The sequence below is a fragment of the Sciurus vulgaris genome (genome assembly GCF_902686455.1).
Source record: "Sciurus vulgaris genome assembly, chromosome: 1".
NCBI classification, from domain to species: Eukaryota; Metazoa; Chordata; class Mammalia; order Rodentia; family Sciuridae; genus Sciurus; species Sciurus vulgaris.
The window spans coordinates 22,882,706-22,954,326 of record NC_136461.1 but is presented as its reverse complement, the minus strand read 5'-3'; the positions used below and the strand labels follow the sequence as shown (position 1 = coordinate 22,954,326).

The 71,621-nt window shown below is 45.7% G+C and overlaps 1 protein-coding gene across 9 annotated transcripts; it reads left to right on the top strand.

The window, feature by feature from the left end:
• Positions 1-45,866: 45,866 nt before the first annotated feature.
• On the top strand, positions 45,867-70,947 carry SPOCD1 (SPOC domain containing 1). Of its 9 annotated transcripts, none has more exons than XM_079112635.1 (16): positions 45,867-45,955; positions 46,447-47,783; positions 60,545-60,586; positions 61,490-61,666; positions 61,941-62,063; positions 62,156-62,213; positions 62,432-62,522; positions 63,296-63,455; positions 63,559-63,675; positions 64,924-65,049; positions 67,421-67,532; positions 67,704-67,854; positions 68,182-68,317; positions 68,808-68,897; positions 69,153-69,339; positions 70,153-70,947. In XM_079112635.1, the coding sequence occupies exons 2-16, from the start codon at positions 46,479-46,481 to the stop codon at positions 70,839-70,841; spliced, it is 3,564 nt and encodes a 1,187-aa protein (XP_078968761.1). In that variant the 5' UTR covers positions 45,867-45,955; positions 46,447-46,478; the 3' UTR covers positions 70,842-70,947. The 9 variants fall into 9 exon arrangements, with proteins under 9 accessions (XP_078968761.1, XP_078968760.1, XP_078968762.1 ...); XM_079112634.1 differs by having other exon boundaries at positions 67,421-67,541; XM_079112638.1 differs by having other exon boundaries at positions 45,895-45,955; positions 46,447-46,487; positions 47,409-47,783; positions 67,421-67,854.
• Positions 70,948-71,621: the final 674 nt, after the last annotated feature.

Below are 71,621 nucleotides of genomic sequence, written 5' to 3'. Positions count from 1 at the left end.
CCAGGGATGCACTATTGCTGAACTATGTCTTCAGCCCTACACACACACACACACACACACACACACACACACACACACATATATAAATATCTAATTTAAATATAATAATATAAATATAATTAATTATTAAATTTTCATAAATATTTATATATTTAAATTATATTTCTATTTATATACTTATATTATATTTAAATTAAATCTTTATATATCTTTATATATATTTAATTTTTTTTTTAAATTGAGTTAGGGTCTTCTGGCTAAGTCGCAGAACCTTGAACTGGGGATCCTCCTGCCTCAGCCTCCTGAGTCACTGGGATTACGGGTGCGTGCCATCACGCTGGCTCCGACCACTTCTTACTCCCTCTGGTTCTCCTGCCTTAACTGGAACTACCATCATCCCTCACCCAGACTGCAGTGGTAGTCTCCTAATTGGTCTCCCTGCTTCCTCTCTTACCACCACTTTCTATTTTTGACACAGCATCCTTTTATAATGCAAAGAAGGTGTTGTTCCTTGGTTCAAGCCCTCCCATGTCTCCTCACTGCATTCAGGATACCCGCTCAGTGCAGGTGCGGCGCTCACGCTGCCTGCCTGCTTCAGTGCGGCGCTAGGCTCACCCATGCTCTGAGCCTCGGCCACGCTGGAATCCGGCCGCTTATTTCCATCTTCTCTCCCTTCTGCCTGGAATGTTCCCCTGGATTGGGGCTGGCTCCTGCCCTCACTTCATTCCCACCTCTGCTCAAATTTTAATCCTTCAGGAGGGGCTTTCCCTTTCTCAAGTATCTGTCCTACCACTCTGTCTGCTTCTCTGCCTTAATTTTTTTCATAGTGATCTCAGTAATAGGACATTGTTTCTTAAGTACCAGACTGTGAACTCCCTGAAGACAAGAATTTTATCTAATTCGCTTTATTCATCTCTAATGTCCAGGACAGTCCCTGGCACATAGAAGGTTCTCAATAAATACTTGATGAAGCTGGGGGCAGTGGTGCACCCCTGTAATCCCAGCTGCTCCAGAGGCTGAGGCAGGAGGATCATGAGTTCAAAGCCAGCCTTGGCAACTTAATGAGGCCCTACACAACTTAGTGAGACCCTGTCTCAAAATAAAAAAATATAACAGGGCTGGAGATATGGCTCAGCAGTTGAGCATTCCTGGTACCAAAATAAATAAATAAAAAATAAAAATAATCCTCATTAAATGAATGAATGGGCATTTTGTCTACTTTACAAAGAGAATGTGTGAAGCTCTTTAATACTAGTGCTGCCCAAGCCCCTGACTTCACCAGCTCGCTACTACAAAGCTGGATTTAATTCTCTGGTTGCGTTAACAGCCCACTCGTGTGATGATAAACACTCCGTCTCTCCTCAGAGGACTCCCCAGTTATTTCTGGGAGTCCCCAGAGGAGGGCTCACAGGAGTGGTGTGTGCGAGTCGGAGCGTAAGGGCACCCAAGAGCCAGTTGTTAAATATTAAGGAATTCTGTAAGCTGGTTGTTACACTGTGGTAGCTTGAAATTGGCCCCACTGGGAATATTTACACCATGGAAATCAGCCAATGCTACAAATCAGTGTGGTTTTTTAAATTAAAAAAAAAAAAAAAAAAAAATTAGAGCCAGTTTACCAAACAAGGATCCCCAAACTAGTTAGTAAACTATTGTCCCCAGGGGGCCTCAGCTCCTCTGGCAGAGGCCCCTGCAGTGAAGGCTCTTGGAGCCCCAACCCCCTCTGCCATCCTGAGAAGACTGATGTCCCTGCCAAGGCTACTATGTCATATCCTCTCAGGGAGCCAAAGGTGAAGTTCAGGGCTGCCCATGCAGTAGAGAGAACACCGCTGAGCATCCCCAACCCCACCAGCTTCCCTAGCCCTTTGGCTCTGGGAGTGCAAAGAAACTTTTTCCCCCCCAGGAGACAGGGTGTTGTGGTTCAAACTGGCCCTGAACTCCCAGGCTTGAGCTGTCCTTAAACTCAAGTCTCTGTAGTGGCGGTGCCAAAGGTTGACTTGGGGACTCTCTTCCAGTGCGGCAGACTCTGCTGGCTACCCGTTCCATATCCATTCCCTCTTCTCCCTAACTGTGGCTGTGATTCCTGAAGCAGAAGGGCGGAGGAAGAAGGTAGAAGCAGCACCGGAGGCAAAATAAAATCCCTTCCTCGAGCTGCAGTTGGCCGGCTTATGCGCTGCTTGAATCATTCCTCTGACACCCTTGTCTATGATTCCATCCAGTCCCTAAGCCAGGTGAGGAAAAACGCGTCCCCGCAGTACAACATTGAAGCAAGTGTCCCAGGCATCCTCCCATTGCCAGCTGGCTGCCCTAGGCCCCTCCATGTCCTCTGTAGCTGCTTTGGGCTCCATAAATATCCCTTCGCCCCCCATGCTCCATCCCTGCCTCCCCGCTGAGCCCCCAAGCAGGAAGCACCTGCATGGTATTTCTCCTGAACCTGTTCCCTCCAGGCCTTTGTGCTCAGGAGACAGCAGTGTGAGCTTTTAGGCTTGTGGCATGAGCTCTAACCTTCACAAGCATGCTGGGGAATATTATTTGACTCTCAGTTTCCTCATCTGTAGAATGGGTTCAATACTCCCAGCCTCACAGAGTTGACTGTTCAAAGATTAAATGAGAAAATGCTCAGGGTAAGTGATTGGTGGATAGTTAACTCTCACAGACCCTGTGTGGCACCCAATCATGTCCTTAGACAGATTCCTAAAAGATGAACTTCTGGGTTAGAGTTTCTCATTCAGAACTTTGATAATGAAAATAGTTCTCCAAAAGGCTTTGTACAACACAGGAATATTCCATTTCTTTAGAACTTCATTCATACTACGGGTCTATCTTTAGTTACTAACAAGGTTGGTTGGTCACTCTTGTATTCGTAGGTCATTTGAATTTCTTCTACAGACTTCCTTTCTCACCCTTTACCTGTTTCTATTGGTCTGCAGAAGGCAAGGGAGATGGAAGAGCTGACGTTGATTTAAGTGATGTGGGGGAGACAATAAATAGATGGATGCGGGACAAGTGAAAGAGGCAGAATCCATGATGATTGGGGAGATGTTTGGATGTGGGTGGAGAAGAGAGCAGATAAGAATGACCTCCAGGTTCTGGGTGTAGGGTGATGGCAATTCTGAGATGGGGAAGATGCGAGGTGCAGATGATGCTTTCGTTTTGGTCATTTGAGGCTGAGATTCCTTGTGGGATGTCAAAGTCTGATAAACAGTTGGATCTGTAGGCCTGAAGCTCTGAAGACAGATGTCAGTGCGAGCGAAAGTCCTTGTCTGTGGATGAGAATTCCTGTTGGCGACTGTGGAGGGAGGAGGACCTCCCTGAGAAGAGAGCAATGCTCAAACCGGAGATGCACAGAGAAAGAAGACTTGGAAGGTATGATGGGAAACAGGTGGAAAACCAGGGTTATGAGAGACCATGGAGGCCAAGGGAAGAGGGGGGCTCCATGATGGAGACATTGGGTAAGACTGAGACACGTCCATGTGAGCTTAGAGATGAGGCCAGAGCAGTTTAGAAGTCAGATTAAACAGCTCCAGGAGCAGATGGAGGCGCGGAAGCAGATCCTGAGGGCCAGGTCTCTACAGGCTTGGAACTGTTGAGGGAAAAGACTAATGGTTCTGGCTAGAGAGGTCATGCCTATTTCCTAGCCCTTCAGCAATACTGGATTGAGCCAGTTTTTAATCTTGCCCTATTTCACAAGTAAAAGAGGTTTCTCATTATTTTTTTGTTTGCATTTATTTGATTATCAGAACAGTTGGCTGGTCACTTGGTAATTTGTTTTTCTTAGAAAAGTTGCAAAAGTCCCTAGGGTTGGCAAATTTAGCACATAAAAATGCAGGATGCCCAGTTAAATCTGAACTCTATATAAAAACTTTTTAAAAACTTTTAAATTTGATTTTTATTTTTTTAGTGCTAGAGATCAAACGCAGGTCCTGGTACATGCTAGGCAAGTACCACTGAGCAACACCCCTAGCCCCAACAAATGCTTTTTTTCTGGTACTGGAGATTGAACCCAGGGGTGCTTAACCACTGAGTCACACCCCTAGCCCTTTTTATTTTTTATTTTGAGACAGGGTCTCACCAACTTGCAGAGGCTGACTTTGAACTCGTGATCCTCCTGCCTCAGCCTCCCAAGCCGCTAGGATTCCAGGCGTGCACCACCGCGCCTGGCCATCATTTGTTTATTCTGAAGTATTTATCATGCTTTTTAAATTTTCTGCATTTTATGATGCTTTGACATCACGGGGTTTTACTAATCCTGGAGAGACTGCGCCTCCCAGGGTTAATTCTGAGAGAGTAAACAATTTTGGCTGTAAGCCCTTTCAATATGCAAACCAACCAATCCAAAGCCCTAACCGGAACCACCTCCTTTTTCCGAGGTTGTTGCACCAAGCCCAAACTCCCCCTGCCCGAAATCGCCCCAGGGCCGGGTATGGGACAATGTAGGGACCATCTTCAAATTCTCAGAGTCACTGAAATTATTCAGACTCTCCATTTCCAAACGGCTCAGTTACTCACCCCGCCTCACCCGTTCCTTCCTGCAGAAGGCTTGCGCCCACGCCTTCCTCCTGCTCCTGCTCCTTCCTGCCCGACCCTGGGGCCTCCCCACGTGCCCCCCAGTGGTGTCCATGCCTGCTCCGTGGGGAGCTGCAAGTAATAGATCTTCTTCATTGTACAAAATAAAAAATATTAAAACAACAACAACAACAACAAAAAAACAGATCTTCTTTCCAAGGTACTGTCTCTTACCACACCTGATTAAAACGGAATCCCAGGTACATTCGAGAAGGACTGTTGCCAGTACGTCATTCATTGCTAAATGTTCCCAACATACAAAGTGTATGGGTAAATCCTTTCTCACACATATTCCAGACTTTTCCTGAACATTCTTTTAGCTTTAGTCTCCAAATTAAGGAATCACTTTTCTAAGTTCTAAGATAAGGCATTTAGGGATTTTGAGTTGAAATGTGTAAATTTTATATTAATTTGAGGGAGTGAGGTGGGGTTTAAACCTCGAGTATTTCTATCCATGACAGTGTGTATATACCTCCAGGTCTTTTTCATTGTTCTTCCATGCATCTTTTCTTACACACTTGTGGTAAGTTTATTTCTACCTATTTTCTGCCTTTACTGATATTATGAATGGAATCTCTCTTTGTCACACTTTCTAATTGCTTTTTATTGTTTGATGGGAATGCTATTGATTTTTGTATATTTATTTTGTAATTGGCCGTGTTCCTGGACTTAATATTTTTAATGGATTTCTGCAGGGACTTCTAGATATATAATCATATGAACTTTAAATAATGACTATTTGCCTCCTTTCTAACATTTGTATCTCTTTTCATGTATTTCCTTAATTAAATCAACTAGGACTTTCGAAACAATGTTAGTTAAGAGTCCTGGTAGGAATCTTAGATTGTTCTACACCAAATGGAACTACAGTTTCATTGTGGAACATGTGCTTAAAGTTGGTTTGAGACACTGAAAGAATAATCATAAGAAAATATGTTCTTTCTCTTTTGCTTGGATTTAAAAAATTTAGTTATGGATATTATATTTATCAAATGCATTTTCATTATCTTTAACATGTAATATGATTTTGTCTGCTTATTAATAAAATAAATTATATGAATAGATCTTCTAATACAGATCTTTTTATTACTACAATATACAGGACTCGGTCAGGGTTTATTTTCTTTTAAGTCATTGTCATAGTCTATTTCCTAGAATGAATTGTATTAATAGATTTATTAATGTTGAACTATCCTGACATTCCTATAATCAGCACCACTTGGTCATGGTATATTTCTCTTCTAATGCATTGTTAGGTTCTTCTTGCTGATATTTTAAAAATTGATGATGATGATGGTGGTGGTGGTGGTACTGGAGATTTACCCCTGGGTGCTCTACCACTGAACTGCACCCACAAAACTTTTTATTTTTGTTTTGAGATAAGGTCTCATGAAGTTGCTAAAACTGGTCTCAAACTTGTGATCCTCCTGCCTCAGCCTCCTGAGTAACTGGGATTACAGGCATGTACCACCATGCCAAGCCTTGCTAATATTTAAAAAGGTCTGAACCAAGTCTACAAACTCAGTTGTACAAGAAATAGCACATTTCTCATTCTGTTACAGGGTTATTTAGGAGTTTTGCACTGATTTGAGTAGTGGAAGTTGACCTTTTCTTTTTCTGTACTCTCCTAGTCAAGTTTGGGGGGCAGAGTCTTTTTTTTTAATTTAATTTTTAAAACATTTTTACAGGTTGCATTTTGATTCATGGTACCCAAATGGGGTATAACTTTTCATTTCTATGGTCGTACACAATGTAGATTCACACCATTCATGTAATCATACATATACATAGGGTAATATTGTCTATCTTATTCTACTATCTTTCCTTCCCCACCCCCTCCCACCCTGGGGGACAAGGTCTTTCTAAAGAACGCTAGGTATATTTCCATCTCTCTCTATGTCCTGGAACAGCTTTTCCTGTTAATTGATACAACTGCCCAGCACATAGGATACATTATTCCCATTTTATATCTGAGGAGACTAAGGTTCATTCCTACCACCTCTAAGCTTGACATGAAGGTTTCTGGAAGGTGAGCTTTGTGGTTGAGAGGCAGGGCAGTATGGTAGTGGTCTTAGTCTGTTTGTGTTGCTATAACAAAATACCCGAGACCCCAGATAACTTATAAAAAACTGAAATTATTTTTTCATTTCTGGAGGCTGGGAAATCAAGATCAAGGTACCAATAAGTTTGGTATCTGTGGAGGGCACTCTCCTTTGATGGTGTCTCCTTGCAGCAACATTCTCATGTGACGGAGAGGGACAGAAAGGGGCAGCTAGTTCTCTGGAGCCATTTAATAATCACCTCCCCAAAGGCCTCGCCTCTTAATACCAGCTCCTCGAGGTTTAAATATCCACACGTGGGTCTTGGAGGGACACATACGTTCAAACCCAAACCAGTTTGGGTACTAGTGGGCTGGGTCGTGGCTCAGTGGTAGAGCACATGCTTGGCATGTGTGAGGCACTGGGTTCAATCCTCCAGTACCACATAAAAGTAAATGAATAAAATAAAGGGATAAAAAAGCAAGTGACTATGACATCATTAATGGAAACATGAAGAACATGCAATTAAAAAAAAAAAAAGAGTTTGGGTTCTAGGGACAGGCCAACCAGTCAGGTGACTTTGGGGGAGGGGGAACTGGGACATGTACCTGAGTTCTCATGAGTGTTTTAGCAAGATGAGAGCAAAGTCTGGCACAAAGCATACTCTAAATAGACAGAAGTTGAAAAACAGGATGAAACGAAACCCAGAAGTAGTTTGGTGAGCCAGGAGTCAGGCCAAGGGAGAAGGACAGTCCTGAAGAGCTCCTCCTGGCTGAGGGAAGGCTCTAGAACTACCTCTGTGAAGGTCATCACCCAGGCTCTGGGACCTAGGCCCATGTGCCTTCCAAGTTCAGCACCCCTTGCCAGGACAGAGACACAGGGACAACCTCTACAATCAGCTTTCCACCTGGAGCCCCAGACTGCCCCACACCAGGGCCCTGCATGGTCAGTCTTGGCCTAGGATTGTATTAGAAGACTCTTCAGCAATAATAATAATAATAAAGTAAGTCACATTTTTATTGGCATGTTCTAAATAATATCAAAGGGATTTGTAATGGTTAACTTCATGTGTCAACTTGACTGGGTTATGTGGTACCCAGGTAGCTCATAAAGCATGATTTCTGGGTATGTTTGTGAGAGTGTTTCTGAAATAAATTGGCATTTGAATCAATGGACTTAGTAAAGATGATCTACCCATGTTACCCACTGTGGTGGGTATCACTCAATTGGTAGAGGGTCAGGATAGACAAGCAGACAGAAGAAAGGCAAATTCAATCTCTACTGGAACTGGGACTCTATTTCTGCTGCCCTTGGACATCAGAAACTCCAGGTGCTCCAACTTTTGGACTCTGGGACTTGTACTGCAACTCCACAAGTTCATGGGTCTTTGGCCTTTGACTGAGACTTACAGTATCTGCTCTCCTGATTCTTTGGCCTTTGTACTTGGCCTGAGCTATGTTACAAATTTCCCTGGTTCTCTAGCCTGAAGATGGCATATCATGGGACTTCTCAGACTCCATAATCATGTGAACCAATTCCTTTAATATCTGACTGTCTATCTATCTATCTCCAGCTAAATCTCCTTATAGGTTCTGACTTTCTGGAGAACCTGACTAATGTAAGGTTCAGTACAGAATGCTCATTTCTGATATCTCTTCTTTTTCTTTCCTTTCATATTTTGGCACTGTGAATTGAACCCAAGAGCGCTCTACCACTGAGCTATATCCCCAGTGCTTTTTATTATTTATTTTTAGATAGGGCCTCACTAAATTGCTGAGTCTGGCCTTGAACTTGAGCTCCTCCTGACTCAGCCTCCTGGGTTGCCAGAATTACAGGTGTGTGCCACAACTGCCCACCTTTTGGCCTCTTTTTCCTTTCAATTTCCTTCTCTCAGGCCTCTCAGCCGCACTGAAGACACCCCGATCTCTCAGCTCCCACCTCAGCTGGGTGACCATCTGTCACCGTGCCCCCACCACATTCCCTTCCTTCTTCACATGGCGCCCACTCAGGGAGCTCCTGAGGAGCCTCCCCAGCAAGGTAATTTGTCTTTGGTTTTTATATATTTTTTTTAGTTGTCGACAGACCTTTATTTAATTTATTTATAGGTGGTGCTGAGACTCGAACCCAGTACCTCACACATGCTAGGCAAGCGCTCCACCGCTGAGCCACAACCCCAGTTCAGATAGTTTGTCTTAAGTTTTGATTCTTCTCCCACAAGAACTCGCCGCTCCTACAATTGGTCAACACTCTTCTTCAATGCCCTTGAGGATGATTTTTGTCTTCAGAGAAGACTATTAAGAAGGTTTATTTTGGTTTTAAAAGTGGAGTCAGTTTATTAAAATTACAAATTCATAAACCTCAGTCCTTCCTTAGGCTTTTATGTTCAGCTTACAAATCGTATTATTCTATTTATAAGCCTAATAAATGTTAACAATCATTTTTAAGGAGATCTTGAATAATGCTCGGTCCCACTTACAAATTCAATGAATTAAACACCTTCACCATTGTAAAACTGCAATGATAAATTTTAAACATATTTGATTTCTTTTTTTAAGTATTTAAGTGTTCTCACTTAACAAACGAAACCTTCCTTAGAACAAAATAGTCCTTATCAATCCAGAAAATTAAACTAATAAATATAGTGAGTCTAAAACTCAGATGTTCTAATTTGTACATGACTTCAGTAAGATTCCGACCTGAAATCCTAAGTCTTACTCAATTACTGCATTGCACGTTTCCATTAGTTACAAGGTTGTCATCCTAATGGATCACATAGTCTCAACCATGCTAAAGCATTAAATGCCAGACATGAGTAGATTTCTTCTTATCACAAAGTTATTAATACTGTAGTTCAGATCATCTTAGGCTTTTCTTTATTTTATTTTATTTTATTAAAATATTTTTTTATTTTTACAGACACATTTTGATTCATTGTACACAAATGGGGTACAACTTTTCATTTCTATATTGTACACAATGTAGATTCACACCATTCATGTAATCATACATACATATAGGGTAATACTGTCTGTTTCATTCTACTGTTTTTCCATCCCCATCCCCTCCCACCCCTTTTTCCTCTACATCATCCAAAGTTCCTTCTCTTCCCCCACCCCCCCCATTGTTATATATTGCCATGCACTTATCAGAGAAAACATTCGGCCTTTGGTTTTTGGGGCTTGGCCTATTTCACTTAGCATGATATTTTCCAACTTCATCCATTTACTAGTAAATACCATAATTTTATTCTTCTTTATGGCTGAATAGTATTCCATTGTGTATATATACCACAGTTTCTTTATCCATTTGTCCATTGAAGGGCATCTAGGTTGGTTCCACAATCTAGCTATTGTGAATTGAGCAGCTTTGAACATTGATGTGGCTGTATCACTGTAGTATGCTGATTTTAAGTTGGGTATAAACCGAGGAGTGGGATAGCTGGGTCAAATGGTGGGTCCATTCCAAGCTTTCTGAGGAATCTCCATACTGCTTTCAGAGTCATCTTAGGCTTTTCTATACTTAGTTTTAAATAATAATAGCTAATACCGAAATAGCATTTTCTATGTGCCAGATTCTGGTCTAAGTGCTTTTCATGTGTTATATACGAGCTCAATGAATTCTTTTTTTTTTTTTTTTTTTTTTTTTTGCAGTGCTGGGGATTGAACCCAGGGCCTTGTGCTTGCAAGGCAAGCACTCTACCAACTGAGCTATCTCCCCAGCCCGCTCAGTGAATTCTTACCATTCTTGTCCACAAATCTCAAGTAGGCCCGAAGGCTCTCTGGCTAGGGCACTTTGTGCCATTGAGCCTTCACTCCCCCACGGGCTTTTAAGGGTTCATTTCACATATTCTGCTCTCTTCCCCGCTCAACCTTCCAGCACCTCCTTCCATCTTATTCTCAGCAGTGACCTGCCTCCCACCTGGGCTATTCCTGTCAGCAAAAGAACACACCCTGAGTGCTCCCATTTTATAAAGTGAAGAGCCAGGTGTGGCGGTGCACACCTATGATCCCAGTGACTGGGGAGGCTGAGGCAGGGGATCTCAATAAAGTTTGAGGCCAGACTCAGTGACTTAGCAAGGCCCTATCTCAAAATAAAAAATAAAAAAGGATTGGGGATGTAGCTCAGTGGTTAAGTGCCCCTGTGTTCAATCCCCAGTACCTAAATAAATAAATGAAAGGAAGAAACCAAACATTACTTCCCAGATTTTCCTGCCAGCTACCACTTTATGTATTTATTTTACCAGTCTCTGCAGCAGAACTCCTCGGGACAGGCTGCTTCCTCCCCATGTCTGTCCCCCAGTCTCTTTTCTCCCAGCACGCTGCCCACGTTGCCTTCCTTCATCTTGTGTGACCTGTCAGCGGCATTTGACATGCAGCTCACCCTCTCTTCCTGGAGACACACCTCCGTGACTTCTCTCCCCCTGGGTTTCCTTCTGCCTCACTGACCACACCAACGCGCTCTTGTGCTTTGCTCCTCTTTGCTCTTCCTCTTAATGTTGCTGTCGTGGATCTTCGGTCTTGACGCTTTTCTCCTTCCTGGACATTCTTCAAATTTCTTGCAGCTCTCATCCAGTTCCATGACCCTCCATACGTTTATTTATATACCTGTGGCTCCCACATTTCTATTGTCAGTCCAGAATTCTCACCTCCATACTAGAGGATCCAGCCGTCTCCTCAGCCTCTGCACTTGGATGTACAGAGACCTCTCAAACTAAACACGTTCGGAACGGAATCCCCGGCCTTCCCCCTAACCCACCTGCCTGAAACAAAAGTTGGCATGCTTCCTTCTAGTTGCTCAGACCAAGAAGTGTGTATTCCTCTACTTCACGCCCCATATTCTAATTGGGAAATTTCATTGGTTCTACCATCAAAATATGTCCACATGGCCATTCCTACCACCTCCACTACTGTCACCTTTTTCTCAACCACTGCCACCTCTCACTTCACTTGCATGATCGCACCAGACTCCTAACTGGTCTCCCTGCTTTGGCCTTGCCCACTTGTACTCTATACTCAACATAGTGTCCAGAGGGGTCCTTAAACATGTCAGTCAGATCATGTTACTCCTCAAAACCTTCAGTGGCTCCACATTTTATTCTGAGCAAAAACCAAAGTCCTTGCAGTGGTCTGTGGTCTCCAGGCCTCACCATGACCTAATTCCTTTTTTTTTTTTTTTTTTTTTTGGTACCAGGGATTGAAGTCAGGGGCACTGGACTACTGAGCCACATTCCCAGCCCTTTTTTATATTTTATTTAGAGATAGGGTCTAAGTTGTTTTAGGGCCTTGCTAAGTTCCGAGGCTGGTTTTGAACTTGTGATCCTCCCGCCTCGGCCTCCTGAGTTGCTGGCTTTACAGGTGTGCAGCACCACGGCTGGCTGATTCCTTTTGCTGCTCCTCTCTCCCCTACATAGCTTCAGCCACACTGGCCTTCCTGTTTTTTCCAGTTTTCCCAGACAAGTGCCTGTCGTAGGGCTTTTGCATCAGCTGGTCCCTCTATCTGCAAAGCTCTTTCTCCAAGTATCTGCTTCCACTCACTCACTCACCTCCTCCAAGTCCTATTCACCTCACCACCTCATGGAAGCTGTCTTTGGCCACACCATCAATTTAGCAACCCGTCCGCTCAGCCCTCTCTCTTCCTCTTTTTCTACTGTACTCTTTTTTTCTATAACACTTATCGCTTCCAAAAATACATATAATTAGCTTATTTATTGTGTTTACTGTTTGTCTTCCTGCTAGAGGATAGGATCTTTGTTTTTCCCTAATGTCTACCAAATGCCCTAAGATAATGCCTGGCATTTGGTAGATACCCAATAAATACTTTCTGTGTGAATAATTCCATGAGAGAAGTAAATTTTTATCTCTATTTCACAGATGGGGAAGCTGAGACACAAAGAAGACTAAGAAACTTATCCAAGATCATCCAGTCAATAAGTAGTAGAGCTGGAATCCACATGCTCAAGTGCTGACCAGAACTGAGAATCCATGTGCTTAACTACTACTTAAAAGTGCCTCTTTGAACCGACGACATGGAAGCTCTTGGAGGCTGCTTCCTGGATTCCAGTTTCAGTCATAGGCTGCGCAGCACTGTCTCAGTCAGCAGCCGACTGTGTGTGTGACGGCGGTGCTCTATAGCCTAGTGTTTAGCAGGCTGTGCCATCGAGGCTGCTCACAGGCACTCTGTGACGCTCACACCCTGCCTTACGTGATGTGCGACTGTGCTCGTTTTACAGGTCTTTTACCTCAAAGGAGGCAGTGTGCTCACTCAGGTCGGAGCTGGGTTTTGCATTTTTTTTTTGTCCTTAAGATATGTAAACATGGTTTTTCATTTTACAATAAATAATTTTGAACTGAATAGGCTCTTTTGTTTATCTGGTTGCATCCATAACTCTATGGATGGAGACACCATGAGGACAGGTATTCTTATTTTCTTCCTTCCTTCCTCCTTCTTTCCTCCTTCCTCCCTCCCTCCCTCCCTCCTTCCCTCCCTCCCTCCTTCCTTCCTTCCTTCCTTCCTTCCTTCCTTCCTTCCTTCCTTCCTTCCTTCCTTCCTTCCTTCCTTCCTTCCTTCCTTCCTTCCTTCCTTCCTCTCAGTAGGGATTGAAACCAGGGGTGCTTAACCACTGATGCACATCCCCAGCCTGTTTTATTTAGAGACAGGTTCTTGCTAAGTTGCTGAGGCTGGCTTTGAACTCAATCCTTCTGTTTCAACCGCCCGAACCACTGGGATTACAGGCCTGTACCACCAACTCAGCATCCATCCATCCATCGATCTACCTACCTTTCTTTTAACCAATTTTCATCTAGCACAATGTGCAGAGTAAGGTAGTTGCTTCACAAATATTTGCTGAATGTTAAATAGATGGTATTTGGGCTAGTAACCAGGTAAATTTTAGCTGCACAGTGTGGCTTGGACTGACTTGGGGTCACAGTTCACCATGCTGTTCTCCCATCTATTACACATTCTACTTGTTTCTTCTTGTTTTTGTTGTCTAAAAGTGATGGAGCACCTGTGGTGGACTGTAACCATCTGTAGGCTTACGGTCCCTCAGGTAACTCTCCCCAACTCCATGGGGTCTGAGTGGAGTTACCAATCACTGGGCCCCAGTCAGCTCAGCCACGAAGAGGAGGCATATGATCCAACCTAAACCAATGCTGTGTGCATCCTACAGATGCTGGAATTTACTGACCTTGCTGAAGCTCAGTGATCGGCCAACAGTTTTTGTTTTTGTTGTTATTATTATTATTGCTATCATAATTAACAGGATAACTCATTCTTAGGTTACACCAGAGAATGGGGGCTGTAGGCTGCCAGCGCAGCTACCTCTGAGATTACCAGTAGATCTCTTTTGGTCATATGGAGACTGTCTCAGTTCATGCTGCTAGAACAAAATGCCCGAGATTGAGTACACAGAACTCAAATTTACGTAGAGCTGAAATTTATTTCCCACGGTTCTAGAGGTTAGAAGTCCAACTTCAAGGTGCTGTTGGGTTCCATGTCTGGTGAGGGCCCAATTTCTGCTTCCAAGATGGCAACTTACTGCTTCGTCTTCCACATAGCGGAAGGAATGGAGGGCCAAAGGGTAGTTATTTCCCACTGATCCTTTTATGAGGATTCCACTTGCAGAGCCCTCATGATTTAGTCATCGCCTGAAGGCCACCCCTCTTCATACTATTGTGTTGGGTCTTCAATTCTAACCACATGAATTGCGGGGGTGGGGAGACATTTATATTCAAACCTTAGCAGGGACTATGTGTAACAGGAGAGCGGTGTCCATACACAAAGGTAGACAGAGAGAGAGGGAGAGAGAGAGACCAAGACCTATACCTTGTTTCAATGACCTTTTTTTTTTTTTTTTTAATTATTTTTTTATTTTTTGCGGTGTTGGGGATTGAACCCAGGGCCTTGTGCTTGCGAGGCAAGCACTCTACCAACTGCGCTATCTCCCCAGCCCTCAATGGCCTTTTAAAACTTTTCTTTGCTCTTTCTATTTCTTCTTGTGTCAACTTTGGTAATTGATATTTTGATTGATTGTCAGCCTCCTATAAACTGCACACGTTCATTGCCACAATGCTATCTTTTAATTCTCTTAGTTTTGTTACCATAATGATATCTCCCTTTTCAACTCTTATGTGTATTTTTTTCTTCTTTTTTGCTTATTTAGGTTTGTTAGGGTTTGAACCCAGGGCCTCATGTGTACCAGGCAAGTGCTCTGCCACTGAGCTACCTCCCCAGCCCTCAAAGAGCTAGTTTTAAAAATGTATTCTTTTAACTACTTTTTATTTCTTTAGTTTCTATTTCATTATTTTCTCTTGTTTTATCTTTATTAATTTTATCTACTTTCTTTTGTTTATCTTAGTCTTTTTTTCTGGGTTGTTAAGCTGCATGTTTAGTTCATTTATTTTCAGCTTTTTTTTAAACAATAAAATAATTTAAAATTAGAAATTGTCTTCTAAATACTGATCACCGCACCCTATGGGTTTTTTTTTTTTTATTGTAAACAAATGGGATACATGTTGCTTCTCTGTTTGTACATGGCATAAAGGCATACCATTTGTGTAATCATAAATTTACATAGGGTAATGTTGTTTGATTCATTCTCTTATTTTTTCCCTTCCCCCACCCCTCCAACCAGTCTTTTCCCTCTATACAGTCCTTCCTTCCTCCATTCTTGCCCCCCTCCCTAACCCTAACTCTAACCCTAACACTAACCCCTCCCACCCCCCATTATGTGTCATCATCCAGTTATTAGCGATATCATTCGTCCTTTGGTTTTTTGAGATTGGCTTATCTCACTTAGCATGATATTCTCCAGTTTCATCCATTTGCCTGCAAATGCCATAATTTTATCATTCTTTATGGCTGAGTAATATTCCATTGTATATATATACCACAGTTTCTTTATCCATTCATCAATTGAAGGACATCTAGGTTGGTTCCACAATCTGGCTATTGTGAATTGAGCAGCTATGAACATTGATGTGGCTGTATCTCTGTAGTATGCTGATTTTAAGTCCTTTGGGTATAGGCCGAGGAGTGGGATAGCTGGGTCAAATGGTGGTTCCATTCCAAGTTTTCTAAGGAATCTCCACACTGCTTTCCAGAGTGGCTGCACTAATTTGCAGTCCCACCAGCAATGTATGAGTGTACCTTTCTCCCCACATCCTTGCCAACCTGTTGTTGCTTGTATTCTTGATAATCGCCATTCTAATTGGGGTGAGATGGAATCTTAGGGTGGTTTTGATTTGCATTTCTCTTATTACTAGAGATGTTGAACATTTTTCCATATTTTTGTTGATTGCTTGTAGATCTTCTGTGAAGTGTCTATTCATTTCCTTAGCCCATTTGTCGATTGGATCATTTGCATTCTTGGTGTAGAGTTTTTTGAGTTCTTTATAGATTCTGGAGATTAGTGCTCTATCTCAAGTATGATTGGCAAAGATTTTCTCCCACTCTGTAGGCTCTTTCTTCGCATTGCTGATAGTTTCCTTTGCTGAGAGAAAGCTTTTTAGTTTGAATCTATCCCAGTTATTGATGCTTGCTTTTATTTCTTGTGCTATGGGAGTCCTGTTGAGGAAGTCTGGTCCTAAGCCGACATGTTGAAGATCTGGACCTACTTTTTCTTCTATAATCTGCAGGGTCTCTGGTCTGATTCCGAGGTCCTTAATCCGTTTTGAGTTTAGTTTCTTGCATGGTGAGAGATATGGGTTTAGTTTCATTCTGTTGCATATGGATTTCCAATTCTCCCAGCACCATTTGTTGAAGAGGCTATCTTTTCTCCATTGCATATTTTTGGCACCTTTGTCTAGTATGAGAAAATTGTATTTATTTGGGTTTGTGTCCGTGTCCTATATTCTGTACAATTGATCTACCTTTCTATTTTGGTACAAATACCATGCCATTTTTGTTACTATTGCTTTGTAGTAGAGTTGAAGATATGGTATTGCGATACCTCCTGCTTCACTCTTCCTGCTAAGGATTGCTTTAGCTATTCTGGGTTTCTTATTCTTCCAGATGAATTTCATAATTGCTTGCTCTATTTCTGTAAGGTACGTCATTGGGATTTTAATTGGAATTGCATTGAATCTGTATAGCACTTTAGGTAGTATGGCCATTTTGACAATATTAATTCTTCCTATCCAAGAACATGGGAGATCTTTCTAAGGTTTTCTTTAATTTTTTTCTTTAGTGTTCTGTAGTTCTCATTGTAGAGGTCTTTCACTTCTTTTGTGAGATTGATTCCCAAGTATTTTATTTTTTTCGAGGTTATTGTGAATGGGGTAGTTTTCCTAATTATTCTTTCCAAAGATTCATCACTTATGTATAAAAATGCATTAGATTTATGTGCATTGATTTTATATCCCACTACTTTACTGAATTCACTTATGAGTTCTAAAAGTTTTCTGGTGGAATTTCCTGGTTCCTCTAAGTATATAATCATATCATCAGCAACTAGGGATAGTTTGAGTTCTTCTTTTCCAATTCGTATCCCTTTAATTTCTTTGGTTTGTCTAATTGCTCTGGCCAGAGTCTCAAGAACGATGTTGAATAGAAGTGGTGAAAGACGGCATCCCTGCCTTGTTCCAGTTTTTAGGGGGAATGCTTTCAGTTTTTCACCATTTAGAATGATATTAGCCATGGGCTTAGCATAAATGGCCTTCACAATGTTAAGGAATGTTCCCACTATCCCTATTTTTTCTAGTGTTTTGAGCATGAAGGGGTGCTGTATTTTATCAAATGCTTTTTCTGCATCTATTGAAATAATCATGTGATTCTTGACTTTAAGTCTATTGATATGGTGAATGACATTTATTGATTTCCTGATGTTGAACCAACCTTGCATCCCTGGGATGAAACCCACTTGATCATGGTGCACTATCTTTCCCTATGGGTTTTGTTATAAAGCATTTCTCTCTCTTTTTATAAAAATTTGTTTTGATCCAAGTTTGACTTCTTCTTTGGCCCAAGTGTTTTTCCCACCCACTTTTCTGGCTAATACTTACTTGTTCATTAAATTTCACCTTAGACATTATCATCAGTGAAATTTTCCTGATCCCCAAATCAGGTAAAGGATACTTATTATACACACTTATAGAATCAGTACTTTCCCTCCCAAACACATAAATGATTATTTGGGGGTTGTCTGCTCACTCTCACTTCCTCACCAGACTATAACTTCTGCATCAAAGGACCATGTTTGCCTTTTTCACTGTTGTTTCCTCAGCAAATAAGAAAATGCCCAGTCAGGTGTGTGTGTGTGGGGTAATTCCAGCTGCTCTGGAGGCTGAGGCAGGAGGATAGCAAATTCCAGCCCAGCCTGGGCAACTTAGTGAGACCCTGACTCAAAATAAAAATAAAAAGGGCTAAGGATGTAGCTCAGTGGTAAAATCCCCAGTACCCACCCCCCCACAAAAGTGTCTGATACATAGTAGGGAATGCAATATGCGTTTACTGAATGAATGACTGAAAACGGTTATTAGTGGGAACACAAATGATACAACATTTTGGAAGGGAACTTGGAAACATCTAAACAAAAGAAACATAATCACTTAATGCATTTACCCTTTGACCCAGTAATCCCACTGGTGGATTTCTATCCTAAAGAAACGCTGGGAAAAACTACTAAAATGACTATGCACAAGGTAACCCATTGTAGCATTATTGAATTAGCAAAATACTGGAAATAATCCAAACGTCCATCATTAGGAGGTTAATTGTGTAAACTGGGACATTCACACAGTGGAATACTATCAAGCTGTAAGAAGAAGCATGGACAGTACATTGCAATGGAATGATCCTCGTGATATAATAAGTGAAAAACACAAGGTTTAGAACTGAATATAGTGCATGCTATCTTTTGTGTAACAAAGGAGCAAGAAGGGTATAAATATGTATACACATTTGTTTGTATTTGCAAAAAAAAAAAAACACTGGAAGGATAAACAAATAAAAAAATGATAAAAATGATTACTTACAGGGGAAGGAACAGGGTAGAGAGACACTGATGGAACTGAAATTCTCTAGATACACACTTTTATGTGGTTTTGAATTTGGAATCACATAAATATTTAACACATTCCCAAATAACATTAAATCAAAAAGAAAAGGGGAAAAAGCAATCCCTAAAAGTTGAAAGCAATCTGAAATGAAGAACTTTAAATATATATCAAATTGGTGAAATAACCACTCAGTAAAAATAATTATTTCAAGAATGACTTTACCTCACAGCATATTGACTGTATGTCCTTAAAGAAATATTTTCTAAGGACAAAAAGAGCTTCAAAGAAATCTTAAAACTTCATTTGAAAGTCTTATTGCTAGTTTAAAAAAGTATTGACATTATTTTTGAAACTATTTTATAAAAATCACAGGATAATGCAAATAAGTAATTATGCTAATGCTAGAACCTAAGATCTTCAGTGTATGAGAAAAGAGATGTGAGGATAAGATCAAAGAGATTACATAAAAACCCTGAAATGTTATATTTGAATTGGAAAGATCAGCAGAAACTCATAATCCTTTAGTTTCTCCTGTTCCAAAAGTGTTTGACAGCTCTGTCCGCTGACAAAGTTCAGAAGCAGTAACAATCCAGTACCAATGAGCACCCCCAGGGGTCAGACTGTGTTCTCCAACTACCAGGAACCAGGGTTTTTTGCAGGAATGGCAGATTCCAGGTCTGGGGCAGGAAATAGACAACATGAACCCGAGACATCTTTTTGGTCCAGAAAGCAAGGACATCGTCAAAGAGTATTAAGATTATGTCTGAAGGTCCTAGGAGCCAACCAGAAGGGGTGCCCAATGGATAAAGATGAAAAAATAATGACTGAAATGTATTGAAACACAATGAATATATGAACACTCATTTGTTCACACACACACACACACACACACACACACACACACACACATACACACCCCAAATCAAACAAGTATCATTAAATGCTTTCAGTGGTAACTAGGACACAGTTCCTTGTTCTGAGAGTTAGCAATGAAAAAGAAAGAATTAGGCCTTTATCCTGTCATTCTTCCACTATTTCATCTCAACTTAAAAGCCCTCGTTTACGAGGGAAAGTTCTTTATGAAAAAAAAAAAAAAAACAACTAATAAATGTGGAAGGATTGATAGGATTAGAAAACTACTTTTTTTTTTTTTTACATCCCTTAATAAAATAATGGATTCCAGCAATAACCACCCATTGCTGAGCTGATTAATACAAAAGTTTGACAGGGAATTCCATAACCAAGTGCCACTCTGTGTGCGTGTCTCCTGATGTGCTACCAAGTACATGGCCACATCTATGAAGCCACATCTGTCTTTGTTCCAGTTCCCCAAAGAAGTAGACTCTAGGAAAAGGACTTGGGTACAAGTAGTATATTTGGGAGATAGTCTTAGGAAGCACCTTTAAAGGAGAAGAGAAGTAATATGGAGAAGGGACAAAGTCAACTAAAAAAGAATCAATGAGTAGCTGACACTCAGGCAATCGGAGCTCAGTTTCTCTGGGCACCCCCCGAAAGACTGTACAGAGCATGTCAGTAGCCTTCCCTAGACAGTAAATTGGTGCAACCACTATGGAAAGCAGTGTGGAGACTCCTAAGAAAACCTGGAATGGAACCACCATTTGACCCAGTCATCCCACTCCTAGGATTATACCCAAAGGACTTGAAATCAGCATACTACAGTGATGCAGCCTCATCAATGTTTATAGCAGCTCAATTCACAATCACTAAACTATGGAACCAACCTAGGTGCCCTTCAACAGGTGAGTGGATAAAGAAACGGTGGTATATACACACAATGGAATATTACTCAGGCATAAAGAAGAATGAAATTATGGCATTTGCCAATACAGGAATGGAACTGGAGAATATTATCTTAAGTAAAATAAGCCAATCCTGAAGAACCAAAGGCTGAATGTTTTCTCTGATATGCAGATGATAATTCACAATGGGGGGGGTGGAGAATAGAGAAAATTTGGACTAGACAGAGGAGAGTGAAGGGAGGGGAGGGGGCATGGAGGTAGGAATGATAGTAGAATGGATCGGACATTATCAGCCTATGTACATATATGATTACATGACCTGTGTAACTACATCATGTACAACCAGATGAATGAGAAGGCATACTCCATTTATGTATGATGTGTCAAAGTGCAGTCTACTGTCATGTATAACTAATTAGGACAAATTAAAAAAAAACAAAAAAGATGGAAGTGACCTTCCCCAACTAAAGAGAAGCCCGAGGCAGAAAAGCAGAGGGAAGTTGCAGGGCCTGTTTGAAGTGGGTTCGGGGAAGGTGCACACAATGGTCTCCCCAGCTGCCCAGAGTCAGGTGGGCCTGGGGGTGTGGGGAGGGACCCCCAGTGTCTATATGTGTCTTGAAAGGCTCTCATGTGGGTTCAAAAACAAGTTCCTGCTGCCAGGTGCAGCTCCTCCCACCCGCGCACCTCCACCTGATACTTCTGGTCCTTACTAGGACCTAGAACGCCTCCAGGTGGGCTATAACAGGTGTGTGTCCCTTCCAGGGTGTGTGTGTGTGTGCGCGCGTGCACGTGCATGCATGCATGTGTGAACCTGTATTCTGCACATGTGTGTGATGTGAAACCTCTTGGTGGCCCTGCCTTGCTCTCAGAAGTACCCAGTATTTCTCAGAGTATTTTTGCCGGGTCCAAACCATTTCCTCTTCACAGACGTGAGCTCTGTGAACACGCAGGCTCCGTCATGTCACTGCCCTGCTTAGGGTTATCTGAGCAGCCACCCATGGTTCCTGATCTTTCCAACTCTGAGATGGAAGATGGGTTCTGCTCAGCTGCCTGGGTCAGGACCTAGGCCTGTGGTGTTGATGGGCATGTCAAGGGGCTGACGGGGGCTATCCTGGGGCCGGGCCCTCCCTAAGTCCAGGGAGGTACCTAGTCTTGGCCCTGGGCTTCTTTAGGCCCAGCCCCTGTCCTCATCTCTGGCTCTCCCCACTCTCTAGCTTTCTCTGACCCACTTTTCCCCATCTAATTGTCTGCCTTGGTGTCCCCCTGCTCCTTCCTGCCCCTCCCATCACTCCTGCCTCTGCACTGGTTTAGTCACCACTGGCCCCATTTCTGCCTCTGCCTTGGCCTCTCACCTCCCTCTCCAACTCTCAATTGCTCTGTGTTCTTCCTCCATCTGAATTCAATCTGTTACCCAGTTTTTCACTATAAAAAATGTGGCTAAACAACTCTTCACATATTGGACAGATCCCTTTATCTTCGATTTTTCTCAAGCAACTCCTGGATACTTTGGCAGAGGTGGAATTACTGAGTTTAAAGGTGTGTACCTTTATAATTGCTGAGTTATCCTTCCTTTCTTTCTTTTTTTTTTTTTTTTTTTGTACTGGGGATTGAACCCAGGGGTGCTGTACTACTGAAACATATCCTTAGTCCTTTTATTTTTTATCTTGAGACAGGGTCTTGGTAAGTTGCTCAGGCTGGCCTTGAATTTGTGATACTCTTGCCTCAGCCTCCAGAGTAGCTGGGATTACAGACACATGCCACTGCACTTGTCTATATCTTATTATTTTAACTTGCATTTTTGTAATTAGAACTGACATTGGAAATATTTTCGTTATTATTATTAAATGTATTTCTTATGTGAATTCTCTTTTTTGTACCTTTTGCCCATTTTTCTGTTGGGTTGGGGGTATCATTGATTTATTGGCACTTTTTATATATTGTGGTGCTACTAAGCCTGGGTAGATTTTTCATCATGATCTAGTTCTGAACAAATACAGATCACAGAGGGTCTTCACTTGCATACCACCACCCTCCCTGTGGATTTCAAAGATCCCACCCTCTGGTGTGGAAGGCTGATTAATGTCCTGAGCCATGTGACAGGAGGGTGCATTAATAGGGATAAGTGTCGATAGGGCTCTTCAGCAGTCTCAGGACAGGGCTGGGCATCACTCCTGCTGAGCACACCAGACAGCTGTCCATGGAGGCATTTGTCAGACAGTGAAGAGCTGAATGGAAACGTAGCTCTTCAGCCAAAGTGGCCTGTTGCACGCACTTGAAAGGCCAGAGGGTCTGCGGTAATGGCACAGGCCTCAGGAAGCTCCCAGGAGGAGCGATGGAGGGAGCTTCGTCAGCTCTGCGCACTGACTCCACTCCCCCTTCATAGTCCTGCATGTCCTGTTCCCTGCTCCCAGATCCCCTTGACCTCTCCCAAGGTCATGCCTCACTCCCACTCCCTTGCTCTCTTCTAGTCCAGTGACCCCATTTTCTTTCCCAAAGGCACACGGCCGGGTCTTCTCAAGTTCTTTTCAATCTATAGTTAAAGCATAAATTTTATCTGCAGCTTCCTTCAGGACCTTCCCTTTTGATTTTCAAGAGCATTTTCTTCTCTCAGCAAAAGCAGACTCTTGCAAATCAAAGGCTTTGGTTTTCAAAAGTGTGGTTTCTGATGTGGTCTTCAGTAGACTATCTGGGAAGTTACAAAAACAATGACATCTAAACATTGGCTGCTTCTGTCTTTATTTCCTTGCTATAAAAGAACTAATTCTCCTGGAGGTAAAGTGGAACCTCTGACTGACGTGAGGAAGTGGGAAAGATGAAAGCGAAGCTGTTATTATTTCAAGATCTGTTCTTGTAGCCTTCCTGTATGTCTATGGCGGGTTTGTTTTCCCCAGTCTGTTACTTGTCTCTAAACTTTGTTCTTAGACTCTGTCATTCAGAAGTTAACTGTTTTTATGTAGTCAAATCTATCCATCCTTCCTGTTTTTCTTCTAATACTTTCATAGGGTTTTGTTTTTTACATTTGTTTCTTTAAATCAAAGGGACTTTGTGTGGGTGTTGGGTGTGAGGTAGAGTTTTTTTGATCAGAGGGCTAGTTATTCTAATGCCATTTATTATAGAGTCTAACTTTCCTCATGGATTTGAAATGCTTTGCTTCTGACAGATAGATAAATGGACTGTATCTTGTTTACAAGATATTTTTGTTTCTAGTTTGACCATTCCCCTTATTTTTACTTGTTTACTTTTTTTTTTTTTTTTCCTTGTGGGAGGAGTGGGGAATAGGGAATTATTATTTCATAGGTATAGAGCTTCAGTTTGGGACGATGGGCAAGTTCTGGAGACAGATGGTGGTGATGTTTATGCAACAGTGTGATTGTATTAAATACTGCCGAACTGTACACTGAAAAATGGTTAAAATGGCAAATATTATGTGATGTATCATTTACTACAACACAAGTACTATTAATTTTTCTTTGGATATTCTATGCTTGTGCATTTTCTTTTCTTTTTTTTTTTTTTCCTTTCACATTAACTTTAGAATCAGCTTGTCAAATTCCATAAAAATTCCTTTGATATTTTCATTGAAACTGCATTAAATTTATTATAGATTACTTTGGAGACAACTGACATTTTTACAGTCCCAAGTCTTCCCACTAGGAACATGATGTGTCTCTCCATTTTACTCAGATCTCCTTTCACGCCCTTCTGGAAAGTTGTACAATTTTATTCATATCAGCTTATTCCTAGGTACGTGGTGGTTTTAGCTGCCACTGGGAATGGAATCTTGAGTTCCTCAGCAGGACTGTTGCTCAGGTCTGTCCCCAGCCCAGGATGCATGACTGGCTCTAAAAGATGTCTGGGACAGGAAGTACCAACTGCAGGAGGCATTTCACCAAATACATCTCACCAAGTAAATTTCATCAAGACCTCTGTCTCTGATGGCAGGTGGCTCTGAGTGAGGTTTGGCAGCAACAGGGAGGAGCCAGGTTGAGCTCAGCTGAAGGAGCTGGCAAGGTCAAGAGGAGGGAACTCGGGGCTCAGAGGAACCTGCCTGCACCATCAGAGGGATCCGGGAGAGGGAGAAGCCGCGATGCTGGAGATTGGGGCTGGTGTGTGCTAGTGCTGATGCTGCCAAAATGCCCTTGTCGTGCTGCAGGGCAGATTGTGGCTTTGGAACTTGTCCGTTACTGAGTTACTCATCTTCTCAGAGCCCCAGTGCCCTCGCCAGCAGACAGGATGACTTCTAGGACTCTGTCTCCCACTACTCTAACCCTGCATGGCAGGGACCTGTTGCCAGCCTGCAGCGCTCCTGAGGGAATTAGAGAAAGCCATCCTTTGGGGCAGATGTGGCTCTGTGGGCCCACAGCCTTGTAAATGGCCCTGAGCTGGAACTGGGCCCCTATGTCCCCCTGGGCTGGGAGCCTGCCTTGCGTGTACCCTAGAGCTGAGCACAGGCTGACACCTGAGCACAGGCTGGCACCTGGGCAGTGCTCAAGAAATGTACTGACGAACACATGTGGGGGTTTGGAGAGATAACTAAGGTCTTTCTTTTCTTGAAAGGTTCTCATTTGTGCCCAAAAAGAAGTGCAGAAAAACATGGAATTTTCCAAGTGCTTCATTTCATGCAGTTCTGTAGCACCCAGAATGAGATTCTGGGCCACTCTGATGACCTGGGGGGATGGATGCCCCGTTAGCACGAGACCCGGTACATCCATGAAGCATCCTACCTAGGGCAGGTGGAAGCCCGAGTTGGTAACAAAGCCTGGAGCAATGTGGGCGGGGCTCTCGGAGCAGGGGAAAGAAGGCGGAGCCAGCCCCGCGAAGAGCAGAGAGAAGTGTTCTGGGCCCGGACGGGTGCACAGAGCTCCTGAGGCCTGAGGGGGCTTGCTTGGCGCTTTGGGAGAGCTGAACATTGGCCACAGTGGCTGCCCCTCTGTGTACCACTTCATAGAACCTTCTCCAGTTGGTCACCCTTTGGGGTTTCCTAGGAGGGTACTCCTCTTTGTGAGCTTGGTGAAGTTCAAATAGCTGTGACACGCCCACTGCATTTCTGTACAGAAGCGTACAGAACATGTACCCCAGCTCTTTGGCTTTGATGGAGATGCCCCAGCAGATAGATAAGCATCCCTGTCGCACTGGTGCTGCCTGAGGACCCCATGGAGTCCCCACAACCTCCTTCTCCATCTGTAAAAAGGAAATTAGAATAGCGGCCTGGCGGAGTTGATAGAAGATTCTGTCCTTGATAATCAAGGCAAATAGTGCCAGAACAAAGGAAAGACCATTAAAAACTCCAGGAGTAAACATGAAGATGCAGAAGGAAGGGGATATTTTCAAGCGCACTCAATAATGAGAAATATTTGGATGGTCGCAATGATCCTTAAGCTCTTTACTTCTTTTTCTTGTCTTTCTGTAGGCAGGAACTGCCAATAACACTGAACAAAAGCAGCAATAGCAGGCAGCACGCCTTGTCCCTGACTTCACAGGAAATGGCTCTAACACGCGGGAACGATGGAACCCGAATTCTCACAAGAATGCCGAACATTCTCGCAACGAAACAACCATTTTTGTGCATCAGTTATTCCACGCCTGCCTACGGGGTACCGTTTAAGGCTTCGGAAAGTCTAGTGTTCGTGGCCCCAACCCCCATCCCACCCTGGATCTCCTGGGTTCACCCACACAACCAGTTGGAAACTTCCAACACTTCAGATCCCACCCTTGACCGGGTCGTGACTTCCACGTGCAGCCTCTGTCCGACACCTCCTGCCCCATTTTGGCATCGGCTTGTTTCCTCGCCTGGGGTACCTTCCTCTCTTCCACTCCTCTCCTCTTCCTCAGTCCAGCTCACTTCAGGGAAGCTTTCTCTCATCTCTGGAACATTCCATATAGAACTCATTTGTCCCCAGACCCAGGCCTAGCACGTACTCACGTCTTCAAGAATCTGTTGCATGAATATAGAAATGAAGCTCTTACTAAAACTCAAGGTCACCATAAGGAAAAAACCCTGATCTTCCAACAAAGCCACTGTGCCATTGCCCCAGCTTCCAAACCACCCACACATGTTCAAGAACATTTGTCTTTTGGTTTTATACTCCAACAACAGTTTGGCTGAAAATAAAATTCTTGAGTCACACTGTCTCTCCTTGAAGACTCTGCAGGTGTTGTTCCATTGTATTCTAATACTGAATGCTAAGGTGAAGAAGTCAGAGGCCAGTCTGGTATACAGATTCCTCCTAAGAAGTGATGTGTTCTTTTTATGTGAGGTGCTCAAAGAATTCTTAACTTTATAGACTACTAACTTTTTAATTAGAGTACATTTTGTCGTATTCTGATTTTCTTGGGTCTCAACTTTTCAGTCTCATTTTTCTCAAAGATTTTCTTGAATTATCTTAGAATATTTGTTTGATGACATTATTTTAGTTTACTTCTCCAGAGACTCCTTATGTGTACATGGTCTATATTAGTCAACTTTTCAATACTATATAATGAAATACCTGAGAAAGTTTACTTTATAGAGAAAGGAGGTATGTTTAGCTCACAGGTTTCCACTGGGCTGTTTCACATCACGGCAGGAATATGCATGTATCTCTGTGTTGCATGTCTCTCTCCATCTCCTTATAACGCTACCAGGATTCAATCATGGGGGCTTCATCCTAATGGCCTAATCCAACCTAATCACTTCCCAAAGGCTACTTCCCTTTACATGCTATAGTTAGACTACGTTTCTACCCTCTTAATACCATTACCATATGACTTTAAGGATTAAACACCTGCCTGAGTTCAGGGGACAAACCATATTCAAACCATAGTGCAGTCTCTCTTTGTCATTGTCTAAGTCTGTTTTGTGTTGCCGTAACAAAATACATGAGGTTGGGTTCTTTATAAAGAAAAGAGATCTATTTAGTTTATAGTTCTAGAGATTGAAGAGAATGGCATCTGTATCTGCCCAGCTCTGGTGAGAGCCCATGGCAAATGACATCTCAGTGGTAGGAGCAGCTCTGAGAGTGGTAGACAGTGTGTCCAGAAGAGGGGTTCAGGGAAGGTTCCAGAATCCCTTATAACAACCTGTTCTCCATAGAACAAATCCAGTCCCTGTGATCTGCATCAATTCCTTCCAGGGGTGGCGCCCCATGACCTAATTACCTTCCACTAGGCCCCACCTCTTAAAGGTTCCACCAGCTCAACTCTGCCACACTGGAGACTGAGCCTCCAGCAGGAGAACCTTTGGGGGACACTCTCAAACCATACCCAAGCCATTGCAGTCATTTTCTCTTTTATCATTTCAACCAAAAAATGTTTGTTTTCATTTCCTTTATCTCACTTTCCTCATTTCCATCCCCCTGTGTCTTGCTGTGTTCTGGCAGATTCTGTTTTATTTTGTGCTACTTTCACTTTGACTTTCCTTCTGCGATGTCGTCATCTTCCTCCCGCCTTTTCCTGAACCCTGACAGCTTATGTTTTATTTCCTTTTGTTATTTTGCTATTATCTCCAGGAGCTCTCATATCTCTCTCTGTACCTTGGCATGTAGAAATAAATGCTTCGTTGAAGATTTTGGGTTTTTTGGTCTTGTTTTGCTTTGCTTTGTTTTTATTCTGGTAAATATTCTTTGTTTTTGTTTGTTTCTTTGGTTGGTTCCTCTTTTCATTTCTTTTCTTGTCCTGGCCTTCCTTGTGCTTCTCTATCTGTATCCAGATCTTGAGAGGGTTCATTGTCGATTACTAATATTTCAATGAGGCAAATTTTCCCTGGACCAGCGATTGGCAAGAAGCTCGTACCCGGGAGGGGCCGGGCTGTTTCAGGGTGGTGGAATTTTCTTCCTGGCTCCGCTTGCATACAAGCTCCGTGAGCGCCTTCACTTTTCTACAGCTGATGAAGATAGGGCTCCTCCTAACTCAGTCCCTCTCCTGACCCAAACCCAGTTGTCTGCGTGTGATTCTGAATTCAGTCTCAAGTCCTCTGCTTCATGAAACCCAAACAGGTCCAGGAAGGCCCTGTGCCTGCGTCCCTGTGGGGACCCTCCCATCTTGCTCTGAGATGTGACTCCTCTCCTGCTCTTCTTCCCCTGCTTTCCAGCGCTGCAGAACGGGCCTCTGTGGCCCTCTCTGGGCTCGTTCTCAATGCTCTCCACTCTGGCCACAGTGACCTCGTTCATTTCATTTTCCAGAATGGTCTTGATTTCTCTGACTCCAGGGCTTTCCCCATGTGCTGCCTCTTTTTTTTTTTTTTTTTTTATTTGAAATTGGGGTCCATCATGGTAATTCTATACAAGGTGTAATAATCAAATTAGGGCCATGGGCATATCCGTTTCTTCAAACATTGATCATTTTTATGTGTTGGGAAATTCATACTTGTGGAGTCATTTCGCAACACACCACACCCTAGATTGTTTTAAACTATAGTTACCCTACTATGCTGGGGAAGAACCGGAAGAGATTTCTGCACATTTTTGTTGCCGTTTGTTTACTGGGAATTGATCCCAGGAACACTTAACCACTGAGCCACATCCCCAGCCCTTTTTAATATTTTCTTTAGACACAGAATCTAGCTGAGTTGCTTAGGGCCTTACTAAATTGCTGAGGTGGACTTTGAACTGGCGATCCTCCTGCCTCAGCCTCCTGTGCCGCTGGAATTACAGGTGTGTGTGACCACACCCAGCCACCCACTGTTTTTTTTAAGCATTCTTGTTTTTTAATCTTTATTTTATTTATTTATTTTTATGTGGTCCTGAGGCTCGAACCCAGGTCCTCACACATGCTAGGTGAGCGCTCTACCACTGAGCCACAATCCGAAGTCCCCCACTATGTTTTGATGCCACTATTGGACTTCTTCCTGTCCTGCCCTCCCTGTCTCTTCTGTTGCTTTCTGCTCTACTTGATTGACATTGGTCTCCACAAGTAAGTGGTGACACGAGGTACTTGTCTTTCTGTGCCTGACTTATTTCCCTTAATATAATTACCTCTAGTTCCTTCTGTGTTGCTGCAAATGGCAGAATTTTGTTCTTTTTTTTTTATGGCTGAATAATATCCTCGTGTGTGTATAAACCACATTCTTGTTATCCATTCATCCACAGAGGGGCATCTGGGTTGCTCCATATTTTAGCTATTGTGAATAGTGCCGCACTAAACATGGGAGTCCAAGTATCTTTTTGGTATAACGGTTTCATCTCCTTTGGATGCATACCCAGTAGTGGAATTTCTGGATCATGTGGCAGTTCTATTTTTAGCTTTTTTGTGGAATCTCCATACTGTTTTCCATAGTGACTGTATTAATTTACATTCTCACCAACAATGTATCAGACTTCCCTTTTCTCTGCATCCTCGCCAGCCTGTATTTTCTGTCTTTTGCTGATGGCCTTCCTCACTTGGGTGAGATGATATCCCATTGTGGCTTTGATGTTCTTTTCCCTGATGATTAATGAGACTGAACATTTCTTTCATGTACCGATTGGCCATTTGTATGTCTTCTTTGCCATGTGTGCCTTCTTCCTCCTGCTCTTTGCCTGCCAGACTCCTACCCACCTTCCAGATCTGAGCTGAGAAGTCGTCTCCCCCAGGGGACCTCCCTGACTCCCCCAGCAGGTGTCCACAGCCCTACCAATGCCCCCAGGACAGACTCAGAACACGTGGGCTCTAATTTCATCCAGGGAGTGACACTAGCCACTTCATCAGCCCATGAAGCGTAGTTCAGGGTGAAAGCCCAATTTCTGTTTTGCTTTTGGAAATACTGACAATAGCACTGGGATTCCCATGGCGGGGACACCCATGTCCCAGGGAGCTTGGGATGGAAGGAGAGTCTTGATGTGGAGAATGGAGGAAATAAATACCAGATGTCCCCTTCCCAAAGAAGAGGGACAGAAGATACGCAGAACAGTTTCTTGGTTTTGTGTGGGCAAAACCATGTGGTCCAGGGAGCTCTCTGGAGGAAGAAGGACTAACTAAACTGCTTTCTTGAGATTCCTTTGGGTTTTCTTGAAATTGTGTTTAATTGTGCAAGTGACATTTAAACAGCACCAAAGGCAATGTTTAAAAAGCAAGAAAAGCCACTGGACCCCATCCATCCTACACATCTGATGCATTGGAAAGAGCCCTGGACTTGGAGTCCAACGAACCAGGATTGGTTGGCATTCCTTCCTCCCAGTCACTGGCTGTGCCACCTCGGACAGGTGCTGTTCCCTCTCTGGGCCTTAGCTGCCCTACCTGGATAGCAGAACAACTCTGACCTCATGGGGCTATGGGGGAGCTGGGAAATCAAGTGAGATGATACGTGTGTGAGCTTTTGGCATAGAGTCTGGCATATGGTGGGCACTCAGTAAAGTTTCTTTCTTTTTTTTTTTTTTTTTTATCAAGGCAACTGTTTTCATTTTCTCATCTTTACTGCCAAGCTTTCATCAAGTCCAGATGAACATTTTGCACATTGTGATCGTGCTTCAAATTTAACTTTGCAATCTGCTTATAAACTTACTATTCCAAGGCATTTGTTTCAACATTTTCATAATTATTTAATGGTGGAACGCCATGCCATTGAACTGATATATCATTATTTATGTAACCATTCTTCTGTTCTTGGACACTTTTGAGTGTTATAAATAATTCTGTGTTGAATTCTGTATTTTATGTTATTGTTGCTTTCATTTATATCTCATTTGTATTTCTTCTGTTGAAGGTTAACTCTTCTTCCACGTTTATTTACTACTTCCGTTTCCTCATTTGATTTGCCTGCACGTGACCTTTGAACAGATATCTCTTAGCAACTCAGACAGTTTTGTATGGATGTGTGTGGAATCTTGACATAATGTTGGCATTCGCCATGTGCCATTTCCCCCACCCTCAGGTACATTTTAATTTTGGTTGTTTTCTCTGTGATGCTAATTTTAAATGGCTCATCTTCCCCATCTTTGCAACTGTAGTTTCTTTGAGTTTGTGCAACAGACATCGTGAGGACGTCTGATCTGTATGGGATGTGCATGAAGAAGCTCTGGGTTAAAGGTCCACAGGTCTTGGTTTCCAGGAACTCAGTTTTGTTGGGGATACAGACATGATGTGGCCCTGATAAACACTAGAACAGTAAGAAATGCAGCAGCAGCAGCCGATCAAGCTTTCTCTGCTCCAGCTCCATCCTTAGGACTTGCAGACATCATCTCATTTAAACCTTACAACAATCCTGTGACTTATTTATCCCCACCTTGCAGAGGACGAGGAGCATCAGAATGGTCACCTGGCTTATCCAAGATCTGACAGCCAGTAAGAGCCGAAGCCAACAGAACTTGGAATTAGCTCGTCCTGCCTTGGAACTGGTCTTCTTGACCATCACACTAACCCAGTTCCCCAGTGCAAGGACATGGGAGTGGTAACAATGGTAGTGGTGGGGACGGAATTATACTTCCAGGAAAGCCTCCAGGCACAGGTGAGTCAAAGCTGAGAACTCAAAAATAAAGACAATTTTGCTGTCAGGCAAGGGGTTGTGGAGGAATGGGTAGTCCATTAAAGAAGAACAGCTTCCCAAAGACATGGAGACACAGTCCCCTCCAAGACTGTGACTTGCCCAGTAACCTCAAAATACTGGTGCTTCTACTGTCACTCACATTTTAGTTATCTGTTTTTTATTGCAGGTTCCACGTTAGGTGCTGGGGATACAGTGGTGAATGAGACATTGCAGATACCTGCCTGCATGGAGCTTGCCATCTAATCAGGGGAGACAGACAAGGAAGAGGACCCGAGGACCTGAACATTTGTCATTCATCACTGCTAGACAATCTTTTTTTTTTTTTGTGGTGCTGAGGATGGAACCCAGGGCCTTGTGCTTGTGAGACAAGCACTCTACCAACTGAGCTATCTCCCCAGCTCCCACCTGCTAGACGATCTTAAGAATTCCTTTTTACATTTTGGATTACTCCTGATACCTTGAGACCCTCTTTCCCAAATCCAAAATCAGCTTCCCTTGCAGCTAGGGTGCAAGTGTGTAGGTTCCTCCAATCACACCACCGCCTCAGATACCATTTGCGACATGAGCCATGTGCATGTACACTGCCCACGGGACATCTCTTGTTGGAAGCCAGAACAACGTGGTTCTGGAATCAGTGACGGCAATAGCAACTCCCCCATGAGTCTGACACTGCAGTGTACATCTTGGAGAGGGTCATGAAAGCTATGTTTCTCTAACATCCCCAACAAATTCCCTTTCTAGTTAAACTACCCAGAGTGGACTCTTGTCTGTAAGCAAGAATGCTTGCAACGGGGCTGGGGCTGGGGCTCAGTGGCAGAGCGCTGCCTAGCACGTGTGAGACACTGGGTTCCATCCTAGCACCATATAAAATAAATAAAATAAAGCATTCTGTCCATCTACAACTAAAAAAAAAAAAAAAAAACCCTTGCAAACAAAAAAATTAATAAGCGGAGGAAACTAAGAGAGATTAAGAGTCTGGCCCAGGGTCTTGCAATGATACAACTTGTATTCAAACCCAGGAGAGTGAGAGTCCAGAATCCCAACTCTGACCCTGGATGTTGCCAATTGACAGTCCCAATGGGGGGGATGGGTGCTATGGGGGTTGCTCACACCCTGGGCTGATCATTCCGTCTTCCTGCTTTTAAGCTCACTTTGGGCAGAACAGGGATTTTCTCTCCCCTTGTCAGGTGCACAGGCTCCAGGTGGCTGGAAAGAACTTCTGCATGTGGCGCAGCGGGGTGAGATTGTGTGTTTGTAAAACGTTATTGTCATGTGATTCTGTATCTATCCCAGACTTAGAAATGAGTGTGGGGCTGGGGGTTCGAGCCTGATGGAGCTGTCCCAGGAAGAAGGGACGGCAGAGGAAATCCAGGATTGTGGCCCTCAGATCTGGGTCACCCCGCCCCAGCATATCTACTTGTGGCAGACTGGCTTGGTACCTCTGAGAGCCACATTTATGCCCTTTGACATCACTGTGAAGATTAGCTGCAGGATGGAAAACAGAAGCTTCTGCCACAATTCAGGATCTGTTTTAATTAAATCAGCATCTCGTCCTGGGAGACGAAACAACTTGCCAGGAGCCCTGAGCTGATGGCAGGGAAGTCGATTGCACAGAGATGGTTTATCCACTGGCAGGGCCAGCTTAGCAGTCCAAGATGAGAGGCGTTTTTCTGTTGGATGTATTTCTCTGCATTTTCCAAGGCTGGTGGATCAATAGCTACAAACAGCTAAAATAAATTTCTGTCTCTGTTCCCTGTGCCCTCAGATGGAGAGATGGACGTCTAGATAACTTGGATTGCCATCAGGAGTTACTGCTCTGAGCTGCTGTTCATGGCCTGGCTGGATCTATTGGGGCTGCTGGGACTATTTCAGAGAGATGTAGAAACTGAGGCTCAGAGAGGGGACAGCACTACCAGAGTCTCAGAGCTGGCCATTGGCCTCCAGGCCTCTGCAAGTGTCAGCTGCCGATTATTGCAAAAAATGTTATTATCACTGCCAGTGTTCAGGTCAGAGGGTAATAGCACTCTTTTGAAGAGCAAAGTTGCTTGCCCAAGGTCACACGGCCAGTGTGTGGCAGAGCTGGGGCAGAACCCCTTGCTCTGAGAGCTCATGTGCCTGGGCCATGGCTTCTGCCTGGCGCCCTGGATGTCAGTGGGACAAAGGCCAGAGAAGCTGAGGTTCGTGTTTCTCTGGGAGGTCCCTGGAGGGGAAAGCAGGCTCTTTCCCCTTTCCAGCACCAAGGGCATCAATTCAGGCTCTGGAAGGACCTGCTCCCAAGGCTGCAGCTCTATTTTTAGCCTTGAATCCATCAATAAATGGAGCCTGGCAGAGCAGGCAACTCCTGGCTGCCTGACATTAAGAGAGAAACAGACTATTTATTAGGCACTTTCTGTGTGCAGGGCATTATGTGAAGTGCTTCACATGGATTATCTGCTTCCATCTTCACAACATTCCTATAAAGTAGTTACAATCATCATCATCATTTTATAAATAAGGACAATGAAGCTCAGAGAAGTTAAGGACTTGCTCGATGCCAGGTCGCTGATGAACTGCAGGATCACGATCCACATGCAGATCACACCCAGGCCTGTGGGCCTCTGAGTCCGTGTCCTGCCTTCTTGCCACCTGCTCCAATAAAACACGGTCCTGGCCATGGCGCAGCCTGGTGAGTATGGGGGGGGGGACCAGGCAGTCATCCAGCGGACAGTCACAATTCTAGGAAGGTGCTGTCCTGCAGAGGGGAGCACCAGCTCCAGATGCTCACGGAAAAGGTTCACTGAGTCAGACACCAGAGCCTTGGAGTCCCCAGATGGAGGGAGGCAGGAGGATTACGGCGGGAGGACATGGCCAGGTGAAGGCTGGGAGGTGGACGTTCCCCAGTTGGGAAGGAGTGAACAGTCTGGTGGGATCTGGGAAACAAGCAAGATGAGGCTGGGGGCATAGATGAGGGGTAAGATTCCAACAGATCTGGAATTCAAGGGCAGGGGTTTTCCGAATTCTACATCCTGGAAGGATTGTGAGCACAAGAGTGACATCGTCATGTCTAAGCTTTAGAGTGAGTGTACACAATGGATTTGGGGAGAGACTGTGAAGTCTAGATTGCAACTAGTTGGTGTTTATTGAGCACCTACTATGTGTGTTGGGCTTCATGTTAGGTGCTTTTCAGAAGCTTTCACTTAATACCCACAGCAGTTGCTCAACCAAAAGTAGCTATTTGGAGACTATTATTATTCCTCTTTTACAGATGATGAAACTGATGTTTTGAGGATCAAGTGACTGCTCAGATTGTGAGACTGGAATTGGAGTCTGGTTGATTCCAGAGATGCGACACTGGCCAGATGGGAGAGTGTGTAATAAAACAGTCTCAGGCAAAAGAGGGTTTATCTGAAGTGCAGAAACGGAGGAGATAAGGTAGGCTTCAAAGGCAACAGAGAGGCAGACTTCGTTTTGTTTTGTCCTTTAGATAAGTTTGTTCACACACTGAGAGAGTGGCTGTGATGTCACTCTAGTCACAAAGCTTTCTGAGCTAGAGGACAGACTCCATAAGGGGAAAGGGCACTGCTTCTTCAGGGCAGTGGCTGGGGGAGGTAGCAAAGGGCAGGGTCCAGACTTCGGAGTGTCCAGCAGTTCTGATGTTCCCACGACCAGAGGCACAGCCAGGGCTCAGGGGCCAGGAGGCAAGTGGCAGGGGTGAGTGAAGGAAGGAGTCAGTCTCAAGTGCATCCAAAAACTGACACGGACAGGGGGTTAAAGTTCTCCAAGAACACAGGAACTAACACACACACACACACACACACACACACTTATGGGGGGTATGTCAAAATGCTGGAGACAGAGGAACCAATTCACAGACCTCCAATGGCCAAAATCAGAAGTACTTAAGCAACAAAATAAACTAGCATTAGATTACAACCTGAAGTATAAAATAAATATCATTTGGGTGTGGTAGCACATGCCCGTAATCCTACTCAGGAAGCTGAGGCAGGAGGATCACAAGTCAAAGCCAGCCTCTGCAACTTAGTGAAATCCTATCTCAAAATAAAATAGAAGCTGGGCATGGTGGCACACCATGCCATCACAAGTTCAAAGCCAGACTCAGCCACTTAGTGGGCTGGGGAAGTGGCTCAGTGGGTTCAACCTCTGATCCCAAAATAAATAAACAAATAAATAAAATAAAATAGAAAAGGGCTGGGGATGTAGCTAGAATGCTTGTCTAGCATGTTCGAGGCCCTGATTTCAACTCCCAGCACCATAAATAAATAAATAAATAAATAAATAAGTGATCCAAGAATGCCGGCCTGGGGATATGGCTCAGTTTTAGAATGCTTATCTAGTATATAGGAGGCCTTGAGTTTGATCCTTAGCACTGGAAAAAAAATATCCACAAGTCCTTACTGATATAAATGACTGATAAATGATATAAATAAAAGACTGAGAAGGGACAGATCTCCTATTCAAGAGGGTGGCACATAAATGTCCATGACTTAAGTAGTGACCTCCTCATGGAGGAAAGCAGGGGGGATGGGAGAAGAGCTGTCCTTTTAGGACAGAAATCTGGCAAGCACTACCTTGACTAGGTGACCCAGATGAGCATAGCAGTGATGTCACATAGCTGTCATGTGTGTCCACTGGCAGTGCTGGCCCCGGCACAGGGCCCTCTTCATAGGCACAGGCATATCCACCAGCAGCGGACGCGGCTCCAGTTTCCTTCTGGCTGTGCTGTCCACAGTCTGGCAGGACGAGGACCATGAGCCCCAGAGCATCTGGCATCTTCTCAGCTCAGGAGCTCAAAGGTGTGGGGAATCCAGCCCCTTCAACGGCAGCCTAGGACTAAGAGGTGCACCCGTGCCGAGAGGTGTCTCCATAGGCTCTGTCAGCAGCACAGCGTCCAGGAGATGTGACAGTGATCTGCACCGACAAGTTGGCAGTGCCCAGTGTTAGAGGCATGACTTTGAATGCAAAGGAGCAATAGTGTCTAGGCACTGCCTGTGGGAGTGTGAACTGGCACAGGCACTGGGGAACACAGTGGGCATTAGTGAAGTCCAACATTCCCTTTTCCTATAGCCTCTGGTCCAGGTCACCTTCCCTCAGCTTCCCTCTAATTTAAGTCACAGCTACAGTTCTCCTGACTCATTCCATGGTGACAGGTCCCAACTCAGCACAAGCTGCACATCTCGGGGGATGGGGTGGAGGTGGGGACTCAGCCCAAGTCCAATCCCGGTCTGGAAGTGTGGGGAAGTCAGCACTGCAGTGACAGAGCTTGGTCAACAAGGTTCAGAGCCCAGAGATAAATACATGGGTCATCCGTCCTTCAGGCCCCCATTCCAGGAACCAATCCCTCTGCAGTGACCTTGATCTTGTCCCTGTCTCACTCTCCCTCCTAAGGGGGGACCCCTGATAAACTATTTACATGCTAGGCTTTATCTTCAGCTCTGCATTAGGGTGTCCTAGACTAAGCCACTAAGCCACTATGATCCAGCAATTTTTTTTTTTTTTTTTTTTTTTGGGTGCTGGGGATCGAACCCAGGGCCTTGTGCTTGCACGGCAAGCACTCTACCGACTGAGCTATCTCCCCAGCCCCTGATCCAGCAATTTCAATCCTAGGGTCCATATGCAAGGGAAACTCTTACCACATACTTCAGGAGACACATTCTAGAATGTTCTAATCAGAAAAAAAGAAGAAGAAAACCCCAACCCAGAAATCATCCAGATAATCCCTGAAGAAAACAGGCACATACATTTTGGAGTAACATGCAATGGAATATTGTAGTCAGAATGAATGTGATGTGGCTACATGCAATGATATGTATGGGATTTAGCAATATAATTTTGAGTGGCAGAAGTAAATCCCAAAATACCACATTAAACATAGTATCCTTTTAACAAAAACTAGAAAAAACATATACCTTAGGGAAACAGAGATAGGTTAAAGGGAAAACAAAAGAACAGTCAATAGATTCATAGGAGTCCCTTTGGGTGGATAAGATAATGGAGAGGATCTTATTAGTAGATATAAGTTCTTATCAGTAATTTATTTTTCATACTGAGTAGAGGTTCCACGTATGTTTTTATATTATAAAATAAGTGTATCAATACACAAATTCATAAGTAATTTAAGGAAGGTCTTGTGTGGACCAACACAGAGAATGTGTATTATATACCCAAAGATTATGTTAAACATAATTCTACATATTTGAGAGCCAACAAAAAGGTAAAAATGGAAAAATACATAAAGTATGAAGAAATAAAAATTTCTACTCTGAGATAACACCTATCAACATTTAATGAATGCCTTATACATTTTTTTCTATGAATAAATGATGTCTCTATGTGCTGTTTGTAAAATGGAGGTGATAGTGTGGACAGTTCTTAATAAGTGTTGAGTCATTTACATATTCATTGTAGAACAAAGAAAAATACAGAAAAGCAAGAGAGGTAAAGAAGTGACTCAAATCTACTGTCAGCGTTTGGGTGCATTTCCTTCTGTTCTTTTCCTATGCTAAACATCACAGTATGACTCTTTCAAAATATTACCTCTCTTGGGGCTGGGGATAGAAGTCAGTTGGTTGAGTGAAAGTCTCACATGCACAAGGTGCTGGGTTCAATCCCCAACACCACACAAACAAAAAAGCATTTCCTCTCTCTGTCTTAAAATAGAGCTCTTAAAATAGTACTGTGCAGTAGAGAAAATGCTCTACCAAGTGGTGAAGGTCAGCATCACCTGTGGTATGTCACATTGCCCCACAGGATGACCTGGAGATTGTGCAGACCATGGGAGACCAAGGGGAGGGGAGGCTAAGTGCCTCATGGCGCCCTGTACTGGCAGGGGTCATGGGGCAGGGGGACGTGAAACTCAAATGAAGTCTGGAGTTCAGCAAATGGTCATGTACCAGTGCTGGTCTCTTGTTGTGACTAATGTTCCATGGAAACATAAGGTGTTAACAATGCGCGAAACAGGTGAGGAGAATATGGAACTTCTTTTTTTAAAATTTTTTTTAGTAGTAGGTGGACACAATATCTTTATTTAATTAGTTATTTTTTTTACGTGGTGCCAAGGATTGAAACCAGTGCCACACATGCGCTAGGCAAGTGCTTTACCACTGAGCCCTAGCCCCAGCCTGAGTATGGAACTTCTTATGCATATTTGCAACTTTTCCATCAACCTAAAATCATTTCCAAATCATCTATTGGGGGAAAACACCTTGGCCGGGGATTTCACGTAGCTCTGCGTTATTTTCTTCCCGACCCCCCTGCCTGCGCTGTGATGTGTTCTCTCACTTGCTGACCCAGTCACCATCTCAGGCAGAGAAATCCAAGTGGCCCATAAGGAAGGGTCTGTCTAGTTCTTGCCCTCCTGGGAAGACAGCCCAGAGCAGGGGCTTTGGATGGAGCTGGACTTGAGATTGGGCACCAGCTATGCTTCTCCCCAGCAGCCTGACCCCAGGAAAGTCACCTCTTTGAGCCTCAGCTTTTCTCCTCAGTCTAAGGCAAACGATGATGCCTACTGCACAGAGTGGATGTGAATATTAAATGAGTACATACAGAACACTCTGACCCATATGAAATGCCCACTAAAAAGGCGCTGCCTGACACCTGCGTCACTTCTGCAACCTCCCACACAGTCCCTCCATCTCTGTTTTGCCTTTTCCACAGAAGGCGCTTAATGCAAGAAGAGAATAGGTAAATCCTGATGACAAACTGCAGTAAGTGTTAACTGTAAAAAAAAAAACAACAACAACATTTTTTTTTTTTTTTGGGGGGGGGGGGTACTGGGCATTGAACCCAGGGACATTCTACCACTGAGCCATATCCACAGCCCTTCTTATTTTTTATTTTTGGGACAAGGTCTTGCCAAACTGCTGAGGGCCTTGCTAAGTTGCTGAGGCTGGCCTTGAACCTGTGATCCTCCTGTCTCAGCCTCCCAAGTAGCTGGGGATCACAGGCATGAGACACTGCATCCAGCTAAGAATAATTTCTATATCTGTTAAAAGAAAGAAAAAAGACTGAAACTAAAATAACCAAGGAGCCTTTAGGGTGAGGGAATGGAAACATTTGAAAGAAATCATCTTACTTGGGAGAAGAACAAAAATGACAATTTAGACTTTCTTGGAGAAATACAGATTTAAGTACATATGTTCAACAACTGTGTAAAATTAGACATGAGGAAACATAATTTCCCATATGATCAAGAAAATAAAGGAGATAAGTATAAATTGATACATCTTTATAGGCAAAAAGAGCCACAAAGGAAGAGAATTTGCGATAAGAAGTGTGAAAAACAACATCAGAAACAAGAATAAAAACATCAGTGGTCCCAATAACATGTGGAGGTTACACACACTACCGAGGAGAGCCTCGGATGCTCTGGTTGGGTTTCTAACATCAAACTACCGTCTGTGCTGTTTGCAAGAGTCATGGTGAAAAGCCAAATGGCACATAAAGATTGAAAATAAAAGGACCAAAAAATTACTCATGGTAAATACAGACCAAAGGAAGAAGCAGACCAATGTTAATATCACAAAATCCAAATTAAAGCAAAAGAACATTGAGAGGAAGAGAGAGGCCCACAGGCTGACGAAAGTCCACAATCCTCCCGAAAGATGCAAAGACGCATGGATCTGTATGCTTCTGAAAAGGTGCTTGGGAAGATACAAAGCAGGAACTTAGAGAGAGACATAAAGGGAAAATCGACGAGTGCACCACAATGATGTGAGGTGTAAAAACGCATCACTGAGAAACTGATCCAGTCGGTGAGAAATAATTTAAAATATTGTAGAGAATAATGAGGACCAACTCCTGCCGGCATCCATCCCCCAACTCAGACTCCTGTACGGCTGAGGATGGGAGTGGACGCCGTTTTCCTGGTGTCCTAATGTCGGGTTGTAGCTGGGGGCAGTTTCTCCCTCTTAAGGCAAGATCAGAAAGGCAGATGCGAGGCAGAGGCCACTGTCCATTCCCTTAGTCCATTGCTGCTTCTAAGCACAATCTCCAGCCACTGAGTGTTTGGCATCAATGTTTGTCCCCAGTGCTGTGGGTGTTGGGGGCATGCAGCAATGGCAGTGTTCACGTCCGGATATCTACTCTGTTACCACAAGGGACACTTGTCAACGTGGCTCCAGTGATTATGTCCTAGGCTCAGCCCAGAGTCCACCTCTACAGCAAACCTACTCTTGCCTATGGGGAACACCCAGTGCCCTATATTAAACTTCATTTTGCTTAAAATACCTGGAGCAGTTTCTTTTCTATAAAAATACACTGATTTTTATAGATTTAAGTTACCATAGATTACATTTTATATTAAGTTACCATAGACTACAGATTTGAAAAATGTGATTTAAAAGCTTGAGTTAATATAGAGAGAGACAATAAAAGCTTACACTCTTAAACTGATAATGTGCTGTTATTTTTCAAGCAGACGACAAACAGTGACAATGTATCACAACAAACTGTGACAATGTATCAGATCAGAGAGGAAATCTTAAGACTTCTCAAGAAAGATCAATGTTATAGAGATCATTTTATCTGACTGCAATTCAACTTTTTAATTTCAATTTTTAAAAAAATTTGACGGTTAAACACAAACTTCCAAATTATTCATGAATCGAAGAGTAAATTATAGTGGAAATTATAAAATATTTACAATTGAATGACAAATAAGAACTCCACCTTTAACTATTCAAGGCTTATAGGATCAGGCTAAAGAAATACTTAGAGAAAAATGTATAGCACTAAACGATTTAATTATAAACAAGCTGGGTGGCACATGTTTGTAATGCCAGTGACTCTGGCAGCTGAGGCAGGAGGGTTACAAGCTCAAGGTCAGCCTGGGCAATTTAATGAGACCCTGTCTCAAAAAATAAAAAAAATAATTATAAGTGAGATGAGCGTTCAGGTCAAGAAAGAATTAAAAGAACAAAAGTAAACCAAAGGAAGTGGAAGAAAGTAAATAAGAAAGGTAAGAACAGAAGATAATGAAATAGAAAAAACAATGACAGCAATAAAAAACAGAGATAACAAATGAAACAAGAATCTAGTTCTTTGAAAAAGAAAAACTAGAAAGACTGAGCAGGAGCGAATGGACAGGATTAGGAATTGTAAGGGGAAAATAACTCTGATACAATGAAGATATTGTGAGATCATTTATCTCTGTGCCATTAAATTTGAAAACCTAGATAAAATGACAAACTCTAGAAGAATATTAATTACTAAAATTGTTCAAAAAGAGATAGAACTGAAAAAACTAATAGTCATTTAATAAGTTGAGAGGCACCCAGTTGTTTTCCAGTGAATTTCTCTTGTGTTTGTCAGCTTTTCATAGCTCTGACTGAAATATTTGACAAGAACAACTTAAAAGAGGAAACGTTTAATTTGGGGCTGAAGGTGTCAGAGACTCAGTTCATGGTAGGCCAACTCCATTGCTCTGGACCTGGATAGTGGAAGGGCGTAGCAGAGGAAAGCTGCTCAGTTAGGCAGCCAGGAAGCACAGAGAGAGGAGAGAAGGAGGGAGGGAGGGAGGGAGGGAGGTGGAGATTGAGGATGCTGGAACAACACATCATTCCTCAAAGCCACACCCCCAGTGAAAAACCTTACCCCAGTTACACCTTACCTGCCTACAGTTGCCACCCAGTACAATGGTCCTTTCAAATTATCAATCAATCAAATAGATTCATCTACTGATTAGGTTTTCAGTTCTCATAATCTAATCATTTCACTTCTGAACATTCCTTCATCGTCTCACACATGAACTTTTGGGGCACAACTCATACCCAAATCATAACATAAAAACACACCAAATTTTCAAGGAATAGAAAATCTGTATCAGGGACACACTGTTCTAGAGACCAGAAAAAGTGAGAAATCTAATTCATAGTATAAAGATACTACAACCTTGATAGTAAAACTAGAAAAGACTGAGTAAGAAAATACTATTTGCTTATCTTCCTTATAAATAAAGATGCAAAATCCTGACTTATATGTATCAAATCAAATGTAGTAGTATTTTTAAAAACAATATGTCATACTGAAGTAGGAGTTATATTATGAATGCAATGATGATTTGACATTAGAAAATTCTATCAATGTATCTTATCATATTAATCAATTTAAAAAGAAAACCATCAAAGATATGAGAACACATAAAATTCAAGATCCATTAAAAATATACATTTAAGACCAATTAATGAAAAAAATATGCAATAACAATAGGAGAAAGGAAATTTCTTAATCTAATGTATATTTACCAAAAAATCTGTAGAAAAAATAATATCTAACTGTGAAACTACTAAATGTTTCTATTTAAGTCAAGAACAAGACAAGATCCCCACACAGTTATTCAATATTGTACCAGAAGCTCCAAAAAATGCAATAAAACAAGAAAAATAAATGACTTATGACTTATCTGATGTAATCTACCCAAAAGATATAAATGAGAAGGGGTTTATCAGTCTGATACAACACATGATGGAATTGTCATTATTTACAGACCACCTCATCATATAGATATACTCACTTTAAAAAGTATCAGCAGACAAATTACTAGAATTAATAAGAGAATTCAGGAAAATTCCTTGATGCAAGGTCAACAAAACAAGTTGCCTTCTTTTACATTAGTAACAACCTAGGAACCAACCAACAAAGTGACAAAAAATATGAAATGCAGACTAACTGAATAAAAATGTGCAATATTTTGATTAAGAAAAATCATAGAAATGAAGCCCAGCACGGTGGAGCACACCTGTAATCCCAGTAGCTCTGGAGGCTGAGGCAGGAGGAAAGCAAGTTCAAAGCCAGCCTCAGCAAAAGAGAGGTGCTAAGCAACTCAGTGAGACCCTGTCTCTAAATAAAATACAAACTAGGACTGGGGATGTGGCTCCTTGGAGTGCCCCTGAGTTCAATCCCCGCTACCCCCCCCCCAAAAAAAATCATAAAAACAAAGACCTGAAAGAATGGACAGAAACATGTCATATTCATGAATGAGCAGACTCAGTATTAAAAATATTGAATGATGCCTCTAATCTGTAAATTCAATGAAATTAGAAGTCCCAATAGAATTATTCAGGGAAGTTGGCAAACTGATTGATTCTACAGTTCATATGGAAGAAAGTAGATAGTTAAGATAATTAAGAAAGGTAGGAACAAATGCAGGTGAGTGAGTAGAACCTGCACCCCAGATTTACAGATTCATCAAAATTCCATGGAATTAAAACAATAGTATATTGGTCTGCAACAGACAAATGGACTAATGGAATGGAACAGACAACTAAGATATAAATTTGTGTCTTAATGGGAACCAGGTGTACAGCACAGTTATTGTAATGTGTCAATGGAAAAAACAGCTAATAATGGGGTGAAAGGCACTGGGCCAGAATCTGGGCAAAACCTTAGTATTTTATTATTATTTTTCGTACCAGGGATTGACCCCAGGGGTGTTTAACCACTGAGCCACATTCCCAGTCCCCTTTTTTTGTATCTTATTTAGAGACAGGGTCTCACTGCATTGCTTAGGACCTCTCTAAGTTACTGAGGCTGGCTTTGAACTTATGATCCTCCTGCCTCAGCCTCTCTAGCAGCTGGGATTACAGGCATGTGTCACCTGACCCAAGGGGAGCTCTTCTTACTGTGGCAGTTATTTCCTCAGAACAGTAATTCTGGTTACTGGTGACATCACATCTCAACTCTTACCTCATTTGGAGTCCTGAGAGTCAGATCATGACAGATTTCAATAAGGACAATCATATAACTCCCTCATTAAAAAAAACAGAACGAAACAAAACAAAACTTTATTTTTTAGAATGGTTTTTAGATTTGCAGGAAAAAAAAATTGGAAGATAAACACAACGAATGCCCATATACCCTACATTGTTTCTCTTAATATTAGCGTGGTGTTTTTATTTGACATTGAATTGAGATACATCTGTATTGGTGTATAGATCAAATTCATTCAGTCTAACTGGAGTAGTATTCCCTGGGTCTGGAAGTTTTCATGGCCTGTCGGTGCACAGACTTAAAGTGCTGGGGATTTCGGGCCCCCTCAAACTTAATGGGAGGAACATCATTTGGTTCTCAGTGTTAAGAATCAATCTATCGGTGAATAATGGCAAACTGAATGTAAAGGCTGAGTCTCTGGGATGCCAAAATAAAAGTTTAGTTGATAGAAGAAGGCAGAAATTGGGAGGGACTATCAAGGGAAGTTATTCATCCACACGGAGAAGAGTCAAAAGATAGAATCCAAAGAAGAAACAGACACTTAAGATTATCCTCAGGGATAACAAAAACCAATAGAAAAGCTAGAAATGTAAATATGAAAAATAAAAAACTGGGAGGAGAAAAAGGGGAACGCGGGGTTAATTATATCACCTCAATAAACCGGGGCGGGGTCACATGTCTGTAATCCCAGCAGCTAGGGAGGCTGACGCAGGAAGATCGCAAGTTCAAAGCCAGCCTCAGCAATTTCCTGAGGCCCTAAGCAACGCATCCAGACCCTGTCTCAAAATTTAAAAAAATAAAAAGGGCTGGGGATGTGGCTCAGTGGTTAAGCGCACCTGGGCTCAATCCCTGGTACCATAAAAAAAGTCAATAAAAACTGATAAAATTAATAAATTTAGTAATAGAGGCATAAGTATATCATTCACAGTTATGAATCAAGCAAACCAAAGCAATATACACGGTTAAAAAAATTTTGTTCCCTAGAGCTGGGTTTGAATGTGCATTGCCAGCTACATAAATTATATTTAAAATAATAATATTAGAATAAATAATTAGGCAAAAAAAATCTAGATCTAATTTTGATAGTCCCCTAGGGGCTCAGGCGCTGTCACTCTGCCAACACCAAACGATCGAGATCGGGTTTAAACTCAGCAGGCATTCAAAGACATTCAACGCCTAGGACCCCTGGCGCATGCGCCCATCAACCCCTGCCCTGGCGGGATTGGCACCTCCTCCGGGAAGCCCTCTGGAGGGAGGGAGCGCCCTCTGCTGGGGAGGGAACGCCGGCACCCCAAGGGAGCCGCCTTTTGCGTATCACCAAGGACTCCGCCCCCAGCCTGCTCCAAGGCGGGGCTCCCCGACTTCACGTGACCTCAGCTGGGAGTGGAACCTGAGAAGGGGGAACAGGTGAGAGTGGCTGGACCTGAGTTCAGTGGACCGTGAGAGACTGTCCAGGTCAGGCCCAGGAAACTGGATGGGGTCTATCAGAATGGGACGCAAGGGAGCTCTGGGTAGGGGTGAGGGGTATGAATCCCGCTCTGTGTCTGCGCCAGGTGGGGTGATTTAGAGTCGGGCTTTTTGGTTGGGGGGAGCATGCCGACTCTTCCACGTCCTTAGGTGAGTCACTTAAACTTCCAGTGTGAAATGAAATAATGCGGATAAGTCATTAATAGCAATACATATTACTATATCCCACTTAAGCAGAAGGGTAAACTCCCAGAGACGGGGAGTCGAGGCCCCCTAGCAGCTCCCCTAGGAGGCAGCCTTCCCTCCCTCACTGAGGGCACCAGGTCCAGTCATTCCCCTCCAGACCCTGGAAGTGGGCAGGACCTGGGGGTACCGTCTGGAAAGGAGGCTACCAACCAGGTTCCCACAGGCCTGGTGCCCTGGTGGGTGGGCAGGTCAGGCCCTCCATGATGCCATCTCCCCTCTCTGTCTCCATACAGGCTCTTCTTTTGGCCCCACCAGGTGAAAAGACATGTCACAGGTGGGAGATGCAGAGGGTTCCAGCACAGACGACCCTGTTCCTCGACGGAGATGTGGATTTTTCCAGAGGGACATAGCAGGATCCATCCCCATGCCAGACCTGAAAACAGAGGCCCAGATTTGGGTTCGGAGCAGGAAGAGGGTCCTCAGGGAGGGGTCCCATCCAGGTGCCAGCTCCCAGGCTGGGGGTGCTTCTGAGGCAAGCCTGGAAGATTCGGGGCTGCAGGCTGTGGAGCAGAGCCAGGATTCCATGCCCAGCCCCAGGCTTCCCCTGCAGCTGCCCACAGTGCTTGCTCAGGGGAGTGCTCAGGTGTCCAAGAGGCTCCAGGTTTCCCTGCGTGACATCTTAGCTACCAGATGCCTCAGGAATCTTTGTAGCATGCCACAAAATCTCCTGAAGAGAGCACTGGTGGACAGGGAGAGGCTGACAGGAGCAAAAGGGGCCAGCAGCTCCAGGCCCCGAGACGGGGGAGATGAAGGCAATAGTTCTCCAGGCTGTGATGGAAGAAGCCCCACGCTCAGCAGAAAGGCGCCCCCTGGAAGGGACCTACCATCTTCACCAGATCCTGTGAGGGCTCAGAAAAAAAGCAGGAAGTGCAGGGCCCTTTCCAAAGGTAGGAGGGGGACTGAGGGCTTCTTGTGGCTTGATCAGAGCCCAGGTGGGGACAGCCAGTCTGTGGGAGGCTCCCGGCAAAGTACTGACCTGGAGTCCTTGGGAGAGCCCTGCAGGCCTCCTCCCAAGGACACTGGGCCTAGAGATCCAGTTGGAAGTTGGGCTGGGCATGCCTCAGGGGCTGAGGAGTTTGAGCACTTGCCTGCTGCAGGGTACAAGGCCCAGCCAGGCAGCCCCCGTGGCCCTGTGGGGTCCCCAGGGCCTTTTGGAGAAGAGTCCGTCAAGCCCACTGCACAGGACCTTCCACAGAACCCTGTGCTATGCCTGGTAGTGCCAGGAGCGGCTTCCACAGAGCAACAGGAAGCAGAGCACCTGGTGGGGGCTGGCACTGAGAACCAGGAGGGGCTGGAGGTCAAGTCCCAACCAGCATCCAGGGAGAGGCTGGGACCAGCACTCGCTGCCCCTGCCGATGACGCCCGTTCCAGCTCTCCGGAGAGCTTGGACATCTGTAGCTCCTCCCTGGAGTCTGCTACCAGCAAGGCCTGCACAGGCCCCCTTGTGGGGCAGAGAAGGCTCAGGAGAGGTCCAGCATCCGGTGCCCAAGAGCAGAGCACAGATACGAGCTCAGACAGCACCCGTCAGGATGAACCAGAGGAAGCCAGACCAGGAGGCTGCCCCGGACTGGTGAGTTGGGTCTAAAAACTTGGACTGGGAAGGGCCAGGCTGCCTCTCAACATGGTGCGTGGCAGTGGAATTTAATAGAGCTCAGCTCCATGGACTCCTATGAACATTCCCTCTCACTCCTATTTAATGCAAACTGAGGCCTGCCAAGTCAGAAAAGAGGAAATGAATTACCCTACCAAATTCTTGTGAGGGGCCAGCAAGTCCTGGGTTCAAATCTTGCCTCCATCTTTTCCTAGCTGAGTGACCTTGTGATATATTTCTTTTTAAAATCTAAGTTCCTTCATCTGTAAAAAGGAAATAGTAACACCAGCTTAATGGAGTTGTTTGGAGTATTAAATGTCATTTTGGTGTAAAATAACACACCTGGCACAGCATAAGGTACAAGATAAATGATGTAATCCATGTCACATTTGCTTTTCCTTTAGTGTTAACCATGGCCCTGGAAGACAGGCATTAGCTTCATATGACCGAATGGAGAAACTGAGGCTCAGGGAGGTTAACAGAGCTTTCCAGGCTCACACAGTGTGGAGCCAGTGCCCAGCCATGCTCCCTAAAATCCTTGCTTCCCTTTCTGTGGTTTTTTTTACTTACACTAATTTTGTTAATAATTCACAGCTAACATGTATGTATACCCAACATGGAAGGGGCCACTACTTACCTTTCGTGAATATTTTCCACGTAGTTGAATTTTTTCACATTTATTGGATCTACATTCTGCGCTAGATGTTTTTGATATAATCTTCCTGTGAAGCCCAGAGTGATAAGGTCACAGATCCAAGGTCACCCAGCTGGTCAGTGACATCCAGGGCACAAATCAGGCAGTCTGTCTTCAGCGCTTTATGCTTGTGAATCTTCTACAGCATCAGCATAGTGGTGGTCTCATCTAGCTTGCTTAGCACGTGTGGGGTACTGTTCATCTTCAATCTTTTAACAATCCTATGGGGTAGATGCTGTTAACTTCTACCCATTTCACTGATGTGGATGCTGAGGCTTCAGGAGGTAAAATGACTGACTAGTGAAGGCCAAAGAGCCAGCGAGTAGCCCTGGGATAGGAACCAGTGAGCTGCCTGTGTATTCATTACCATTTGCACCAGGATTACAGGAGTGTTTTCATATCATCTTTGTAAACATTGCTTCAAAATATTTGTCTTTCATTTCCAAAGTAAGGTGTATTCATCATAGAAAATAAAGAAGAAATAAAAGTCTCCCATAATGCCAACATTCAGCACCAACTCCTGAATGCCTTTTGGGTATATGTCTTTTTCCTGTGAATAGATGGCTTTTCTTTACCTGGAACTGTGATCATATTTATCAAATTTTATAATTTTCTTTTTTTGTATTAATGCCTGCTGGGCTTGTTGCCCTTCATCCAGAGATAGTGCCTGTTCTGTCCTATGCCCTTCCAGTCTCCTCCCTGGGAACATCTGTACAGATGTGAGCATCTCCACATGGACCCTTTTGACCTGAGTGGGCTCGCACACCACCGCCTCGTCCTGGGGCTTGGACAGTTTTTTTTTTTTTTTTTTTTCTTTTGGAGGTACTGGGGATCAAACTCAGGGCCTTGTGCTTGCAAGGCAAGCAGTCTACCAGCTGAGCTATCTCCCCAGCCCTGGACTGTTTTGTCAGCTCCGTAGTAGCTGAAGCTCTTTCCAAGTTGGTACACGTTGTTCTGCTGATGTTTTTTGCTTTTCCTGATCCCTGCGTCATAGCTGTCTATAGACAGATTTGTCACAGCCACGAGCGTGTCAGGATGAGGGGCTGGGCTGGGACTTCCTTTTCTCATTTCCAGCCACTGTGGCGTAGCAGGCAACAGGCTGGCATTCTGTCCTGCATTGTCACTATCCGGTGACCTGGGCGAGTGCCTTCACCTTTCTGAGCCCAGTTTCCTCATCTGCAAAAGAGCACTTACCCCCTGGGCTGGTGGTGGGGGTTGTGTGAGATGACGGGTGTTTGGCTTTCAGCCCAGTACTGGGCACGAGAAAAAGGCTCTAAGCGGTTACCTGTTCACACGTGCAGTTTTGTCCTGTTGCAGGTGATGCTGGGCGAACGTCCTGGTACTCTGACTCCTCCCCACTGATTTATTTGGACCAGCTGTCCAGACTTGGGATTCCTGGGTCTGCAGCGTTTTGGGGAGCTTGTCAAGGTGTTGCCGTGGAGCCAGGTTCCCGTCTGGCTCAGCTGGAAACAGCCTAGGGCTGCTCCCTTCCCCAGGCCCCATCCTTGACTCTGCAGCAAGCCCATCATCCTACAGCTTCCCAAACATCCTGTTGCCATGGTGACCGGGGCCAGCTGCAGGAGAAGAATTGAGGCTGGGCTGTGACAGGGACGGGCGGGTGGTGGAGGACAAGGCTAATGGGGTGTGGGCAAGTGAGGGCTCAGTACCCAACTGTTGGGGAGCCCCTTTCAGGACCCCAGCACCTTCTCCTGGAGGTTGCCTGGCGGGAGGCAGCGGCAGACAGGTGGATTGAAGGTCAGACTCTGCCTCTTAGGACAGGTTGACCTCAGACAGGCGGTGTCTCTTTCTGAATCATAGTTACCTCCTCTATGAAATGAGGAGCATCCTGTGGGCCCCAGAACTGCTAGGGTCTGATTAGAGAGGTGGCCTGTTGTATTCTTCTGGCAGGAAATTGAGACTCTTGGAGGGGGGGTAGGATGGAGGTCTGGAAGCCATTTTCTTGTCTGCCCTGAGCCCCACAGGGAATAAGAGGGGGTGTGGGGAGGGCAACTCTGTTAGTGCCCTCTGATCTGCTTTCAGTCTGCCCATCCCAACCGGAGGGGCACACAGCTCCTTTGGCCCCGTGCAGATTCCCAGGCGCAAGGTTCACTATCTGCACCTGCAAAGTGTCAAGAGGCGCATGAGGGAGGACCCAGCGGGTGGGAAGCCTAAGAATAGCTCTTTTGGCTGGGGGTGTAGCTCAGTGATGATCTGTTCACTGAGCATGCAGGACAGGAGGCCCTGGGCTCCATCCCCAACACTGGGGGAAGAAAAAACAGAAGTTGAACAGCTCTTTCTGTTAGAGTGCTTACTTTATGCCAGGAGCTTCGCACATGTCATCGCAGGTAATCCTGTGAGCCTTGTGAAGTCAGTGTCATCCCCATTTTGCTGATTAAGAAAATGTGCATTCAGAGGTTAGCACCTCGCTCAGGTGAAGCCGGGAATTGAATCCAGGCCGTACCACAGCAGAGTCTGTGCACTTAGCCAGTCTGCCAGAGCCCTGGCCAAGGGGGTTGGGTGTGTAATGACTCTATTATAATGGTTGAACAAAGAGGAGGCCTCCTCTGCAGAGTCCACAGTCTAGTGAAAGACCAACCAATCACCAGAGAGTTAAGACACAGACTGAAGCCTGGAGGACTGTGGATGCCCAGAGGGTACAGGGGAGGGGCTGCACGAGCTGTATCTAGATAAGGAAAATGGCTGTTCAGCAGGCAGAGCCGGTAGGAAGGGCGTACCAGGAAGAGGGCAGTGCACGTGCAACAGTACTGAGGCAGGACGCAGCATGGAGTGGGGTGGTAGGTGCAATGGGGCCAAGCCAGCAAGGGTGAGGTGAGAGATCAGCCAAGAAAACATTGAATGGAAGAGCAGAGACGGAAGTGTGGTCACCCGTCAGGGGGAGGTCTCTCCAAGGTAGGAGCCAAGGAACCTTATCAACATTAGTGTTTATAGAGAGAGCTTGCTGTGTTCCGGGCACAGTGTAGAGATTCTTGAATAAGGATCATGATTCTTGTGTCAACACTATGAGGTAGATACCACTGTTATCCCCATTGTACCGATGAGAAAACTGAGGCACAGGGAAGTTCACTTTCCCGAGATCACACAGATCCTGAGTGTTGGCAGCAGGTATCCCATTGCATGAACATGCCTCCATTTATTTGTTGACCCCTTATGGATGTGTGGGTTCTTTGTGGGTTTTTTTTTTTTAATTTATTTTTATTGTAAACAAATGGGATACATGTTGTTTCTGTTTGTAGATGGAGTAACAGCATACCATTTGCGTAATCATACATTTACATAGGGTAATGATGTTTGATTCATTCCGTTATTTTTTCCTTCCACCCCACCCCTCCCACCTCTCTTTTCCCTCTATACAGTCTCTCCTTCCTCCATTCTTGCCCCCCTCCCACCCCCCATTATGTGTCATCAGCTGCTTATCAGTGAGATCATTCGTCTTTTGGATTTTTGAGATTGACTTATCTCACTTAACATGATATTCTCCAATTTCATCCATTTGCCTGCAAATGCCATAATTTTATTATTCTTTATAGCTGAGTAATATTCCATTGTGTATATATATACACATATACATTCCATATGTATATGTGTATATATATATATATACACACAATGGAATATATATATATATATATATCAGTTTCTTTATCCATTCTTTTTTTTTTATTTTATTGTCTTTATCCATTCTTTGTGGGGGTTTTTGCTGTTATATGTGGTGCTGTTGTGAATGGTTTGGTGTGTTTCTTGGCATATATGGGCAAGAGTAGCTCCAGGGAACATTCTCCGGAGTGGCATTTCTAGGTTATAAGATACATATGTCTTCGCCTTAACTTACACAGTGCCAAATATTTCTCAAAGTGGTTGAAGTGGTTTATATCCCACCAGCATCTATCAGTGTTCCAGTGATTTCACATCTTCACCAACACTATTGATATTATCAGATTTTGATTATTGCCAAAGTAGGGATATGCTACTGTATCTCAATGTGGTTTTAATTTTCATTTTTCTATTACTAAGGAAAATCTTGTGCATTTTAACCATTCCTCTTAAGTCTTTTGCCAAAAATAATAATTTTTGTTTTTGTGTAAATTTTCATTATTGATCGGGAGGAGTTCTTTATATATTCTGCATACTAATCCTTTTCAGTTATATGTTTTGCAAAGTTTACCTAGAGTGTGGCACATACTTTTGCTTTCCTTATGATGTCAGTTGGTGAGCAGAAAGTCTCAATTATGTTTATTGTGATAAAATACACACAATGTAAAATTTACCATTTGAACAGTTTTTAAGTATCCAGTTCGGTGGCATTCAGTACATTCATATTGTTGTACGACCATCATCACTGTGCCTCTCCAGAACTTGTTCATCATCCCAGACTGAAACTCTAACCTATGAAACAATAGGTCTGCTCGTAATCCCAGCAGTTGGGGAGGCTGAGGCAGGAGGATTATGAGTCCAAAGCCAGTGAGACCCTAAGCAGCTGAGTGAGACCCTGTCTCTAAATAAAATATAAAAATGGGCTGGGGACGTGGCTCAGTGGTTATGTGCCCCTGGGTTCAAACCCAGGTACCAAAATCAAAAACAAAACCAAAAACGAAACAATAATTCCTTATTCTTCCTTCTTCCCAGCACCTGGTAACCACAAGTTTACTTTTTGGCTTCATGCATTTGATAATTCTAAGTACCTCATGTAGTGGAATTATACAATAATTGTTCTTTCATAACTGGCTTATTTCACTTAGCCTAATGTGATAGAATAGCATTCTGTTTTATCCATCTACCACATTTAGTTAATCCGTTCATCTTTCAGTGGACATTTAGATTGTTTCCACCTTTTGGCTGTCGAATAGTGCTGCTAAGAACATTAGTGGACAAATATCTGTTTGCATTCCTGCTATCAAGTCTTCTTTTGTATATATTCTCAGAGGTTAAAATTCTGGGGGAATTCTTCTTACTATTGCAAATATACAAAATTACAAATGTATTCGTTCTCCTGCCTTCCTTCCTTTCTTTGAAGAAATGAGATTTTTGTCCTGTAATTTATTGCATCCCTGTGGCTTAGTTAAACATGGCCCTGTGCTTTTTTATTTCCTGTAAATTGGTTGAATCTCGAGGTTTGATTAGAACTGGATTCTGTTTGGGGCTTTGTGGGTGGTAGTGTATTCTTTCCCTTGGAAGGCCTGTAATTCTGATTGCCCTATTTTGTATTTTTTCAATGCTTTCATAAAATGATAACTTTAAAAAACTGCAGTTTCTGGCCTATAAAAATACAGTTGATTTTTGCTTATTGATTTTGTGTCCAGAAATCTTGCTGAACTCATTAATTCATGTAATTTATCTATTAGGGTTTTTTGGTTTTGTTTTCCAGACAGATGGGCCTGTGTAGGCAGATGACAGTTTCTGTTATTTCCTTTCCAGTTCTTTACATCTGCCCCTCCTTTCCTCACTGTGCTGGATGAGACCGTAGTAGGACGTTGAATAGAAGCGGGTGGTGATCGCAGGGCCCCTGGGTCTGTTCTGGATTTTAAAGGCAGTTCAGTCATCATTTCAGCCTAAGCTTTGCTAACTATTCTGAAAGTACAGTGCAATTGATCAGATAGGTTCTTGCCATTTTTTAAGATAATGTGATTTTTACCCTTTAATTTATTAACGTAGTAAATTTAATGTTTTTCTTAGCTATTAAGTCAATCTTCCCTTCTGGAAAAAAAAGTAACTTGATAATGTTCTTTTATTTGCAGTACTGAAGATGGGTTGAACACAGGGGCACTCTAACACTGAGCTGTGCCCCCAGACTCCCCCTTTTCTTGGGGGGTACTGGGGATTGAGCTAAGGTGCTCTTGACCACTGAGTCACATCCCCAGCCCTATTTTGTATTTTATTTAGAGACAGAGTCTCACTGAGTTGTGTAGTGCCTTGCTTTTGTTGAGGCTGGCCTTGAACTGGCCATCCTCCTGCCTCAGCCTCCGGAGCCACTGGGATTATAGGCTGGTCCCAGCCCCCCCCCCCCTTTTTTTCTTTTTCTTTCCTTTTTTTTTTTAATATTATTTTTTAGTTGTCAATGGATCTTTTATTTTATTTATTTACATGTGGTGCTGAGTATCAAACCCAGTGCCTCACGCATGCCAGGCAAGTGCTCTACCACTGAGCCACAACTCCAGCCCCCCAGCCCCCCTTTTTAACATGAGTTTTCCCCCATATTTTTTATTGGTGCCTTGTAATTCTACAAAACGGTGGGATTCCTCGTCACGTATTCGTACACGCACGTGATATGCAATATAATTCGGCCACTGTCATTCCCTATTATTTCCCCTTCCCTCCCCTCCTCCCTCCCCCTGGTCCCTTCCCTCTACTCTGCTGATCTCCCTTTGATTTTCCTGAGATCCCCCTCACCTTTCTCTTCCTTGTTCTTCTCCAGCTTCCTTGTAAGAGAGAAAACATACGACCCTTGAATGCCTGAGTTTGGCTTATTTCGCTTCACATCATGTTCTTAAGATCCATTCATTTTCCTGTAAATTATGTAATTTCCTTCTTCTTGATGGCTGAATAAAACTCCATTGTGTGTATGTACTACATTTTCTTTATCCGTTCATTCTTCAGTGGACACCTGGGCTGGTTCCACCGTTTGGCTGTTGTGAATTGTGCTGCTGTAAACATGGGTATGTGTGTGTCCCTAGGTTATGATGACCTTAATTCTTTAGGATAAATATCAAGGTGTGGTCTCACATGGTGTTTCCATGCCTGGTCTTTTGAGGATCCTGCACACACATTTCCACAGTGGTTGTGCCAGTTTACAGTCCCAGTGACGGGGTCATGGTGCTCCTTTTCTCCAGGTCCTCTCCAGCATTAATTGTTGTTGGCATTCTCGATGACGGCCATTCTGACTGGTGTGAGATGGAATTTCAGTGTAGTTTCGATTTGCATTTCCCTGATTGCTAAAGGCGTTGCACATTTTTTCCATGTATTTGTTGGCCATCTGTATTTCTTCTTTTGAGAAGTGCCTGGTTAGTTCATTTGCCCATTTATTAATGGGGTTATTTATCTTTTCGGTGTTACGTTTTTTGAGATCTTTATGTATTCCAGGTATTAATCCTCTGTCAGAAGAGTAACTAGCAAAGATTATTCTATCGTTCTGTAGGTTCTCTCTTCACATTCTTAATTGTTCTTTTTGCTGTGCAGAAGCTTTTTATTTTTATTTTTATTTTTTTTCCCCAGGGCTAAGGACCAAACTCAGGGCCTTGCACGTGCCAGGCAAGTGCTCTGCTGCTACGGAGCAAAATCCCCAACCCCTGGAGGCCTTTTTTTTTTTTTTTTTTGATACTAGGAATAAAACCCAGGGCTGCTTAACCACTGAGCCATTTCCTCAGCCCCGTTTATATTTTATTCAGAGACAGGGTCTCACTGAGTTTCTCAGGGTCTGGCTAAGTTGCTGAGGCTGGCTTTGAACTCGAGATCCTCCTGCCTCAGCCTCCTGATCTGCTGGGATTACAGGTGTGGGCCATGGCATCCGGCCACCAGAAGCCTTATAATTTGATATTGTCCTGTTTATTAATTCTTGCAGTATTTAGGAGTCCTGTTAAGAACGTCATTGCCGGTGCCTGTAGGCTGGAGCGCTGACCCTTTTTCCTCTAGGAGATGCACGCTGTCTGGTCCCACTCCTGGGTCTTTGATCCACTTCGAGCTGACCTGACGCCGGGTGCTAAGGGTCAATTCTGATTCTCTGCATTTATTGCTGCTGTCCTGTTTCGAGTTTCTCACTTCTGTACTTTCCCCCCTTTCAGATGGAGTATTTCCCTCACTCCTTCTTATCTCTCAGGTAACTCAGGAGTCCCCTGGGTCCTGTGTGTATTCTTCCGGGGGTTCTCATTGAGCCCGAATGCCTGACTTACCAAAGCGTGGAAAGGCCCGGTCTCCTCCTCCTCGGAGTGAGGGGGGACCTTGGCATGCTCCATTCTGAGCACGCACCTTCCCAATTTCTGTGCTATTGTTATCCAGTAAATTGGTCTTATCCTATTTTTTAAACACAACAAATCACACACTGTTATTATAGTTTCATGCAATGTTTGTTTAGATTTAACAACATATTTATCATTTTCTTTGCTCAGAATTCTCCATTGCATCTGAGTGGGAAGATTTTTCTTTCCTTCTCCCTTAAGTTCATCCTTTATCATTTTATTTGTTGAGTAAAATAAAATGATCAAGGAAACCAACTGTCTTGGTTTTCTCCACCATATCTTTATTTCATCCTCATTCTCAAACTATATTTTGTCTGATTTCACAATTGACAGTTTTTTGTTTGGTTTGGTTTGGTTCGTTCTAGAGATTGAACCCAAGGTTTCTCTAAAACTGAGCTAAACGCCCAGTTCTTCTTATTTTTTATTTTGAGACAAGGTCTTCCTAAATTGCTGAGGCTGGCCTTGAACTTGCTATCCTCCTTCCTTAGCCTCCCAAGTCACCAGGATTGCAGGTGTGCTCCACCTTACCTGGTGACATTTAGTTTCTTTAAGCACATTGAGAATGTGCTTAGTCACTAGAGCTTAGCGGTGACACCTATTTTCTAGTTCCGCACGGTGGTGCATGCCCCTAATCCCCCAGTGACTGAGACAAGAGGATCTCACAAGTTCAAGGCCAGCCTCAGCAACTTAGTGAGGCCCTGTCTCAAAAGAAAAGACAAAATGGGCTGGGGATGTGGCTCTGTGGTAAAGTGCCCCTGGGTTCAATTCCCAGTACCAAGAAAAAAAGAAAAGAATATTCTACTAGGTTTTGCCTTTCATTAGTATCATTGAGGAATTAGCTGTTAGTTAATTTCCAGTCTTTTCTACATATATCTTTTAGCGAGTGGCATTAATAGCACAGTGGCCTGTAGAATCTGACTGCCTGGATTTAAATCCTGGCTCTTTGGTTTGCTAGCTGTGTGACATTGGCCAAACTAATTAACCTCTCTGTGCCTCAGTTTCCTCTTCTGTCAAATGAGGGCAATAATCGTACTAGTCCCTCAGTTCTTCCAGCAGGAGTGGCACATTTGGAGTGCCTTTACAATACTAGCTGTGATTTCTTTCTCTTGGCTTTTAGGATTGCCTTATCATTGGTGTTGATGTGATTAGGTATGGATTTTATTTTTCCTGTTTGAAATTCACCCAGCTTTTTGAATCTATGAATTGTTCTCTTTGAACAGTTCTGGAAAATTCTTAGCCATGCATCCCCAAATACTGCCTCTATACCATCTCCTCTCCTCTCCACTTCTGGAACTGAAGTTAGAGGAGTTAGTCCTCTTCACTCTATCCTTGTGTCTCCTTGACTGTGCTTCAGTCTCTGTGCTGGGAATATCCTGCATCACTTCTTATTTTTTTGTACTGGGAATTGAATGCAGGGGCACTTAACCACAGAGCCACATCCCCAGCCCTTTTTAGTGTATTAGTTAGAGACCGGGTCTTGCCAAGTTACTGAGGGCCTTGCTAAATTGATGAGGCTGGCTTTAAACCTGTGATCCTCCTGCCTCAGCCTCCTGAACCCAAGTGGCTGGGATTACAGGTGTGCGCCACCGGGCCAAGCTTGCATCGCTGATTCTTCTTCTTCATCTTTTTTCTTAAAAAACTTTTATTTATTTATTTATTTTCATTAACTTTTTTTGGACAGTGATAATTTTTTTTTGATTCTTTTCATACATGTCTATAGGGTAATAATGTCTGTCTTATTCTACCATCCTTCCCCGCCCCACCTCTCCCCACACTTGCCTCTGTACAATCCACCCCTCCCCTGACTCCCTTCTGTACAATCCAAAGTTCCTTCATTCTTCCCTACCCACCCCCCACTATGGATCAGCATCCACTTATCAGAGAAAACATTCAGCCTTTGGTTTCTTGGGATTGGCGGCTTATTTCACATAGTGTGATAGTCTCCAGTTTCATTCATTTACCTGCAAATGCCATAATTTCATTCCTCTTTAAGGCTGAGTAATATTCCATTGTGCATGTGTACCACAGTTTCTTTATCCATTCATCTGTTGAAGGGCATCTAGGTTGGTTCCATAGTTTTGCTGTTGTGAATTGAGCTGCTATAAACATTGATGTGGCTGTGTATGCTGATTTTAAATCCTTTGGGTATAAACTGAGTTACATCACTTCTTTTTTTTTTTTTTTTTTGGTGGGGGGGGGTGCTGGGGATTGAACCCAGGGCCTTGTGTTTACAAGGCAAGCACTCTACCGACTGAGCTATCTCCCCAGCCCCAAGTTACATCACTTCTTTAAGTTTATCTTTTAGCCGGGCACAGGGACACATGCTTGGGAGCCTGAGGCAGGAGGATTACAAGTTTGAGGCCAGACTGGGCAAATTGTATATTCTCAAAATTAAAAAATAAAGTTGGGATGTAGCTCAGTGGTAAATCACCTCTGGGTTCAATCTTCAGTACCAAAAAGAACAAAATTTACCTTCTGGTGTGATAATTTGTTTTGGCTGTGTCTAATATGTTGTTAAGCCTGTACATTGAGTTTTTTGTTTGTTTGTTTGTTTTTTTGTGGTGCTGGGGATATGAACCCAGGGCCTTGTGCTTGCAAGGCAAGCACTCTACTAACTGAGCTATATCTCCAGCCCCTACATTGAGTTTTTTTAAATTTTAATTTTGCTTATATTTTTTTATTTCCAGAAACTGTGTTTGGTTCTCAACCAAATTTGCCTTTTAAATATATATACGTATCTTTGGCCTTCCCCCTTCACTCATATGCTTGGCTGTTTTTAAATTTTCTTTAAACACATTATACGTACATACTTTGTATTCTGGTCCCGTTTGTCGGGCGTCTGGAACCTTCGCTCCTGGGATCCTGCTGTTCCGCAGCCTCACAGCCCTGGCTAAAAGACCCCGAGACCAGGTCCGCAAAAGGCTTGAACCTGCGAAGGGCTAGTCTTCACATCTTTCCTGCGCCTTTTCCCCAGGTGTACCCTGATTTCTGTTTTTTTCTTCCTCTTTCTCAATTACTCTTTTGAAAGGCTAATTCATTCCCGTGTTTAAAAGACACCACCACAAAAGTGACAAGCCTGCTTCCCAGCACCTAGCCCCTGCCCGCTGGCAGCCCAGGTTATGGCTCTTTGGATACTTCTGGAGATATTTTATGCATATTCAAGCAAATACGAATTTAAAAATTCATTCTCTCTGAAACAAATGATAGCACGCTACACATATTGTTCTGCACTTGCTTTTTAATAAAAAATATGTTTCTGATTATAAAAGAAATACATGCTCATTGTGAATAACATAAATATCCAAGTGTATACACAGAGAAAGTGAAAGTCCCTCTGGAATTTCATTCCCCAGAGATAAGTTCTATTATGCATCTATAAATATATATTTACATAAAGGGGCTTATGCAACCAATATTGTTCTGTAACCTGTTTTTTTTCTTGTTCCCCCAATAACGCCATGACATCTTTCCATGAATCTCTCTGCATCTCCACAGAGCCCAGCCATTAAGTGCTGGGGCTTTGGGGTCAGAACTCAGCTTGGACACAGCTCAGCAGCTTAGTAGTTATGGGACTCTTCAGGGCCCCTCTGAGCCTCAGTTTCCACATCTGTAAAATGGTAGGATAAAGATAGCTCACCCCGCCTCGGGGTGTTCTGAGACCTAAAGAAGACTGTGTGCTTCCTCCAGGGCCTGCTACTTTATAAGCCCTGGTGAAAGGTCATTTTTATTGTGACTCCCTCACCTCTTTAAATGGCTATTTATTCACAGTTCCCCCTTTTTTAAAAAGTAGTTTTTAAATGTTGATAGACCTGTATTTTATTCATTTATTGATATGTGGTGCTGAGAATCGAACCCAGTGCCTCACACACGCTAGGCAAGTGCTCCACCATGGAGCTATGGTCCCAGCCCCTCCTGGCTCCCCTTTAATGGACATTGGATTGTGCCCAACTTTTTTGTTATAAATGCCAGTCTGGTGAACACTGCATACCCTTTCAGGAAGAGTATCTTCCTGTGCATTCCCTGCCAAGGGGCCACTGGGTCCTGTGGATTCTAATCTCTGCATCCTCTTTCTTTCCAAGGAGGAAGTGAAAATACCCCATGGAGTGAAGCTTGTGTATTATGTAGGTTTCTACTCTTTTCTTATTGCCCTTTTTCCTCCCTGTGTTCAGTGTGGTGGGGTGGGTGGGTGCTCCCCAAGGGGCGATCCTCCTCCCTGTGATGCGAAGGCCTAGACTCCCAGTTTCCCCTGACCTTGCAACCTGCCCGTTCCATGGTAATTCATTTGAGAATTAATTTTCAGGCACAACCTGCTTTCAAGACAATCCCTGTGGTGTGCAACACATTAAGAAATCAAAACACACTTAAAGTGGGGTAAAAGCCTAAAGAAAAGGAGAAAGAGAAGGGAAACTATTACAACTCCTCACCTTCTACCAATTCTGGAAAGGCACACACTTCTAGGCTCAAAGTTAACACTGAGCTTCCTGGCAGCCATAGCAAAAAGAGAAGCAGGATGGATTCCATAGTTCATTAGAAGACCAAAAACTACTCTGCATCTTGAAACTAAGGGATTTCTCTCAGGGAGAGTGGATGGCTGATGGGCAGTCTTACAGAAGGGGAGATGGTTGCAAGTGGCTGTTTCAGGGACGAGCGAAAAACAAGTTAGTGGCCTCTGAAAGGGACGTGTCCCAAGCTCTGAGCAGGAAGAGGTAGTGTTAGAACAGGTCATGTGCCCCTGATGAGCTGCCTCTCTGGTGGGAAGGAGGTGAGAAGGGTCATGGTCCAGTCAGCTCCGAATGTGATGGGGCCGGAGGAGAGGTGGGAGGGTGGGGATGAGCACAGGCTCCTCCCTGAGACAGAGGCCACCTGCTAAGCACCAGGCCTTCCGCAGATGTTGGGAATTCCCTGTCCACGTGGGGCTTACTGTCCCCCCCCCCCCCCCCCCCGCCCCGGGGAGAGACGCAAAGCAGTCCCAGGTGAGGCGGGCCCTATGACAAGGCTGGCCTCAGGTTCTCTTCTCCCTGCAGCTCGGTTCTGGGGCCGTGATCCAGCTCTTGGGGTCCATCAGCCACAGCCAGGAAGGGGGACAGCAGCTGCCGAAGCTGGTGGCTCTGGAGGACTTTATGGAGACCAGCTCAGCCTTGCCGGCCCACAGGCCCAGGAGGAGAGAGAGGCCCAAAACTCGGGACCCCGCTGGGCACCAGGTACAGAACAGGCTCCTCACGTGGCTGGTGAGGCTGGGTCACCTGACCCAGGTGTCACTGAGGCTCAGAGAAAGGGTGTGACTTCTCAGGACAGTAGCCAGAGGCCGGGTCAGGGCCCCACCTGGCTGGCTGCCTGGCTCTGTGCCTCCAGGAATCCTGGCTCTGTGCCTCCAGAACCCGGGAGCCCAGGGGGAGGGGAGTTGGCCTCCAGCACGTTGGAGAGGCGCCCGCCAGGCCTCTGCCTCCGGCTGACCGGCATGTTCTGCTGCCCCAGGTTGTCCAGGCACCTGCTTTAGGAGGGATCGCATGGGACTCTGGGGGCCTCTCTGACCCCTTCCTCCCTCCAAGAGGCTGTCCTGTGCCCCTCGATGCCTTGCCCAAGGCTGACTGTTCAGGGGTGAGTGTGCCTGCCTCTGCCACACGGCCACTTCGGAGAATGGGGGCCTGCAGGCTTGGGAATGCAGTGTCCCCTCCTCTCCTCTCCTACAGGGTGGCCTGGCGGAGGCGGCAGATGGGAAACCTCTTCAAGGAAGGGCAGAGGACTCAGGTGAAGGGCTGGAGGGTCCGGGCCGGCTCCTGCTGGGATTCCTCTCCCCGCCCCGCTCGGACCTGTAGTCCTTCCCCCGGGGCGGGGGCTGCGGGCCACCAGGGCTCAGCTCCTGGACAGGGTCCTGGGACCCCGAGGAGGGACCTGTCCACCCGGGTTCCTGGGGACTGCCCCTCTCGTGTCCTTGGCGGCTCCCAGGAGGCTCTCTCCCCCCACAGGTGGATTTCAGCCCCGACGAGAGGCGGTCCCCCAGGATCTCGGGGTCCGGGCCACTGTAGTGCGTGCCATGCAGGAGGCACTGTGGAGTCGGTAAGGCCCGGCCCCCGCGTCCCCGCGCTGGCAGGCTGCCCCACATACCGCCCTGCGAGGCCGGGTTCTGAGGGCTTGTGTGTGACTGACCCCACTCAGCGGGAGGTCACTGCCCCCTGCAGCAGCCTGCGGAGAGCTGAAATTTGAACCTGGGCATCTCTGGCGTCAAGTTCATGCTTTGCCCTTCAGCTCCCACAGACCTCGGCGTCTGCTCAGGTCCTGCTGGGTGTCACCCACAGCCCGCGCTTTCAGACACAGCGAGAGGCTGTGCTGCCAGCATCTGAGCTCTCAGCCCAGAGCTCAGATTTACTGATGGGGAGCCCAAGCCCAGAGAGGGCAGGACTTTGTAGAGGCCACACAGCAAGTCAATGGCAGATTCAGGATCACTGCTGTCCTCTCCCCCTGGCTGATGCTTTACCCCTGCCAGCCAGGTTCCCTCCCTTCACACCTCCCCTGCTCCACGGGCCAGGGACAGCACAGGCTGAGGAATCTGGATTTGACTCTGGCTTTGCCACTGGTCAGCCCCTGATCTCCTCTGAACCTCAGCCTCCCAGAAAGGAGAACAGTCCTATTGATTTCTTAGTGAGCTGGGTAAGACTAAACGGGCCCATGTGGGATCTGTGAGTCTCTCTGCCTGTCTTCCTTCCTTGCCAGCTTCCCATCAAGGAAATGAGTCGCCCACTTCCATTTTCCACCCACAGATCTGCCCTGGGGCTAAGTGTGTGGACGACCTCACGGACTCAGTGCCCAGGGCCCTTCTCTTGTCCCCACAGCCTACGGGAGTGTCCTGACCTGGTGCTGAGTGAGGAGGAGGTGGAGGGCATCGCTGCTGACATCGAGGCAGCCCTCTTTGACCTGACACAAGACACCAGCTGCCGCTACAAGTCCAAGTACCGCAGCCTGCTGTTCAACCTGCGGGACCCCAGGAACCTGGTGAGCAGGCTCTGACCTGGGCTGAGCCCGTCCTCTCGGGAGCCGGGCGCTGGCACGATGCTCTCAGGACAGTGTGGTGCAGCCTCTGCCCCCTGCCCGGCAGGACCTGTTTCTCAAAGTGGTTCATGGCGACGTCACCCCTGACAAACTGGTGCGGATGAACTCAATCCAGCTGGCCCCCCAGGAGCTGTCCCGCTGGCGGGACCAGGAGGAGAAACGGGTGAGCTGTGGAGCCAAGTCAGGGGCGAGCGAGACAGGGATGGGGGCACAGAACACGAGATGGGAAACAGGAACCAGGAAGATGGCAGAGGAGGAAGACAGGGAGAGAGAATCACAGATCCTCCCAGGAGAAAAGTAGGCAAAGAGGCAGGAATGAAAGGCACTGGGGACAGAGGCTGTGTTGAGAGGTGACACCCTTGGGTTAGGTGAGGTGGGGGGCCGAGGACCAGGTTGTGGTCTGGAATCTGGAGCTGGAGGTCCTCCTGGTTCCCCGGGTTGGGAAGGGGCCCCACAGTCCCCACATCCACAGTCACACCCCTGGGTACCCTGCGTCCAGGGGCTTCGCCATGCCTGGGAACTTTCGGGAGTGGGGAAATTATGGAACTGGTCACCATGTGCTTGTTGGTGGCCCAGCGAGAGAGGCAGGGACTGATCTAGAGGATGGGGTGGCTCTTCAGGAAGACCCTGGGTGCCCAGAGTCAATGACCAGAATCCATTAAGGGAGTCCATCCACTGTGTGCCAGGCTCTGGAGGGTCCCAGGGCAGGACTGGCTCCATAAATTGTGGGGGTCAGTGCATCATGAGGATGTGGGGCCCTTTGCTCAAAAACGGTTAAGAGTTTGAAGATGATAATAGGAAAGCTTCAAACCAAGCAGGGGCCCTGTGCGGCTGCATGGCCCCACAGCCTGCCAAGGGAGGACGGATCCCTGTCCTCGGGGCTTTCAAGAAACATCTCGGGGCGACACTGATCAACGGAGAACCACAGCTAGCTCTTGCTATGAGCCACACACCAGGCGAGGCTCTCTGCTCCTGTTGTCTAATGTGGTGCTCTTAATGGAATCCCCAGAGGAGAGGTAGACCAAGGTGTAGCTAAGTGCTGGCCCAAGGCCAGCTGCCTCACTAGTCTTTACTAAGGGTCCTGCTGGGACTCGTGCCTGTGCTCTTTTACTCCACCACAGCCTCCCCGGGCAGTCAGACGCAGGACTGACTCCTGGGTAAAGGTGAAATCCAGGAAGCCTTCCTGGAGGAGGAGGGATTAGCAGCAAAGGGTGAATGAATGAGCAGAATCTGGAGAGGCAGGACTGAGGGTGGTGGGCTTTCTAGGTGAGGGGAACAAAGGAGCAGGTGTGGGGCAGGGGGTGGCCTGACGTGGGGGGGAGCCACAGGAGAGGACCCTTGAGGTGGGAAGGGTACACCCCGGCCCTTGGCGGCCAGAGGCCCCTAATCTGTCTGAGCTCCTCCTCCTCAGGGCCTGGAGATCATTGAGCAGCAACAGAAGGAGCCATGTGGGCTTCCTGCTTCCAAGTTGACCCACAAGGGCGAGGTGGAGATCCTGAGGGACGTGGACCAGACGCTGACCCTGGAGGACCTGGTGGTAAGTTGGGCCTGAGCTGGTACCAGGCAGGGGCTGTGCCCAGGGATCCCACCAGCTGTGTGGTCAAGAGCCAGTCACCTGTCTGCTCTGAGACCGCCTTGTCCATGGTAGAGACCGTGGGCCTGGCTGCACCGGGTCCAGGTGGCGTGGGGAGACAATGCCGCCAGGCTGGATTCGTCCGTGCTTTCTTGGTGCTGCTCTCCTTTCTTTGGGCCTCACTCCACGGTGCCTAGGTGAGTAGCACCAAGGCAGCCGCAGTTGGCCTCGGCCTCAGCCGTTCTGGCCCCGTCTGTGGCTGGGAAGCAGGAGGCCACACGCCTCCGGGCGGTGTTTTTCCAAATGTCAGGAGCAGAGAGCTGCTGCACTCGGTGCGTTTGTTTGGAGATGCGCCAGGCAGGAAACCACCCATTGCTCAGGGTGGTCAGGCCAGAGGGCCTCCTGGAATTTGCCCTGGCATCTGAAAAACCAGCAGGAGAGCCCCGAGTCTAGGCCTCCTCTTGTCACTGGGAACTGGCTCCCCTGGTGTCAGGATCTCCTGACACATGGGCTCAGCAGCTCCAGAATCCATTATCCTGGCATCTCAGTCTCCTGCAGCCAACCAGAACTTCCCCTTGGCTCACATCAGTCACTCTCAGAAGAAGCCCACTGGCTTGGTTTACTGCTCCCATGGGTCACTTGTCACCTGGCTCTGATGAGCTGCAGGACGGGTCCCTTGACCATGCTCCTTCACTCAGTACATATGTACTGAGTACCTGGTGGGTGCCAGGCTCTGGAAAGGCAGTGACCCTGACAAGCAGAGCTTCCTGTGCCCCACCTCCCACCATCAGTGCTCAGGCCAGGGAGAGCCACCGCCCGTGTGGAGAGGAGCTCTGGGAGTGGGTGTCTGCTTCTGCACCAAAGCCCAGCCCTCGGAGTCGGGGACGAGGGAGCCACAGGTCTGTAGGGAAGAAGCGGGGAAGACCCAGCGAGGAGTCCTCAGTCCCCAGAGAGAGGAGGTGGCAGAGTAGGAAAGGGGAAAAGGACACGGTACGCCCGCTCTGTGCCCCTTTACCAACAGCACCGCATTCGAACCTCGGACCTCTCAGTGACCTACAGGGTCTGTGCTACTCTGGGATGGAGAACCTGGGAGCCATTGGACTGAGCCACACGGTGTGCAGTGGTGGAGCAGGGATTTGAAGCTGGGTTGCCTCGCTCAAAGCCTGGGTTTGGGCACTGCTCCCGAGTACCTGTGTGACAAGGGCAGAGTTTCAGATTTTTTTTTTTTTTTTTTTTTTTTTTTTTTTTGGTATTGGGGATTGAACCCAGGACTGCTTAACCACTGAGCCACATCCCAGCCCTTTTTTATATTTTATTTAGACAGGGTCTGGATAAGTTGCTTAGGACCTCACTAGGTTGCTGAGGCTGACTTTGAACTTGGGATTCTCCTGCCTCAGCCTCCCATGTTGCTAGGATTACAGGCATGCATCACTGCGCCTGGCAGTTCAGAATTTGCTTAAACCCTCCTAAAGCAACCTGCCCTTTTTAGGTGTGTATTTTAAAACTATTTCTGTTGTGAACAGGAACAGTGATTTGGCAGTGGACATCAGGAGTCCATTGAATGCTAGGTGCAGTGGAGCACACACCTGTAATCCCAGTGACTTGGGAGGCTAAGGCAGAAGGATCTCAAGTTTGAGGCCAGCCTCAGCAGCTTAGAAAGGCCCTAAGCCACTTAGTGAGACCTGGTCTCAAAATAAAAAATAAAAGGGGCTGTGGATATAGCTTAGTGGGAAAGCACTTCTGGGTTCAATCCCCAGTACCAAAATATAAAAAAATTAAAAAGTCCATTGAAGATGTCCATTCTCCCTGATTCGGTCACCTGTTTCTAAGACTTGACCTAAGCATCTAAAGTCTCGGAAAGTACTTTGACACAAAGATGTCCTCGGTGCTGTTCATAATTGTGAAAACCAGCAAATGATCCAGATGTCTAGCAGCAGAGGTGACGTGGACGCTTCAGCCACTGCATCAGTGCATCGTGCAGCGGGCCGGCCTGTGGCTGATGCCCCTACAGATTAATGGACAGAATGAAGAGGTCAGTCGAACGCTCCATCTCAGCTACTTTAACGAAAGGACCCCAGTCCCTCTGTGTCGAAAAGCCATGACGAAGGAAGGGCTACCTGGATGTCAGGAGTCGTGTGAGTGGTAGGACAGGGCAGATGGTTCTTTTTTCCATTTTTATTTTTTTGTATTTTCAGATTTTTCTCTGAGTTTACAGTAATAAAAAAATATCGAGAGGAGTAAAATAAATCACATCTCTGCGGCTCCCTGCCCATGGAGGGCCGCTGACTTCCCCAGCCCCCTTCCCATTTGCCCACTCTGCTCCCATGCCTTCCAGGGACCCTCGGTGTCCAGAGACCGCAGCCCCCTGGCCCTGCCTGCCCCACTGGAGGACGCCCCAGACCAGCACCGGCACCACGTCCTGGACCCCAGCTGCCGCATCTGCACGGGTGGCCTGGGTGTGGGCATCAGCAACAGGGGTGGGCAGCCTGGGGAGAGTGGCAGTCGCCGTGCCTGTGCCCCAGGTCACCTTGAAAGGAACCTGGTGCGGCCACGGCTCTCAAGCCCTGGGTGGCTTCCACCGGGGCCTGCGGTTTTAGCTCCTCCTCTGCCATTTGCAGACTGGGAGACTTCCAGTGGGCTGCCAGGCTTCTCCAGAGCCACCAGCAACGGGGACGACGAGGTCTCCCAGAGAGCCCCAAGTCCCACTCCTGTGTCCTCTCCAGAGATGCCCCAAACCAAGGAGACATCTCTCACAGAGCCCCAGGACAGGTATGTGGGGGCCCCGGGAGGTGTCAACCCAGCAGGCTTGGAGGGGAGAAGCCACAAGCTAGAGTGACAGACACAAGCCACATGGACTTTTCTTCCTGTATGGCATTGGGCAAGTCTTCCCACCTCTGTGAGCCTCAGTTTTCCCATCTGCACAGTGGAACTAATCATGCCAGTCTACTAGATTCCCCCTGCACGAGGCCATGCTGGGACCAATGTTCCAGTCCCGGCAGTGGTGACCCAGCACCACCTCTGAAAAGGAAGAAGTTGCTGGGGTTAAATCCCAATGACCTGCTCTGCCTGGCCCTGTCTGTCTGTCCCTCCCTCCAGGCAACAGATATCTGCTGGGCCCACAAAGGCTTTGCCCACCCCTATATCCTGGGAGGGCGCTCTTGACATGTTCTCCATCAAGCGGTTCCGAGTGAAGGCCCAGCTGGTCTCGGGACACAGCTGGCAGCTCATCCAGGTACCCCTGCTCTGCTGGCTGGTCCTCCCTGACACCGCCCCCTGCTGGACCGCTGGCCTCCCTTCATTCATTCCTCCGTCTGTTCTGTTACAACATGGCGCCCTCTCCGTGCCTGGCCCCGGGCTAGGCAAATGAGACCCCAGCCCCAACCCTACAGGGACTCACAGGGTAACTCCCTGTTACCCCAGGCTTAAAGCAAGAAGGGTCCAGGAGAGGCGGTTGTCACCACTCTGGCCCAATGGAGGGTTTTAGGAGTGACTGACCAGTGCACAGTCATCAGCACAGGTGTTGGGTGAGGGTAAGGAGGGTTGGAGGAGATTGGCGGGGACAGGGGGTGGGCTCCAGAGCAGTTAAAGTTCTCTGGCAGCCCCTGAGGGCCCCAGCACACTGCCGGTCCCTCTTCTTCACCTCAGGCCCTGCGGGTGGCTAGGAATGAGTCTGCCCCCTGGGGGGAGGTCGGAGGGCTGACTGGCCCTTCTGCTGCCCCCAGGCGCTGCCCGAGGTGATCCACTCAGCAGGCTGCATCCTGCCCAACACTATCTGGGACCTTCTGGCCAGTGTCTGCCCAGCTGAGGCCAAGGTGACTGCCTACTCTTGGTACCCCCTCTTCGCCTAGTGCCTCACCCTCTTCCTGAGTCCCCTCCCATTCCTACTGCAGTGCAGAAGCCTGGCTTGAGAAACTGGGTCTAGTTCCCAGTGTGACTCTAGACTCACTGAGTGACCCTCAACAAGTCCCTCTGTCTCCTTCCCTGGGTTCCTAGAGACTTGGATGAGACCAGGGGCATCTGAGACCAGGGGATGACTGCTCCTTACTACTCTCCTCCTGTGACTGCAGGACATCTGTGTGGTCAGACTGTGTCCCCAGGGGGCTCAGGACACCCAGAACTGCCGTCTGCTCTACTCCTACCTCAACAACAAGCAGCGCCATGGCCTGGGAGCAGTGGAGCACATGGGGGTGGTCCTGCTTCCGCTGCCTGCCTTTCAGCCCCTGCCCGCCAGATTGCGCCCTCTGGGGGGCCCAGGTGAGTGCTCATTGCTCACACCACATCTTGCCTCCTTCACAGGGGACCAGACGTCCTGATACAGTCACCTCTGTCTCAGGAGAGAGAGAGGCAGGCACATCTCAGAAGGGAACTCTGGACATGGGCAAATGGGAAACAAAAATAATCCTCTCCAAATGGACCATTAGATTCTCCGTTTTACAGATGAGGAGACGGAGGTAGTGAGAAGGCAAAATGACTTGTCCAAAATCAGTAGTCCCACCCACGCAGACTGGCTCCAGAAAGTGGGCTCCGAAGTGCCCCACTGCACTGCCTCTCCCATTAGATACCCCTGAGTAGAAGCTCCTGGAACATCCACATGTGACTCAGGTGCAGGACAGGGGCAGGACCCACAGATAATGGATTGAGAACATCACTGGGACAGGAGGAAGGGAGGAGTGCTTTTGCTGCAGCTGTGCTGGGCCAAGTTTGGGAGCCATGCAGGAATCACTCCAGAGTGTGCCTCCAGGAAAGCCCCTGGGGAGAAGGACTGGGGTCTCATGGGTTCAGCTATATCTGTTCCCTATCAAAGTGTCTGAACTTTCTGGGCTGCATGTCCTGGGACAGTGAGGTAGACTTCGAATCCACAGAGCTTTGAGGTCAAACTGTCAGTGCCCACGCTCAGTCAGGTGAACCTTGGCCAAGACCAACTTCCCCAAGACAGGCCCCTCCTCCCATTTACTTTTGGAAGCTCTTCTGGGGCCCTTACCTCCAGACCTGCTGCAGCCAGAATGAAGCTTTGGGGTCTCTGTGTTGTCCCTCACCAGGCCTTGGGCTCCCTTCTTCTTTTCCCAGGTCTGGAGGCTACTCACTCAAGTCTGTTGCTGGCTGTGTTGCTCCCCAAGAAAGGGCTTCCAGACCCATCGAAGTCCAGCCTTGTGTGGGGGAAGATTCACAAGATGGTCTCCTTCAACAGGAAAGTAGAGATGAGATGCTACCAGCAAGAGGACAAGAAGCAAGATGTGGCCCTGAAAGGCTCCCCTAACCCAGGGGGTTCCCTGCAGCAGAGCCAGGGCAAGGGTAGCCTACCTTCAAGGGAAGCCAATGCTTGGCAGAGGCTTCCCAGAGGCAGGGGAAGAATGCAGGCAGAGCCTGAAACCTGCCATGGTCCTGGGCGAAGGCAGCGGCCCCCAGTGCTGGGCTGGTTCCAGCCCCAATGTCCCTCTTCAGTCACGCCAACTGTTTATGACTTTGGCCATGTGCAGCACCGCCACAGGGCCTCCTGTCCCTACCAAGCCCTGCTCCAGTACCTTGAGCCCTTGGTTACCATGAGTCACCAGCTCCAAGCCTCACTGTGGCCCCCAGGCCAGAACCCCCACCCCGCATCCTCTGCAGCATTTGCCCAGCCCCCTGTAGCCCCAGGGATTCCTGGCTCCCTCTGCCAGGCCCCTGCAGTTCCAGAACCCCCTGGCCCAGTCCCTGACCCCTCTTTGGGCCCTGTAGATGGAGCTGACTCTGAGTGTCTGCTCCCTGGAAAGGCCTGACTCTCCTTCTTCACCAGAACAGGGATTTTGATTCCCTTACTGGAGAGAGACAGGGTGGAAGAAGAAGAAGGTCAGCTGTCCCCACCTGTCCTGTTTGTTTCCTGTTCTTCAGTCTGTTTGATGTTGAATTTCAGTTCAATAAAGAATTTGGAAAAAGTAGTATTGCATCTGCTGGCTGATCAGGAGAGACCCTGGTTTCAAACAGATGTGGTTTGCCTTGTCTGGATTTTTGTGTATAGATTTGCAGCCTTGCCAGTTGCTGGTCTGGAGTCTGGAACCATCACTTTGCCCCAGGAAAAAGCTGTTTCCCTGATAGCCTGTAGAAGTATTCTGCAAGTGTTCTGATAAACAGGTGGCAGGAGAGAAGGCAGGACTGGGTGCGGGGAGAGAAGTGGACAGAGGCTTTTGAAAGGGACAGACATGTAGAGATTACTAGGGAGCACAGGGAGAGCAAGTTGCAATGGTTTTTTAAGCTTGTGACCAAGATTTCTTCCTTTGAATAGATGAGGGGATACCACGAAGTGCCACCATATTCCTGAATGTAACTTTGAGCTTCCCTGCGCATGCATGTGTGTGAGTATGCATGTGCATGTCTGGTTGCCTAGCATTGGACGGTGCTGCCTTGCTTGGTCCTGCAATGAGCTCGCCACAGCAGCTCTAATGATAAAGTGCCTGGGTGTGTGTACCTTGACAGAACTGAGTATGAGGACTGACCTCAGAACTAGCTGCCCTGGCTAGTCAGCCCAGTGTGGGGAAGCGTGGCCTGGCTAAGGGGAGATT

Coding starts and splice junctions, on each gene's coding strand:
- SPOCD1 (XM_079112631.1), top strand. CDS start 46,479: ATGTCACAGGTGGGAGATGCAGAGGGTTCCAGCACAGACGACCCTGTT. Junction 63,676..64,923: donor GGGACCAGGAGGAGAAACGG/GTGAGCTGTGGA, acceptor CCTCCTCCTCAG/GGCCTGGAGATCATTGAGCA. Junction 68,898..69,152: donor TCTGCCCAGCTGAGGCCAAG/GTGACTGCCTAC, acceptor CTGTGACTGCAG/GACATCTGTGTGGTCAGACT.